Below are 65,831 nucleotides of genomic sequence, written 5' to 3' on the forward strand. Positions count from 1 at the left end.
GTTTGCTCCGACAAATTCATTCGACTTCCTCTTCCTAACGGTGATTCCTTGCACGTCTATGGCGAGAAACCTTCTAAAGGTCTCAGGCTTATGTTGTGTACTCAAGCGAACAAACACTTGCGTAAGGATTCTTTCGCCTTTCTAGCCCATGTTGTGGAAAAGAAGGATAAAGGCTCGAGCTTGAATGATGTTCCTGTTGTTCGTGATTTTCCCGACGTTTTTCCTGATGATCTTCCTCGCCCACCTCCTGTTCGTTCTATTGAATTTCGTATCGATTTAGTGCCTCGCGCTACACCTGTCGCTAAGTCTCCCTACTGCTTAGCACCCTCGGAAATGCAAGAGCTATCGAGCCAACTTCAAGAGCTTCTTGATAAAGGCTTTATACGCCCTATTACTTCTCCTTGGGATGCTCCAGTTCTATTTGTCAAGAAGAAAGATGGATCGTTCCGGATGTGTATTCACTATCGTGAGCTCAACAAGCTTACTGTCAAAAACCGATATCCTCTTCCTCGCATTGACGATCTCTTCGATCAATTACAAGGCACAACTTGTTTCTCCAAGATTGATCTTTGTTCTGGTTATCATCAACTTCGAGTCCTCGAAGAAAATGTACCCAAAACCGCCTTTCGAACGCGTTATGGTCATTATGAGTTCGTGGTCATACCCTTTGGTTTGACCAACGCACCCGCAATATTCATGGATTTAATGAACCGCGTGTGCAAAGCTTATTTAGACCGTTTCGTGATCGTCTTTATCGATGATATCCTTATCTATTCCAAGACACAAGAAGAGCACGAGCAACACTTGCGCCTTATCCTTCAACTTCTATGCGCTGAATGTCTTTACGCCAAATTCTACAAGTGTGAATTTTGGTTAAAAGAGGTTTAATTCCTTGGTCATACCATCAACGAAGTTGGTATTCACGTTAACCCTGCAAAGATTGAAGCTGTGAAGAACTGGATTCCTCCTAAATCCTCGTCTGAAATTCGTTTGTTCCTTGGTTTAGCTGGTTATTTTCGTTGTTTCATTTTGAACTTTTCCAAAATCGCTGTTCCTCTTACCTCCTTGACTAAAAAAGATAAACCTTTTGTTTGGGGTCCTGAACAAGAGGAGTCTTTCCAAACGCTCAAGGACATGCTTTGCAATGCTTCTATCCTAGCTCTTCCCGATGGTAACGACGACTTTTTCGTGTATTGCGATGCTTCGAACCTTGGCCTTGGTTGTGTCCTTATGCAACGAGACAAGGTTATCGCTTACGCGTCGAGGCAACTCAAAATACATAAGAAAAACTATACTATGCATGGCCTTGAACTTGATGCGGTTGTTTTTGCCTTGAAGATATGGCGACACTACATTTATGGTACTAAGTGCGTGGTCTTCACCGACCATAAGAGCCTTCAGCACATCTTCAATCAAAAGGAACTGAACATGCGTCAACGTCGTTGGGTAGAATTGTTAAACGACTACGAATGCGAAATTTGCTACCATCCAGGAAAGGCGAATGTAGTGGCCAACACTCTTAGTCATAAAACTCATGCCAAGGGTATTCGTTGTTTCCAGCTCGTCAACGATCTTCAAAACCGCATTCGTGAAGCTCAATACGCATCCGTTAACGAGGGTACCCTCTACAACGAGATGCAATGTGGTGCTAAAGAGAGTCTTGTGTCTAAATCCGATGGTATTTTATATCATCTCGATCGCATCTGGATTCCTAATCGTGATAACCTTCGAGAATTTCTGATAAAGGAAGCACACAAATCTAGGTATTCTATTCATCCTAGTACTGATAAGATGTACCACGATATGCGTACGTCCTATTGGTGGCCTGGAATGAAGAAAGATATCGCCACTTTCGTTTTAAGATGTCTCACTTGTTCAAAGGTTAAAGCTGAACATCAATGTCCCTCTGGTTTGATCGAACAACCGGAAATCCCTATCTGGAAATAGGAGAGCATTGTGATGGACTTTATCACTAAACTTCCTCGTACATCTTCTGGTCATGACAGTATTTGGGTGATCATTGACTGATTGACCAAATCTGCTCACTTTCTCCCCATTCATGAAGATTACAAAGTCGAGAAATTGGCTCGTATCTACACGGATGAAATCATCTGTTGTCATGGTATCCCCACTGACATCATCTCTGATCGTGATGGTCTCTTTACGTCTCATCTTTGGCAAACATTTCAATCTGCTATGGGTACTCTTCTTAACCTTAGCACCGCTTTTCATCCTCAGTTTGACGGTCAAACCGAGCGTACTGTCCAAACTCTAGAGGATATGCTTCGTTCATGCGTAATCGATTTTGGTGGCAACTGGGATATGCACTTGCCTTTAATCGAATTCTCGTACACCAATAGTTATCAAGCGAGTATTCGAATGGAACCTTTCGAAGCATTGTATGGTCGTAAGTGTCGTTCGCCTATTTGTTGGCACGAGATCAGAGAAGCTCAAATCACCGATCCCGAGCTTATACAAGAGATGACGGAAAAGATTTTACAGGTTCGAGACAACTTGCTGAAAGCCAGAAGCCGACAAAAGAGTTACACTGAAAAGCGTCGCAAACCTTTGGAATTCGAAGTAGGTGACTTTATACTTCTCAAGGTATCCCCGTGGAAGGGCGTAGTTCGTTTTGGTAAGAAAGGGAAACTCGCACCTCGCTACGTAGGTCCTTTCAAGATTCTCGAAAGGATTGGCAAGGTAGCGTATCGACTGGACCTACTTCAAGAGCTCAACAATGTTCATCCTACCTTTCACGTGTCAAACTTGAAGAAATGTCTAGCTGAAGAAGGACTTCAAGTTCCACTCGAAGATCTTCAAATCAACGAGACTTTGCACTTCGTGGAGAAACCCGTCGAAATCATGGATCGAGGAGTCAAGTAATTGAGGCGCAGTCGAATTCCTATCGTTAAGGTTTGATAGGAAGGAAAACGTGGCGCTGAGTTTACTTGGGAACTCGAAAGTGATCTGAAGGCTAAGTATCTGCATTTGTTCGTTGCATCTGCCTAAATTTTGGGAAGAAATTTCCTAAAGGAGGGGAGACTGTAATCCCTTGCTTTTCGTAGCTTTTCGTTTTTAGAAAGTTCATCTTATAATTCTATTTTCGGAAACTCGTTTCCTTTGTAATCGTATCTCATATCGAATCATCGTAAATCCGAGACTTCGATTGTAATAAAATTGATCATTTATGTGAAATATACATCGTTTATACGTGTTTATACATTGATACATACTTACGCTTGATACATGATTCATAATTCTCATAAACGTAAGTTTAACTCGTAAACAACTATCTTATATTCGTAATCCTTGAAATTCCATACATGCAAACGCTTGATTGTTCAATTATAAGACTAACTTAAATATATTTTACACTTGATTGATACCTAAACATATGTTACACAAACTTGTATGCAACATACTTATTCATCACATGTTTCCTCTTTTTTTTCTTTCTTAAAACATGTTTGTTACACATATTAGGTCTTGTAACATGTTGGTTATACATTAAACATCATGTAACACATTAATATAAAACAAATAACCAACTTATATGTCACAAAAAAAAAAACGATGAAGCTGCCAACAGTTTCGATCGCAGCTGATAGGCTGTGTTTGGTTGTCTTTTTTTAATGTTAACTACCACCTAATCATCTTTAATGCTCAACCAACTCAAACCCTAATTACTCCCCTATAAATACAACACTTCCCAACCCTTTTTACCCCTTTACAAACACTCTAAACGTCTCAAAATCCCTCCTAAACTCAGCTCATTTTGGCAGAATTGCAACAGAAAGTTCTGAGTTTCAAAGTGAGTTCTAACTCACTTCTTCTACTATTTTCTTCTCATTTCTTCTTCTAAAACACTTGGATAACCTCTAGGAAGGTTTTCACAAGTTTGCTTGGGCAAACTAAGGTGAAACCTCGCCATATTTGAGGTCCAAAGTGCAATAAACTTTCTTCTTGTTTTTATCTTTTTGTATCTTCATGTTCTTGATAAAAACTTGGTGGAATCTTGTTCTCACCAAGCTCACAACTTAGTCTATGGTTGTGGGTTTGTGTTGAGGTGATTTCCATCAAAGTTTTGGGTTCAAACACCTCTTTTATTTCTGTTTATACATGGTTAATCAATTATGAAAACAAGCACACGTCATCATCTTCCATATGATGAACTTGTGACTTGTGAAGTGTGAACAAATGGAAGCCTTGACTTTTCAAAACTAAGTTCCACTCCTTCATTTGAACCTTGTGTATGAACACTCTTGTGACTTACTAGAATCAAAGTACCTTAGCCCCGTCTAGCCTTCCTCACTTAGTTCATTCTTTCCATGATGTGTGGGCACACCCGGGTTGTAGTGTACTTGGTCACTTAAGCATTGTTAGATAGGTTTATTTTCTTGTTATTCATGACCCTCCGAACCATCTTCGTAGTGGTTTGTGTAGTGGTGAATCATATAATGAGGTTTCAACCTCCATGCTTGACAATACATGATACTAGATGATATTCTTGATTGGGCTTAGTTTAGGTTATTATTGTTATAACTATATAAGTATATAAACTATATAAAACATGGCTGAATTTGTGGTGATAATCAAGTTATGATTATTCGTCATAAACCTAGGCTAATATATCTAAGATTCTAATATACTTGTTATGATCCCAATGGGCAATTTGGGACCAATGAAACCACTTAATATGGTGTCATAAACGAGCTCTTAGAACTACATATTATTTTCGTATACATACTTTTGATACTTTAAATTCCATAGACTTACACACCTTGTTTCCCCATGTAGGGTGACTTGGTTATTTCAACCTTTAACAAACAACTCTTCACGGGATTATCAAGTTTGAAGCTTGCAAAACCGTGAGTACACTTAACCCATTTTCGTTTTACACATTTTTTGGGTGCAACATGTTAGCTTATTAAAATCGAAATACTTAAACTCTATCTTTTATGCACAAACAATCCAATACATGCATGCATACGTAATACTCGATACGTTTATCTTGGTTAGTTCGTTTTGTGATTGAATTTGACATTAACTTCGATCAAGCCTACCTTAACATGTATAGCGCTATAGGAGTAACGCACCGCCTGTGAATGTTGGGTTATGTTAAGAATCTTTTACTTGCGTGAACTTTGGTTTGACTTGTTTATCACATGCTAGATTTACGCTAATCTTGAATAACTTAGTTTGCCATGTTGATTCGTTTAAACTTTATTTTATACTTATGCTATGTATTTAAAACTTGTGTACTCGCCAATGCTTCTTGTGTTTAACTATACTTTCAACATGTTGCAGGTTGATGATGTTGATTATGACAAAATCTAGTAGGGACGACACTAGAAACTCATATCAAATTACTAGAATTTTGTTATCTTATGATTATTAAACTTTGTCGTATTTGTATTTTCTATGTTGTAATTTGAATTTCTTGTAATGTTCTTGACAATTTATGTTATGCAATGAAATCGGTTATGAATTAATTATTGTCGCAAATAGTGCTATGTGTGATGAGCAATATTTTTCGTCTCACTCCGATGTTTCCGCCATCGGTTGGGGGTGTGACATTTTGGTAGAGATAAATTCTGATCTGATTTGACTTGGAAACCAGACCAATGGCTTAGTTTTTCCTAGCACAGGTTACGACGCGAAACCTCTCAACCATCATGTTCTACTACCAGACTAAAGTCATAAACTTGGAAGCATCGTTTCTGGGCACAACACGTGTTATTGGATGGATAGGCCTCGTGGTTAGAACTTTCATTTGCAATCGATTTTTAAAGAAAATGAAATTACGAAGAATTCTCATGTAAGTTTTTGTTGAAAATCACACTCGAACACCAAAGCTTAATATGCTGCTAATCTTGCTTATTCATCTTAGTATTTAAATTATATGTATGCAATGTCTTTGCTAATTCTTCTAGATATGGTTGTTTTGTAGGTATACCAGATAAGCCAATCATGCTGTTTTGGTTTGCTATCTCAGATGCAATCAGTCAGTTCAAGTAAGTGCTTCTTTGATTTTCTCTACACCTGTGTCGTTTCTTTAAATGATTTTGTTGTTCAGATAGATAGTTGCACCTTTACACATACATTTTGGTGTTTTATTATAGTATAACAAGGATGGTGGTTTGTTCATGTTAATCCTCACATTTGGGTGGGTTGGGTCGGGTCGAAATAGATTCAGGTTAAAGTAGGCTATGGTTCAAACGACGCTAGGTCAAAGTGTCAAACTGGGTTTGGGTAAAAACGGTATGTCATAAAAAGTAACTATTTGGTTCAAGTCAAAACCAACCGTTAAAAAACACTAATTTTGTTCATGTCAAAACTGGGTTTGGGTCAAAACAGGTCGTTTAAAAGGTCTCAACTTGGTCCAAGTCAGAACGGTCCATTTCAAGAAGTATAAATTTGGTTTGTCTCATACTAGGTTAAGGTCAGAATGAGTCGTTTTAAAAATAAATGTTAATATGGTTCGGGAGAAATTGGCTTTGGGTCAAAATGAGTCATTTCAAAGAAGTATCAATTTGGTTTGTGTCAAACTGCGTTCGGGTCAAAACAGGTCATTCTTAAAAAAGTGTAAATCTGGTTCTAATCGAAACATGTTCTTATTAAAATGGACTTCAATTGCGATAATCTTTTTAGTAAAAAGTATCAAATACATTATGTAATATGATCTATGTGAAACAAGAAAACATTCATGTTTGACCTTTTAAAGTCAAAATGTTAGCTTCTTTTACTAATTTTCTCATTGACTTGCAGTTTCATGCCTTTCCTTATCTTATCAGGCCATCTATGTCTACCTGGAATAGAAGAGACTTTATTCGCTCTCTTCATGTCAATAAACAACCTTGGGGCCATAATCGGTGGGTTTCTTGGTGTGGGTTTGGCTTCAGTTTTGAACATCTCTTCGGGTTCTTTTGATAACCTTAGTTTTGGGATAGCTATTTAGTCATCTACACTTTTTGGCCAGTTGAATTCCTATTTTTGATACTAGAGGAAACTACAGGGATATCAGCTTAATTGAAGCAAACATTGTTCTTGTATTTTGTTAGATTTTTAACGGTTTAGGTTGGTTTACCAGTTATGAAGTGGACGATCAACCCAGGTATAGTTTGGATAGATACATACATCCATGAATTGTTGATTCTTGGGTTTTGAATAGTTGATGGGTGTAGAGGCAGCGGGTTTTGGGATAGATAGTGGGAAACATGCAGCCACCTTGACAAAAGGTGAAATTGGTGTGTTACATGATGCCAGGGTCTATTTGTTACAAGATGATGATGGACAAATAATTGAGCCTCATTGTATTAGTGCATTGTAAACATGAATAATCTTGTTACATGCTACATTGATCCTTTATTTTTTTCTTTTGATGGAAGTTGGTTAGACCAACTATGTTACAAAAGTCAATCATGCATCTATTTTGTTGGAAATTAGGAAGTGTGTACTACTGAGTTTAAAGCTGAACCATATACATGACAATATTTAATGTTTTCCCTTTGTTATTTCAATAATTAGCATTTTATTTATATATCACTTTGTTTGTATTTGGACAATCGAGTCTTACTTTGATATGAGAATTAATCTTTTCGTACATTCGAATTTTTGGGTTCTCCCTTCGGAATAATCATTGGTTGTTTTATTTTCAATAATAATTTCAGTTTTGTGTTTTGTTTGATTAAAAACATTGCATCACAGTTTTCATTTATAATATAAGATAAATAATTACTTACATTGTTATTGTTAACATATATATATGACATTGTTTTAATATATTATTGTATTAAGATTAAGATTAAGATTTAAGAATGCCCTCCTAGATTTAAAAAAATAAGCTGTTATACTTAAAAAAATATGCATGATTAATAACTAATAAAATAAAACAACCCGTGGGTACCACAGGTTATAACCTAGTATATATATATATATATATATATATATATATATATATATATATATATATATATATATATATATATATATATAAATCTAATAAAAGGTTCCATAAAATGTCACTTGTCAATTTATAATACAAAAGGTTCCATAAAATGCCACTTGTCAATTTCTAATGCAATTGAACGTTTAAAATACAAGTTATAATTTTGTCAATAAGCTTTTCAAATTCTACCAAAAAAAAAAACAAAATTTTAACTAATTTCTGGATTTTTCTCAAATCACGAATGAATATATAAAAAATCAAAAACACAATTATCTTTCTCATCATTTTCTGGATTTTTCTCAAATCACCACAGAAGAAAAAAAAATCAAAAATTATTATCTATTCCTTTTTTCCAATTTTTAAGGTAACAACGAAATTGGTTTATATTTTAACTAATCAACAAGTAATTAGATTTACTTTGGTTTTTAAAATGGATTTGGTTTATGCTTTTTAATTAATCAAGAAGTAATTAGATTTATTTTAGTTTTTAAATTAGAATTTAAAAAATCGTAATTAATCCCTCTTTAAACTCTACAATTGAGTTGCTCCTCTTTGTAGCTTCACATAAACTCTCATAATCACCACGACCTCTCTCTGCAACTTAACTCACATCGTGTAAGTTTTCTTATCTCTATTCTCTATGTAATCAATATTCTCGGTTTCATGACAACCATATGTGATTCCATATATAATTTTGTATTCAAAACATATTTATATCATATGTATATTAATTGTATGCTTGAAATTCCGTATCTAGATTTACCTATTTCGCTCAAGGTTAACAATTAATTGTTTATTACAGTGAGAAACCCTATCGGTAACGATGGCGATCGCGTTGTTTAGGAACATATCTTATCCATAAGTAATATTTGATAAAAGTCAAAAAAGCAGTTGCTATGTAAGATAGGTTTGTTTCTGAAAGAACCAATTTTTTTACGCATGGCCAACAATATGTCGCATTGTCTAGAGTAAAAACTAAATATGACCTTAAGCTTTTGATACTGGATGAGGATGGTTAAAATACAAACAAAACTACGAATGTCGTGTTTAAAGAAGTGTTTAGAAATTTGTAAATGTAATATGTATCTTGATTTTGTATGTTTTTATTTAATAAAAATAATTCATTTATGTAAATTGGTTTACACATGATAATTTACATTATTTTTATCTTCAAGCCCGTGTAGTATGTTGTCACACCCCTTTCTGTGGTGGAAGCACGAAGTGTGATCAAGAAAGGTTCTCATTGCATACGAAAGGCAAACATACTACATGCTCATAAAAATAACCTCAAATACCAAACATTTCATAATTTGAAAACATAAGTTAACGTTTACATTGCAAAATAGCATAAAACACTGTCTTAAAAAGTTTACAACTTTATTCAAATAGAGCGATAGCAGCTTGGCCCTCCACTGTCTTGAGTACGATTTGCCTCGTATTGGGCGATAGCAGCGGAGATCCTTTCTTCCAATAGAGCGTTCAGCTCTTCAGCAGTTCTTGGTAATGGGGGAGGAGGTCGTTGATCACGAGCGTTCACTGCTTTCCTGGGTGCCATGTTCTGACGGAACATAACACAACAGGGTTAGACGTTTGTTCGATATCGTCATAATAGTAGTACATATATACACAGGCATATACCACATGAATGACGTCAAACAATTATTACTCTAGCAGAGTATTTAGTAGGCTGGAAGGGGTATTCACGTTTGACCTTTATCTTTCACTGGGGAAATCTATACGCGATAAGACTTGCTGTGGTTTCTGTGCACTGAATTCCATAATTATGTATGCATCCATAATTACGTAACTCCTTGCACAGTCCGCACAGTTCATTTCATCCTCGTATTTCTTCCTCCAGTTGGGCCATTGTTTTCAGGTAAAGTCATGTATACTAGTGGTATTCTACATCTAGTACATGTATATGTAAATTATCACACATAATTGCAAGTAATTTCTTAGTTAAAGATAAGTGCTACTCCTGGGCATCCTAAGTCTTGTAGTGTCTTTTCTAGACTCATGTAAACAGTTTCAGGCAGTGGATGTCGCGGGAAGTTTTATGCAATGAAAACTCTTTGAAAAATCATTTTCGTGAAAGGATCCTAGAGATTGTAGACTAGACTCGAGAAGGAATCCTGGTTCACTACAATCGCAGCTCTGATACCAATCTGTCACACCCCTTTCTGCGGCGGAAGCACGAGGTGTGATCATGAAAGGTTCTCATTGCATACGAAAGGCAAACATACTACATGCTCATAACAATAACCTCAAATACCAAACATTTCATAATTTGAAAACATAAGTTAACGTTTACATCGCAAAATAGCATAAAACATTGTCTTAAAAAGTTTACAACTTTATTCAAAGATAAACAAAAGCGACATCCACAAGCATGAGTAAAGCCGCGCGCACATCCACTTCTAGTTACCAGAAATACATGTGAGTTTTGGAAAAACGTCAACATAATGTTGGTGTGAGTTCATGCAGTTTTGTTTAACGTTTGTATACTTTGTATGAAAAACATGGTATGTACTTTGTTTAAATAACGTATTCATGTATAAATCAAGTATTTCTATTTGTATCAAGTGTTAATGGGTTGCAAAGCCATTAACATGTGACACGACATAGGAAGTCACCAAACCATAGGCATTTTTCTGTAGTCGATTCACGACTGAGACACAAAAACACTACTTGGTTCTAGTTGTCACCAAGAGTGGGGCTGCCCTGAAACCCATTAGATCTAACCTTTTGTTCTGCGGTCTAAGTATGTACACGATTAATGGTGCTTATGGTACCCTATACGTGAAACGATTTCTCGTATCAATTCTTGGCACTAGTTTTCACCAAGAGTACTTCTCGTTTTAGCACAATCATACCATTTTGTAAATATCGAAGTATTTGTAACATGTATTTCACCCCCGTCGTTATAAAACTGAAAACAGTTAAAAGAAAAAGGGGGAGCATGAACTCACAACTTTGCGTTCCTTGCGTCGTAAACTTCACCGGATTTGCTTATAGTGCGTCGTGACCTAAACGTGTTTTATTATCGTTAGTCACTAGACTCGTATCGTACAAGCACACGTCACTATCTTTTGTATATGTGTTGTTGTGTTAAAAATATTTTATATTTTTAATTATGTATCTTACTTCTATTATTTTCTCAAAAATTAATATAAGTATCTTGTATTTTGCACTTTGCACCCGAATTATGTATCTTTGTTTAAAACTTCATTTTATGTCCATATCTTATCCAAGTTATTTATTCTATCAACTAATATATTTTCACAAATATATTTTTCTTGTATTTTTCTAAGTATGTTGTATGTGTACTTTTGTGTTTTTACTTCTCAAGAGTATTTAGTGTATTTTCAAGTCCTAATACACTAGCACGTATAATACATACTACATACACTTAGCACAAAGTTTGGTGATAAAATAATATATATATTTTTCTCAAAAATATACATACTTAATGTCAATTTTTAACCTTGACGCAATCATCGTTTCTTAAATCAAAAATTAGGGAAACATTGGTAAATACCTTGGTATACATTTTTAGTTCACACAAGATCCGGGTTTTTAACAATCTAGTATTTTCCACTTGGTTCTTCCGAAAAAACACTTGTAGATCTTTAGATCCACAAGTTTAAAACTTCATTTACAAGAAAAATTATGTTTATTCAAGTTTCAAGCTCATGGTGGATGGTCTCATCATCTTTCTCATTTCTAACACTAACATAATACTAGTTCATGTTCTTGAACATGATCTAGTATATCTTGATGATGATCCATCCTACTTTTATTAACAAACAACATCAAATAATCACAACCATACAAGATTCACAAGATTTACACACATATCTTCTCTTTATCCACCATTAATCACTTATGTTCAAGACTTGAATGGAAGTTCTTTAGTGTTCTTAATTTTTAACCATTAAATCATCTATTAACCACCATAAACAAGATCAAGATGATGATTAGAAACACTTACTACTAGCTCAAGGCTAGGGAAGAAACAAGGCGTAAAAGTGGTGGATAAAAGCAAATAAGAGTGGTTCTTGAACTTCTGAAAGCTCCTAGCTTCACTATGAACCTTCTAGCACCTTGAGGAAAGCTTGGAATAGGGTGGATGATGAACAAAATGGTGGATGTTTGGTGGTGGTGGTGAGCCGTGAGGTAGAGAGGGAGAGAAGGGAAGATGGAGTGTGTGTGTAGTGTGTGAAGTTGTGAAGATTAAATCTCATGTGCCATACTTATATCCATTTCTCACTTTAACTCTTGGTTATTATGTCTCTAAGGCACCAACATGATCAAATAAAATATGAATTTAAAATCCCATGTGGGAATATGGTCTCCCAACCGTCTAACATTAGGGGGGGGGTAAGTGTAATATTTCCAACTATTAGTTAGTGATTAGTTAGAAATCAAATGTGTAATTAGGGCCTTATGGTGTGTTATTAAATATATAGTGTGTTAGGGTGTTCGGGGGCCCTAACTAGTTTAGAAAAATAAAAACAATGCTTCTAGCATTATTTTTGGTATTCCGGGTAATGTCCGGTTGTTCGGTTGGATACCGGTTCGTTAAAGTGCTAAATTGCACCTTGTAGTGTCTTTTAAGTGCCCTTTTGTAACCCTTTTAATTCCCAACACTTGGGGAAGTATTCCGGATAATAAAACGTAATTTCTGCATGATATTTATGTATTTAAAAGCTGACTTGTGCTGAATTTAATAAAATTATGCACTTAAAGTGCGTTTCGGGTGCTTTTTAGAGCGTATTTTAATTTCCGTAAAGTCTATATATAAACCCTTGTATGTACTCTTGGGTTTTAATATATTCTTGTTGTTGGACCTACACCTAGGCCCTAATTTTATTGCCTGACTGCTTTCTGTAGAGTTGTTGGCATATTGTGTCTTACCGGTGAGTTTACTAGTATTTCTGACGCAACGTAGTTCATTAATGTATAATGTAATTCTTGTAGTATAAAACGTGCATGAATTCACTTGTGTAGTATGCTATCAGATAATGTTGACATTAAAGCATATGATTACAGTTATTAAATAATAATTAAAGTGTACGGAAATTATCGGTTTGGTGCCAGTTGTCACAGTCTCCCCCAATTAAAAGGATTTCGTCCCGAAATTCAGGTCGTACTAGCTCTGGCAGGAGTCTTCTTGAACAGGTGGGGATACTTTTCTTTGAACTGGTCTTCACGTTCCCATGTGTACTCGGGACCGTGTTTAGAGTTCCAACGTACTTTGACAAGTTTGACACTGCTCCATCTTGTCTTGTTGACTTTCCAGTCGGTAACCTCAACGGGTTGTTCTGTAAATCGGAGGGTGTCGTCAATATGCACTTCATCCGCAGGGATGATCACGTTTTCTTGTGTTGGACTCTTCTTGAGGTTGGATACATGGAACGTGTCATGCACTCCATTTAGTTCTTCCGGTAATTCCAACTTGTATGCCACGGTACCAATTCTTTCTAAGATCTTGAATGGTCCGATGTATCGTGGATTCAGCTTTCCACGTTTTCCGAATCTGACTACGCCCTTCCAAGGTGAGACTTTCAACAAAACCCTGTCCCCCACCTCGAATTCCAATGGCTTTCGTCTTCGATCAGCGTAGCTCTTTTGTCGATCTCAAGCCGCCTTAATGCGCTCTCGGATTTGCGAAATCTTGTCGGTTGTCTCTTGTACAAGTTCAGGACCAACCGTACGCTTATCTCCAGCGTCTGCCCAACATAAGGGCGATCGGCACTTGCGGCCTTACAGAGCTTCGAACGGTGCGGCTTTTATGCTTGTATGATAACTGTTATTGTAGGAAAACTCAACTAAAGGTAGGTGAGTATCCCAGTTGCCGCCTAAGTCCATGACACATGCGCGAAGCATATCTTCTAACATTTGTATGGTTCGTTCGCTCTGACCGTCGGTTTGTGGATGGAATGCCGTGCTCAGATCTAACTGAGATCCAAAGGCTTCCTGAAAGGATCGCCAGATTCTTGAGACAAAGCGTCCATCTCTGTCTGAAATAATTGAGATAGGCACTCCATGACGCGTTACAATCTCTTTTAGGTATATCTCAGCAAGCTTTCCAGTACTATCCTTCTCTCGGATTGGTAGGAAATGCGCAGACTTCGTTAGACGATCGACTATCGCCCAAATCATGTCGTGCCCTCTAGGAGTCCTGGGTAATTTCGTTATGAAGTCCATCGAGATTTGCTCCCACTTCCACATGGGTATCTCTGGTTGTTGTAGTAGACCGGATGGTTTCTGATACTCAGCCTTAACCTTAGCACAGGTTAGGCATTTTCCAACATAAACAGCAACATCGCTTTTAAGTCTCGGCCACCAGTAGTATTCCTTCAAATCTTGATACATCTTGTCCGATCCTGGATGGATCGAGTATGTCGATTTATGCGCTTCATCAAGGATGACTTCTCGTAGGCCACCATATAGCGGAACCCAAATACGCTTCTTAAAGTATAAGGCTCCCTCTTCATTTGGCGCCATGTACTTCAATGCACCCCGTAGGTATTCGGCTTTACGGTTTTCCATTTCAAGGGCTTCTTGTTGTGTGTCACGAATACGTGAAGCGAGGTTCGTTCGAATAGTCATTTCCAATGCTCGAACCCTTAGGGTCTTAACCCTTTCTTTTCGACTTAAAGCGTCCGCTACAACATTTGCCTTTCCAGGATGGTACTTAATCTCACAGTCGTAATCGTTTAGCAACTCGACCCATCACTGCTGACGCATGTTCAATTCCTTCTGATCAAGTATGTGTTATAGACTTTTGTGATCTGTGAAGATTGTACATCGAGTACCATACAGATAGTGTCGCCAGATCTTCAGGGCGAATACTACCACACCCAGTTTTAAGTCGTGTGTGGTGTAGTTCCTTTCATGTACCTTTAATTGTCTTGAAGCGTATGCGATGACTTTCTGGCGTTGCATGAGCACACAACCCAAACCTTGTCGTGAAGCGTTGCAGTATACCACAAAGTCTTCTATGCCTTCTGGTAATGATAGTATTGGTGCATCGCATAGTTTGTTTTTGAGCAGTTGGAAGGCTTCTTCCTGCTTTTCACCCCAGTCGTACCTCTTTCTTCACGAATCCAGAATTCGCATTTGGAGAATTTTGCATAGAGTTTCTCTTTCTTCAGTAGTTCTAGTATGGTTCTGAGGTGTTGCTTGTGCTCTTCTTTCGTCCGTGAGTAGATCAGGATATCATCGATAAATACAATCACGAATTTATCGAGATATGGTTTGCACACGCGGTTCACAGATCCATAAAGACCGCCGGAGCATTTGTTAGTCCGAATGGCATTACAAGGAACTCGTAATGCCCATAGCGCGTTCTGAATGCAGTCTTTGGTACGCTTTCCTCTTGTATCCTTAACTGATGGTATCCAGGTCGAAGGTCGATCTTGGAATAGTAGCTTGATCCTTGCAACTGATCAAATAAGTCATCAATCCTCGGTAGTGGGTACCGATTCTTGATAGTGAGCTTGTTCAGTTCTCTGTAATCGATGCACATCCGCAGAGTTCCATCCTTTTTCTTCACGAACAATACTAGAGCACCCCATGGTGAGAAGCTTGGCCTTATGAATCCTTTATCCAACAACTCCTGGAGTTGTGTAGATAACTCTTGCATTTCGGATGGTGCAAGCCGATAGGGCGCCTTGGCTACAGGAGCGGCTCCTGGAACCAAGTCGATATGGAATTCGACTTGTCGTTGCGGAGGTAGTCCTGGCAGATCTTCGGGAAAAACATCAAGGAATTCCTTCACCATAGGAATGTCTTCGAGTTTCGGTTCCTCAGCCTTCTTGTCTACAACATGTGCCAGGAAAGCGACACATCCTTTCCTTAAGCACTTCTGCGCCTTGTTTTTCTCCATGTACGATGAGAGTTTCATCATTCGCCAAAGGGATGCGAATGATTTTCTCATGACAAATGACTTCAGCTTTGTTCTTGGACAACCAGTCCATTCCGACCACTACATCAAAGCTACCCAATTGAATAGGTAAGAAGTCGATGCCAAATCTTCGATCACCAAGTTCTAGTGTGCATCCTCTAACGACTTCACTTGATTCGACAAGTTTACCATCAGCTAGCTCTATAGAATAAGGTATATCTAATCTACTAGATTCTATTCCAAGCATGCGTTTAAATTCCACAGACATGAGGCTATAGTCGGCACCAGTGTCGAATAATATGGATGCAAAGTGGTTGTTAATGAGAAACGTACCGGTGACCATATTAGGGTCCTCGCGTGCGTTCCTTGCTCCAATCACAAAGGCTCATGCCTGAGCGTTGTTTCCTTTTGGGCAATTTTTTTATGAAATGATCATTGCTTCCACAGCTGAAGCATCCTTGGTTTCTTCCAGCTTCATTACCATTCCGGTTACCCTCACCATTTCCATTTCCCCCGTTGTTTCCAGCACCAATGCGGTTTCCATTTCCGTTTCTGTTTCCCTTACCCCAACAGTCTTCAGTGGGGTGACCCAATTTTCCACACTTGTCGCACTTTAGAACGCGACAAGCTCCTTCGTGATGACGCTTGCACCGATTGCATTTGGGCAGGGTGCCCAGGTATCCCTTAGCTGGAGCGTCATTCATGGCTGCAAGCGATTTCGTCTCCTAAGGCGGGTTAGGGTCACGTTTCTTGTTGGAACCCTTGTGGTTACGAGTTGTTTGATTCAGGTTTGCGTGTTTCCTTTTCTTGTCACCGGACGACTCAGCATGCGTCTTGGTATTTTCTATTGGGTTCAGTGATAGCTTCTTCATACGAACACAATCTTCAGTAAGGCTGACAGCCAGAGTTACAGCCTCGGTGATTGTTTGAGGTTTGGCCGAAGTTACCATGCCGCGAAACTCTGGGGCCAGTCCCCAAATGTAGCGTTCAACGCGCTTGAATTCCGGAGTCACAATGCAGGGAATCACCCTAGACAAATCATGGAACCTTCGAGTATACCCAGTGATGTCAGAACTCCGTCTCCAACCTTTGGAGTTCGGCACGAGAGCAGTACTTCTCTCTCATTTTCTCTTTTAGTTCATCCCAAGTCATGCCGTACGCGGCATCATCACCCAGTGTTTGAACTTGCAAATTCCACCATGTCAGTGCTTCATCGACAAACAGCCCAGTAGCAAAAGTGACTTGTTGATCCGCGGTACACTTGCTCATGCGGATAGTGGCTTGAGTCTTTTCTGTCCAACGCACAAACGCTACTGCTCCTCCAGTGCCATCGTAGTTCAGTGGTTTGCAGTCGAGGAACTGCTTGAAGGTGCAGCCTGTAATTGGCCCAATCAACTCACATGTGAGCAATCGAAGAAATAATGAAACAATGGCTGTTCATAAATTTCTCCATGCTTAGCAAATTGTCTTAAGGTTACCTTGAGCTGCGTTTCCTCCGCACGAATCTCCATGTCCATTACGTCTGGCATTGCTTGGCCCTCCACTGTCTTGAGTACGATTTGCCTCGTATTGGGCGATAGTAGCAGAGATCCTTTCTTCCAATAGAGCGTTCAGCTCTTCAGCAGTTCTTGGTAGTGGGGGAAGAGGAGGTTGATCACGAGCGTTCACTGCTTTCCTGTGTGCCATGTTCTGACGGAACATAACACAACAGGGTTAGACGTTTGTTCGATATCGTCATAATAGTAGTACATATATACACAGGCATATACCACATGAATGACGTCAAACAATTATTACTCTAGCAGAGTATTTAGTAGGCTGGAAGGGGTATTCACGTTTGACCTTTATCTTTCACTGGGGAAATCTATACGCGATAAGACTTGCTGTGGTTTCTGTGCACTGAATTCCATAATTATGTATGCATCCATAATTACGTAACTCCTTGCACAGTCCGCATAGTTCATTTCATCCTCGTATTTCTTCCTCCAGTTGGGCCATTGTTTTCAGGTAAAGTCATGTATACTAGTGGTATTCTACATCTAGTACATGTATATGCAAATTATCACACATAATTGCAAGTAATTTCTTAGTTAAAGATAAGTGCTACTCCTGGGCATCCTAAGTCTCGTAGTGTCTTTTCTAGACTCATGTAAACAGTTTCAGGCAGTGGATGTCGCGGGAAGTTTTATGCAATGAAAACTCTTTGAAAAATCATTTTCATGAAAGGATCCTAGAGATTGTAGACTAGACTCGAGAAGGAATCCTGGTTCACTACAATCGCAGCTCTGATACCAATCTGTCACACCCCTTTCTGTGGCGGAAGCACGAGGTGTGATCATGAAAGGTTCTCATTGCATACGAAAGGCAAACATACTACATGCTCATAAAAATAACCTCAAATACCAAACATTTCATAATTTGAAAACATAAGTTAGCGTTTACATCGCAAAATAGCATAAAACATTGTCTTAAAAAGTTTACAACTTTATTCAAAGATAAACAAAAGCGACATCCACAAGCATGAGTAAAGTCGCGCGCACATCCACTTCTAGTTACCTGAAATACATGTGAGTTTTGGAAAAACGTCAACATAATGTTGGTGTGAGTTCATGCAGTTTTGTTTTGGAACGTTTGTATACTTTATATGAAAAACATGGTATGTACTTTGTTTAAATCACGTATTCATGTATAAATCAAGTATTTCTATTTGTATCAAGTGTTAATGGGTTGCAAAGCCATTAACATGTGACACGACATAGGAAGTCACCAAACCATAGGCATTTTTCTGTAGTCAATTCACGATTGAGACACAAAAACACTACTTGGTTCTAGTTGTCACCAAGAGTGGGTGTTGGGATTGAACCCTACCAGAGGAACAGATAATGAAAGCCAAAACCGGATCACAACAGTGGACTCATAATAAACAGCTGCTTACACTTCGTTTTCCCCTTGACAGTGGTATTCTAACAGCTGATGGATCTTAAGTACTGCTCACTATAACAACTGATGAACCAAACACTGATGAGACTCTAAAGACTGCTGAAGACAAACACTGTTGCTCTATCTACTGCTGTTTCCTAAGTATTGCTGAAGACACAAGCACTGCCCATTCAAAGACTGATCACCTTTGAAGAAAGCACTAAAGCTCAACATCAGTGCTCAGGCTACAACAGTGGAACAGTTGTTATCTCTTGTTTTGTATTGTATTTATAATCAGATGTTACACATCAGTAGTTTGTTTAGAACAGTGTTTATAGGTTGTTAGTTTGTTAGATGTCACTATCATGGTGACGTCAGCTGAGATGCTTCAGTGGTTTGGATTGCCTATAAATGGAGCAGTACCCTGTACTGTTACATTTGATTGACTGAGTGGATTCTTCTTCTTCAGTCCAATCCTTTCATCTTGTGCAACCAACCTTGGGGTATCAGGCTGAGGGGGAGCTTAGTTCTGTAAACATGTTGTAATCATTTGCTTTGTATCTCAATCATTCAACTTAATAAAAAGCATTTGTTTACCAAACTATTTTCTCTTCTGATTGTGTTCACAAAGTTTGTTTCTCATTTCTGCTGCACTTAATCTCATTTTATATTCATTGTTCTGTCAAAATTATACAAACGAACACAATCATGACAGCCTTCAATCCTAACAATTGGTATCAGAGCCTGGACAATCAAATTCGATCTAACAATCAATTTGACATAACAGTTCGGCTCTAAATTCATTGATACGAAGGTTGATTGTATTTAGTTGGAAAACAGAGCAATAAGAAATCATGTTCAAAGTGATGAATCAGATACTCTGTAAAACAACCAAGATGTCATAAGATTCACAAATCTCAAACAACTAGTGATATCATGCATAAATCACTCATAGTCCCCAGATCTGGAAACTTATCTGGTAACTATGATATGATTATCTTCATTCAAAATTGATTTCAACTGTTGTTATGAAATTTGTGATGATTTCATCATGTTTTATGCTAAAGTATGAACCTCAGATTAACAAAACCTATGTTCATAATAAACACTAGTGTTTTGCTAACTTAGAAAGAGGGAAATAAAACTTTAGTCATGAAATCTTATGTGTTAAAAGGCAGGTTGAGAATCCTCAAAAGGACCAAATCAACTCTGTTAAAACACATGAAGAAAATATGGGGTCAAAACTGTCCAAATCATATGTAATGTGAGAATTGGTAATAAAACATGTACAAATGTGGCCAGATCTCTCAAAACATTGCTGAAAATGATATTGGATTGAGGATTCTTTGGTAAAAACCTCCCAGTAAGTATCTTATTACTTATGAATGGGAAGGGTAAACAGGGAAGAAGAAAATGAACAAAACTCAAAAGTGTGCTTATCTCAAAACTCTTGAAGCCAAAAGAAAAAGAGTATAAGCATAAAACACTTATGAGGTCAAAGTTGGGTAAACAGTGGTCATCATGCAACTGCATGCTTTCATCAAATACAGGAATCGTTCAGGTAACAATAGCATCCTCTAGTGATTGACCTTAAAAGAAGAATTTACAATCAATTGTCAAGAAAATGACCCTAAACAATGGTCAAAATAACTTGAGAATGATATGATCATGTTCTTCTTGAAAAGCTGTCAGATCCTTTTGATGTTATTTTCAAAACATCCTTTAACTATTTCTTAAGGTGTTTTTCTCAAATAAAACCAGATATATTACTTCATTTTTTCTGATAAATATATTTTGGACTTTTACTCATTTTTTATAGTGAAAGTTTTCTCACCGATCAGGATATAATTTCCTTATTTTTGTGTGAAATTACTTTTCCTAAATCTGATCAAAAGGAAATGGCACACATGTCAAAGTCATGTTAAGCTCAAGTTTGTTTGTCACAGATCATAAATTGATTGCAAATTGATTTTGATCTACTGAGATACTCATGTTCTAATTCAAATAATTAGACAAAAAAAAAATTAAGTAGCCTTAGTAGAAAAGTCTTCATCATCTGGGATGCTGAACCACTGTCAGGAATAATGAACATGTGGAAAAGCCTTGAACAAAGATTTCTGAGATAACTGCCGGCAATTTAAACTTGAGAATTTACATCCAAAATGTAAATTGTTGAGTATAGCATTTCTGCAGAATAACAGATGTTGAACATGAGATTGTGTTTACACAAAATCAACACCTACATCTAAACAAGCAGATGCTAAAATTATTTGTCAAAAGTCAAAACACAGCTGCACAAACAGTTGTTATACTCATGACCCTCAATATTGTTTTCTACCAATGTTGTACCTTAAAATGCTGTTGTGCCTAAACATCTGCTATCTAAAGTCTGTCCACTACTGAAAGTCAACCCCTGCTCCTTGAAAATCTTGAAAAACACTGATGTTCAAAATCATTGTTCTATCCACTGATATACTATCCACTGATAGTAAAAATCATCCACTGCCTCATTTTGTTACCGTTGTAACTACTGATGGTTGATCCATCAGTGGCTGTCAAAACAACTGTCCTCCATTATTTACTCTTTCATCAGGTGTTGACACGTGGTCAGCTTTTTAGTCATCAGATCGTTATAACCGCTGCCACATCAGCATTCACTTTTTCCCTAAAATAAAACCCTGATTAAACCCAAACAGGGGCTCATACTGTCGAATTGAATTCCAAAAATTCTCTTCTTAAAGCAGCTTCCCACTCTTCTTCACAGAAACTTTCTTCGATCTTCTTCATAAAAAATGACGAAATCAAAATCGAAGTCAAAATCAAAACCATCTTCTTCCTCCACCCCAACAGATGCCACTCAAATGGCTGCCGAAACCACAGAAATCCGTTACAAAGCCCCTCACAACTATGTGGGTATACTCACAAAACCTACAACCGACAACACCTTTGACACCATCATTGACACCTTATCTGCATCAAAGTATAGAACTTTGATAACAGCAGATGCTCCCATCTATCTAAAAACCCAGAGAGAGTTCTGGAACAACGCCACCCTTGAAAAACAAGGAGACACTATCACAGCCATCAACTCCTCGATACAGGGTAAAAAGATTCAAATCTCTCCACAAACTATTTCTGAAGTCTTCAAACTCAATGACCTGAAAGGTAAAACTTCTTTTTCGAAAACTGAGTTAAAAAAGGATTTCATAAATAGGGGCTATGCAGAGCAACCAAAAAGGGATACCTTACAAAAAGGCTATTTCCCTTCTGCACCCAGATTTTTGTTTCACACTCTATTGATGTGTGTTTCTAATAAAATAACGTCTTTTATTGAAATACCATCGAAAATTCAATGCCTGGGGTATGCAATTTTAAACAATGAAAATTTTAACTATTCCCAGGAAATATTTGATGACTTGGTAAAAAACGTTGATAATAAAGCATTTCTGCTCTTTCCAAGATTTTTAAGCTACTACTTTGAACAAAAATTTGTAAAGGAAGATGCAGAATTGCCCAAACAAGGTGCTTCTTTTAAAATAAACTGTTTAACACCTGAAACATTCTCTAGAATGTTGGCACCAATAAAAACAAAAGCATAGGTACCTGAGCAGAATTTAGCAGATGAAACTGCTCCTCAGGTATCGGCTGCTGAGCCCACTGCTCCAGGTGATCAAAGCAGCACACCCACTGTTTTGAAACCCACACCTGCCACCACAAAAAGAACCAAAAAGAAAACATCCAGAAAGCCCACCAAACCCAAACCAAAGGCAACTCTGGAAGATGAGATCCCAGAGTCAATGCTAGTGACAGCACAAAAGTCACTAATAACCACTGCTGCTACTTCCTCACAGCAGATGGAAGAAAGATCTCAACCCTTGCCTCAAACTCCTCCTGCATCCTCCCAAAAGGATCAGGTTGTAAACACAGGGACCCCACAATATGAAGCTCTGGACCCACTCGGATCCATCTTCCACAGTCCTAATCCCAAGGACATGTCTCTTTCAACCCCTTCACCCTCACCATCCATATTACCACAATCCATGATACCCTTGTTGCATACAGTTGGTATTACTCAGACACAAGCCAGTTCTTCTCAAACACCTATCACTGAGAATATACTCCCACAAGTGACTGGGTCTGATGTTGATATCTCTGTTATCCCAGCAACAACTGAGGAGGTTACACTGCAGGAATTACAAGTAATTCCTGTCAGTAGTTCAAGTGGAGCAGCCACTACAAATGTTGAACCCACTGGTTTGCATTTGGACAGTGGTTACATTCATAAGACTCCCTTGAAGGCAATTTCTTCGATAGCACCACTGAGAACCACCAGTGAGATTGTTTTAACTACTGGCAACATCAAAAGGTTATCAAGTGCTGAAGAAAGAAGTCCCCAGTACCAAGAACAAGGGGTATCAATGGGTGATTTTTGGGACTCCGTTCCTAAGTCATACATTGGTAAAACCACTGTTGGTGGGGATTCAGATGATCCTGTTAATTCAGGTGATGATTCAAAATACCAGGAATTGACGGGCAGGGTTGAAAACCTGGAAACCTCAGTTGCTGAAATAAAGGATATGGTGCAGCAGCTGTTAAAAGCTCAGAAAGCCCAATCCACTGCTCCTCCAGCTCAAGCACCTGCTCAACAGGCACATGCAGCAAATGAGTTATGGAACATGTTCCAACCACTGCTGGAAAGACAAAAGCAGATGGCAGATCAGCAGCATGCTATACATGTTCAAAAGCTGACAAATATGGTGGAATCAAGGTTCAAAGATACCCAGGCAGATATCAAAGCTATCAAAGCTCACATTCAAAGTGCCTCTGGAAAAGTTCCCTCCACTGTTCTCTTCATGAATGAACCCTTCTCAGATAATGCCAAAAAGGGGGAGAAGATCAAGTGGAAGAAAAAGGGAATTGATGATGGTATATATGTTGAGCCAGAAAATAGCCAAACTAAAACTGCAGTATCAACACACACCACATCACCACACACCACCACAACTACTGCTCCACCACCATCTGTGTCTACAGCACCAAAACCATCATCACCATCAAAATCTGCCACCCCATCATCACCTCCTGCCAAAAAGCAAAAGACAACAGATGTTACAACATCTGTTGTAATGACAACAGTGGTTGAAACACCTGTTGTTCCAACTACTGTTAGTCAGTCACTCATCACCACTCAAACAACTGCTATCACAACCCCTGCTCAAAAGCAGAAGACATCTGCTGATACATCAGTAGTTGTAATGACAACAGCGGTTGAAACACCAGTTGATTCAACAGCTGTTAGTCAACCATCCACCACTGCTCTCACCTTTCCTACATCATAACCAAAGCTCTTTACCAGAAAAAGAAAGCCAATCTCTGCCGATGAGGACATACATGATCCTAATGCTGCAAAATATCCACTAGAACTTGAAGCTATCAAAAATGAGATGAGGCAATTCTATACAGAGGAAGATCCTTCAAAAAGAAGATTCCCCTCACTCATAGGCTTTATGGCACCAGAGGATATGGATGATTATCTCAAGCTCAAGGAAAGACAGGCTAAAGTAAGAGCTAAAGTTGAAAGTGAAGGTCTAAGTGACGAGGCCATTGCTGAAAAACTGGAATTCTTCCTCTCAAAAGTAAAGCAGATGGAAGAGTTTGCACAAGAACTGAACAAAGAAAAGGCTGATCAACGAAATAAGTTAAGAAAAGAATATCTAGCCTACATCATGAAAGAGAAATTCTATCCTGCTGAAGAAAAACAGTTTGAAGAATGGCCAATAGTTGCTTTAAAGCATGAGGCAGAAAGGATTGAAAAAATAAAGAATGATCCTAAAAAGAAAAAGAATGCTCCAAATTGGAGCAAATACAAAAAGCTCATTGTTGACCTAACTGCTGAGTACAAAAGGAAGAAAAAGGAGCTGGTGGATGTAAAAATGGATACTGCTGAAGCCATATCAAAATGGTCAAAGCAGCAGACTAATGAAGCCTATGAAAGGCTGAAGAAAAGGAAGATAACTGTTTCAGGCACTTCAAAGAAACGTGAACAAATGATGAAGCTTGAACAGCAGATTGAAAACCTCAAACACTGTTCAAATCAGCAGATAATCCTACTCTTGTGACAAACCAAGAAGAAGGAAAACAACTGTCTGAAGAAGAGGTCAAAGAAAAGGAAGCTGAGTACTTCACTGATGCCATCATGAAAATGGGTCTAAAAGAAGAGAACTCAACAAAGCTTCAGAACCTTTTTAAGAAGGTATTAACCAAGCCTGCATCACCAAACACTTTGACAGGCATGACAGACTTTGAAAAGTAGGAGCTGATCGAAAAGGAGACTGCAGAAGACATAGCTGCAGCTAACAATGTCATTGAGATGGCCTTCAAAAGAATGTCTGAAAGTCTGCAAGTTTTCACAAGGCCAACATCTCCAAACTCGTCTTCAAATAAATCTCTCCCAAGAAACCCATTAGGATTAAAAATACTAAAGTGGGTGTCTAATCAAAAGACCCACGTATTGACCTTGGTCAGATCCAATGGCGAAATGAAGTATACATCAAGGAAAGAAGCACTAGGCCTTAGTGTTGAAGATTTGCAGGATCTCCTTGAACTTTCATTGTCTAGGGATGAAGATGACCTGAGTTCCAAGAATTTTGAAGAAAAATTTAAAGAACAAGCTAAGGAACTTCTGATGAGGAATAAAGGTCCAGAATAATGAAGGGTTTTGGCATTATCTGTTCCAGGGGGAGATTGTTGGGATTGAACCCTACCAGAGGAACAGATAATGAAAGCCAAAACCGGATCACAACAGTGGACTCATAATAAACAGCTGCTTACACTTGGTTTTCCCCTTGATAGTGGTATTCTAACAGCTGATGGATCTTAAGTACTGCTCACTATAACAACTGATGAACCAAACACTGATGAGACTCTAAAGACTGCTGAAGACAAACACTGTTGCTCTATCTACTGCTGTTTCCTAAGTATTGCTGAAGACACAAGCACTGCCCATTCAAAGACTGATCACCTTTGAAGAAAGCACTGAAGCTCAACATCAGTGCTCAGGCTACAACAGTGGAACAGTTGTTATCTCTTGTTTTGTATTGTATTTATAATCAGATGTTACACATCAGTAGTTTGTTTAGAACAGTGTTTATAGGTTGTTAGTTTGTTAGATGTCACTATCATAGCGACGTCAGCTGAGATGCTTCAGAGGTTTGGATTGCCTATAAATGGAGCAGTACCCTGTACTGTTACATTTGATTGACTGAGTGGATTCTTCTTCTTCAGTCCAATCCTTTCATCTTGTGCAACCAACCTTGGGGTATCAGGCTGAGGGGGAGCTTAGTTCTGTAAACATGTTGTAATCATTTGCTTTGTATCTCAATTATTCAACTTAATAAAAAGCATTTGTTTACCAAACTATTTTCTCTTCTGATTGTGTTCACAAAGTTTGTTTCTCATTTCCGCTGCACTTAATCTCATTTTATATTCATTGTTCTGTCAATATTATACAAACGAGCACAATCATGACAGCCTTCAATCCTAACAGTGGGGCTGCCCTGAAACCCATTAGATCTAACCTTTTGTTCTGCAGTCTAAGTATGTACACAATTAATGGTGCTTATGGTACCCTATTCGTGACACGATTTCTCGTATCAATTCTTAGCACTAGTTTTCACCAAGAGTACTTCTCGTTTTAGTACAATCATACCATTTTATAAATATCGAAGTATTTGTAACATGTATTTCACCCCCGTCGTTATAAAACTAAAAACAGTTAAAAGAAAAAGGGGGAACATGAACTCACAACTTTGTGTTCCTTGCGTCGTAAACTTCACCGGATTTGCTTATAGTGCGTCGTTACCTAAACGTGTTTTATTATCGTTAGTCACTAGACTTGTATCGTACAATCACAAGTCACTATCTTTTGTATATGTGTTGTTGTGTTAAAAATATTTTATATTTTTAACTATGTATCTTACTTATATTATTTTCTAAAAAATTAATATAAGTATCTTGTATTTTGCACTTTGCACCCGAATTATGTATCTTTGTTCAAAACTTCATTTTATGTCCATATCTTGTCCAAGTTATTTATTCTATCAACTAATATATTTTCACAAATATATTTTTCTTGTATTTGTCTAAGTATGTTGTATGTGTACTTTTGCGTTTTTACTTCTCAAGAGTATTTAGTGTATTTTCAAGTCCTAATACACTAGCACGTATAATACATACTACATACACTTAGCACAAAGTTTGGTGATAAAATAATATATATATTTTTCTCAAAAATATACATACTTAATGTCAATTTTTAACCTTGACGAAATCATCGTTTCTTAATTCAAAAATTAGGGAAACCTTGGTAAATACCTTGGTATACATTTTTAGGGAATAAGTTTTTCAAAACTTATATATTTTTCTAAGTGTCAAAATTTATAAAAATTTTGACAGAGTTTCCCCTAAAAATGGAGGTTTCCCATGTTTTCAAAACATGTGTTTATTTTCTTTTAAATCGTCAACAACAGTCATCAACAACAATTATCAACAACAATCATCTACAACATTTATCAACAACAATCATCAGCAACATATACACTATTTTTTCTACTTCATGAACTTGAAAATTTATAAAAATGTGTAGTAACTTACTAGGGTATTTAGTAAGTCTTGTTACTCTTTAAAGTGTGTTTGTTTCTTTAAAAGTTTCATTTTTAAAGAATCTAGTTCTTTACAACTTGTGACCGTATTTTCTAAAAATACTACTTCTTGTATTTTTCTTGTTACACATGTGTTTATACACTTGTTTACTTACCAAAAATAATTTTAGTTCACACAAGATCCCGGTTTTTAACAATCTAGTATTTTCCACTTGGTTCTTCCGAAAAACCACTTGTAGATCTTTAGATCCACAAGTTTACAACTTCATTTTACAAGAAAAATTATGTTTATTCAAGTTTCAAGTTCATGGTGGATGGTCTCATCATCTTTCTCATTTCTAACACTAACATAATACTAGTTCATGTTCTTGAACATGATCTAGTATATCTTGATGATGATCCATCGTACTTTTATTAACAAACAACATCAAATAATCACAACCATACAAGATTCACAAGATTTACACACATATCTTCTCTTTATCCACCATTAATCACTTATGTTCAAGACTTTAATGGAAGTTCTTTAGTGTTCTTAATTTTTAACCATTAAATCATCTATTAACCACCATAAACAAGATCAAGATGATGATTAGAAACACTTACTACTAGCTCAAGGCTAGGGAAGAAACAAGGCGTAAAAGTGGTGGATAAAAGCAATAAGAGTGGTTCTTGAACTTCCGAAAGCTCCTAGCTTCACTATGCACCTTCTAGCACCTTGAGGAAAGCTTGGAATAGGTGGATGATGAACAAAAATGGTGGATGTTTGGTGGTGGTGGTGAGCCGTGAGGTAGAGAGGGAGAGAAGGGAAGATGGAGTGTGTGTGTAGTGTGTGAAGTTTTGAAGATTATGTCTCATGTGCCATACTTATATCCATTTCTCACTTTAACTCTTCGTTATTATGTCTCTAAGGCACCAACATGATCAAATAAAATATGAATTTAAAATCCCATGTGGGAATATGGTCTCCCAACCGTCCAACATTATTGGGGGGGGGGGGTAAGTGTAATATTTCCAACTATTAGTTAGTGATTAGTTAGAAATCAAATGTGTAGTTAGGGCCTTATGGTGTGTTATTAAATATATAGTGTGTTAGGGTGTTCGGGGGCCCTAACTAGTTTAGAAAAATAAAAACAATGCTTCTAGCATCATTTTTGGTATTCCGGGTAATGTCCGGTTGTTCGGTTGGATACTGGTTCGTTAAAGTGCTAAATTGCACCTTTTAGTGTCTTTTAAGTGCCCTTTTGTAACCCTTTTAATTCCCAACACTTGGGGAAGTATTCCGGATAATAAAACGTAATTTCTGCATGATATTTATGTATTTAAAAGTTGATTTGTGCTGAATTGAATAAAATTCTGCACTTAAAGTGCGTTTCGGTGCTTTTTAGTGCGTATTTTAGCTTCCGTAAAGTCTATATATAAACCCCTGTATGTACTCTTGGGTTTTAATATATTCTTGTTGTTGGACCTACACCTAGGCCCTAATTTTATTGCCTGACTACTTTCTGCAGAGTTGTTGGCATATTGTGTCTTACCGGTGAGTTTACTAGTATTTCTGACGCAACGCAGTTCATTAATGTATAATGTAATTCTTGTAGTATAAAACGTGCATGAATTCACTTGTGTAGTATGCTATCAGATAATGTTGACATTAAAGCATATGATTACAGTTATTAAATAATAATTAAAGTGTACGGAAATTACCGGTTTGGTGCCAGTTGTCACATATGTGGGTCTATAAACTAGTGTATATATATAGGGTGGAGTTAGTGTAAAAAAGGGTGGTTTTTTAATTCGTTCTCGCGATATTTAGGGTGGGGTTAGTGTAAAAAGGGGTGGTTTTATGAGAAGTGTAAGAAGCGTTTTAAGCCCTTAGATCTTGTAGTTAATGGTTGAGATCAAGAAGGGCTTAAAATGTAAATTATGTTTTATTTTTTTTTACTAATTTGGCTAGATTAGGGATAATAATGTCTTTTTATATTCTATTTTTAAATAAAGAAACTGCCATCAACTTTAATGCACATGCAAGTTCCACCCATCTTTTTTGAACGTCAATAACTTTTTATAAGTGACGTTTTTTAAAAATAAATTACACCATAATAACGAGCTTTTTTTATCTTTAATATGAGTACCATATTGTTATATTTATATAGAAAAAAATTACATATAGCATGATATGAAGCCTACTGGAATACAGGTTTAACACACAATACGAAGAACATATACTGGAATGCAGGTGTAAAACACCATGGTTCAAACGACGCCAGGTCAAAGTGTCAAACTGGGTTTGGGTAAAAACGGTCTGTCTTAAAAAAGTAACTATTTGGTTCAAGTCAAAACCAACCGTTAAAAAACACTAATTTTGTTCGTGTCAAAACTGGGTTTGGGTAAAAAAAAAAAACGTTTAAAAGGTCTCAACTTGGTTCAAGTCAGAACGGTCCATTTCAAGAAGTATAAATTTGGTTTGTCTCATACTAGGTTAAGGTCAGAATGAGTCGTTTTAAAAATAAATGTTAATTAGGTTCGGGTGAAACTGGCTTCGGGTCAAAATGAGTCATTTCAAAGAAGTATCAATTTGGTTTGTGTCAAACTGTGTTCGGGTCATAACAGGTCATTCTTAAAAAAGTGTAAATCTGGTTCTAAGCGAAACATGTCCTTATTAAAATGGATTTCAATTGCGATAATCTTTTTTTAGTAAAAAGTATCAAATACATTATGTAATATGATCTATATGAAATAAGAAAACATTCATGTCTGACCTTTTAAAGTCAAAATGTTAGCTTCTTTTACTAATTTTCTCATTGACTTGCAGTTTCATGTCTTTCCTTATCTTATCAGGCCATCTATATCTACCTTGAATAGAAGAGACTTTATTCACTCTCTTCATGTCAATAAACAACTTTGGGCCATAATAAGTGGGTTTCTTGGTGTGGGTTTGGCTTCAGTTTTGAACATCTCTTCGGGTTCTTTTGATAACCTTAGTTTTGGGATAGCTATTTAGTCATCTACACTTTTTGGCCAGTTGAATTCCTATTTTTGATACTAGAGGAAACTACAGGGATATCAGCTTAATTGAAGCAAACATTGTTCTTGTATTTTGTTAGATTTTTAACGGTTTAGGTTGGTTTACCAGTTATGAAGTGGACGATCAACCCAGGTATAGTTTGGATAGATACATACATCCATGAATTGTTGATTCTTGGGTTTGAATAGTTGATGGGTGTAGAGGCAGTGGGTTTTGGGATAGATAGTGGGAAACATGCAGCCACCTTGACAAAAGGTGAAATTGGTGTGTTACATGATGCCAGGGTCTATTTGTTACAAGATGATGATGGACAAATAATTGAGCCTCATTGTATTAGTGCAGTGTAAACATGAATAATCTTGTTACATGCTACATTGATCCTTTATTTTTTCTTTTGATGGAAGTTGGTTAGACCAACTGTGTTCCAAACGTCAATCATGCATCTATTTTATTGGAAATTAGGAAGTGTGTACTACTGAGTTTGAAGCTGAACCATATACATGACAATATTTAATGTTTTCCCTTTGTTATTTCAATAATTAGCATTTTATTTATATATCACTTTGTTTGTATTTGGACAATCGAGTCTTACTTTGATATGAGAATTAATCTTTTTGTACATTTAATTGAGCCTCATTGTATTAGTGCATTGTAAACATGAATAATCTTGTTACATGCTACATTGATCCTTTATTTTTTCTTTTGATGGAAGTTGGTTAGACCAACTGTGTTCCAAAAGTCAATCATGCATCTATTTTGTTGGAAATTAGGAAGTGTGTACTACTGAGTTTGAAGCTGAACCATATACATGACAATATTTAATGTTTTCCCTTTGTTATTTCAATAATTAGCATTTTATTTATATATCACTTTGTTTGTATTTGGACAATCGAATCTTACTTTGATATGAGAATTATTCTTTTTGTACATTTAAATTTTTGAGTTCTCCCTTCAGAATAATCATTGGTTGTTTTATTTTCAATAATAATGTCAGTTTTGTGTTTTGTTTGATTGAAAACATTGCATCACATTTTTCATTTATAATATAAGATAAATAATTACTTACATTGTTATTGTTAACATATATAAATGACATTGTTTTAATATATTATTGTATTAAGATTAAGATTTAAGAATGCCCTCCCAAATTTTAAAAAAATAAGCCGTTATACTTAAAAAATATACATGATTAATAACTAATAAAATAAAACAACCCGTGGGTACCAGGGGTGATAACCTAGTATATATATATATATATATATATATATATATATATATATATATATATATATATATATGATAAGGATCATTACAGAACACTAATTATTGCGAGAACAAAAAGAACAACTCTAAATCACTAAATTTTGTGATTTAAGGTTCATATTTCTTAATTAGAACATTCCCCTATATAGGATAAGGATCATTACAGAACACTAATTATTGCGAGAATAAAAAGAACAACTCTAAATCACTAAATTTTGTGATTTAAGGTTCATATTCTTAAATTTTATGTTTCTTACATTCATATGTGTATTATATATACATAAAAAATCATATATTTTTCCCTAAACATAGTCTACATACATGTAGGTAATTTAGCGTACACATAACCTACATGTGTGTAGGTTATTTAAAAACTGAAGATTTTTCATATTTTGTTTTAAATTCTAGTGTGAGAAACAATAAATCTTACATTTATAACATTTTCATTTACTTTTTAGAATTTTAGGATTGAAAAAATGAGTGATTCATTTTGTTCTGCGTGTTCTCGCAATATTTAGTGTTCTGCATAGAACCTTCCCTATATATATATATATATAGTGGAGGGTTCAAATGAGAAGAAACTTTTTGTAAGAATAAAAAAAGAACAAACTTCGACCAATAAGAATGCTTCATTTACTTCATTTAATTTTTGTGTTTAATATGAGTGTAAGGGTATATTGGTAAACTTAGATAGATCATTAATTGTTAGTCTTCCTCTTTAATAGCTAATTAAATTAAATTTGTAACTTATTTTCAAAAAAATATATATACCTTTTCAAAGAAGAAAAAAAATAATTTAAAGTGTAGGATAAATTATAATGTGTGTAGGATGAATTACAAGTTGTGTAGGATAAATTTCAACATGTGTAGGATAAATTTCAAAAACGTGTAGGATAAATTTTGATGTGTCTAGGCAAAAATTTTAGTGTGGAGGATGATAGTCTTTATGACTAATTAATTAGTCAAAGATAATAATAAATGAGATGAGATAAAAACTATTTAATGTTTTACAAATGTACCCTTTGTTTTCATCCAAAAAAACAAATATATATATCTAATAAAAGGTTCCATAAAATGTCACTTGTCAATTTCTAATGCAAAAGGTTCCATAAAATGCCACTTATCAATTTCTAAAGCAACTGAACTTTTAAAATACAAGTTATAATTTTGTCAATAAGCTTTTCAAATTCTACAAAAAAAAAAAAAACAAAAGAGTTAATTGCCAAAATCGTCCCTGAGGTTTGGGCACATTTGCCATTTTCGTCCAAAATGACACTTTTGTAGCAAATCGCCCCCAAGGTTTGTAACTTTTTGTCATTTTCATCCAAACCACTAACTTAGTTTATTTTTTTGTAAAGTTGAGGATATTTGGATGAAACTTACAAATATAAAACTATAGGGACGATTTTGGCAATTTACTCAAACCCTTTTTAATTTTTTTTATTTAATTATTTTTGTTACATATATAATAAAAAAGAATGTACATGGAGTTTTAGAAAAAAAAAATTAATAGTTTTGTCACATAATTTTTATAAATTTTCATCCAAATCACTAACTCAGTTTATTTTTTCTGTTAAGGTGAAGGATGTTTTAAATTTTATAAATTAAGACAGAAATTAAATTACAGTCTCTTTATATAAATCAGTTTTTTAAAGAGAAAACGTCATTGGTGTGCAACACATAACAATCGATTACAACTTTTAGTATTTATCAGTTGTAGAGATAGAAAAAAATTGTAAAATGTTATATATTTTTTAAATGTGTTGAGCACCTAGGAAATATTTTGGTAGAAATAAAATATTTATTTAATTAAGATTATGAGGGTAACTAACTAATACTTATTCTGAGTGGCTTGAGTAAAGACACTTTTGGTTCATAACATTATAATTACAATTTGGTGGGTAATTTTAAGGTTTGGTAACGATACGTTGTTTGATAAAGGGGGGGGGGGACTGGCTTCTGTTTTTTGTTAGAAGTGAATTTAAAAGAGAAGATGAATTACAAACTTGGTACATATGATAAGATTTTTTTATTTGACCTTTTTCAAAAAGGTCACCAGCATTTTAGTTTTATAAAATTTAGAGATTTAAGTAGATTTTATTTTTATAAAACTGATCTATATAAAAAATTATAAATTAATTTCTGTCTTACTTTATAAACATCCTTCGCCTTAATAGAAAAACTAACTTAGTTAGTGGTTTGATGAAAATTTATAAAAATTATGTAACAAAGCTATTATTTTTTTTCATATAAAAATTGCATGTATATTCTTTTTTATTATATATGTAACAAAATTAATTAAATAAAAAAATTAAAAGAGTTTGAGTAAATTGCCAAAATCGTCCATGTGGTTTTATATTTGCCAGTTGCATCCAAATATCTTCAACTTAACAGAAAAAATAAACTAAGTTAGTGGTTTGGGTGAAAATGTCAAAAAGTTACAAACATTGGGGGCAATTTGGTATAAAAGTGTAATTTTGGACGAAAATGACAAACCTGCCCAAACCTCAGGGACGATTTTGGCAATTAACTCAAAAACAAAATTTTAACTAATTTCTGGATTTTTTCTCAAATCACGAATGAATATATAAGAAATCAAAAACACAATTATCTTTCTCATCAATTTCTGGATTTTTCTCAAATCACCACAGAAGAAAAAAAATCAAAAGCTATTATCTTTTCCTTTTTCCAATTTTGAAGGTAACAACGAAATTGGTTTATATTTTTAATTAATCAACAAGTAATTAGATTTACTTTGGTTTTTAAATTGGATTTGGTTTATACTTTTTAATTAATCATCAAGTAATTAGATTTATTTTAGTTTTTAAATTAGAATTTAAAAAATCGTAATTAGTCCCTCTTTAAACTCTACAATTGAACTGCTCCTCTTTGTAGCTTCACATAAACTCTCATAATCACCACGACCTCTCTCTGCAACTTAACTCACACCAGGTAAGTTTTCTTATCTCTATTCTCTATGTAATCATTATTCTCGGTTTCATGACTACCATATGTGATTCCATATATAATTTTGTATTCACAAACATATTTATATCATATGTATATTAATTGTATGCTTGAAATTCCTTATCTAGATTTACCTATTTCGCTCAAGGTTACCAATTAATTGTTTATTACAGTGAGAAACCCTATCGGTAACGATGGCGATCGCGTTGTTTAGGAACATATCTTATCCATAAGTAATATTTGATAAAAGTCATGAATAGTTGCTATGTAAGATATGGTTGTTTTTGTAAGAACCAATTTTTTTTACGCATGGCCAACAATATGTGGCATTGTCTAGAGTAAAAAGTAAAGATGACCTTAAGCTTTTGATACTAGATGAGGATGGTTAAAATACAAACAAAACTACGAATGTCGTGTTTAAAGAAGTGTTTAGAAATTTGTAAATGTAATATGTATCTAGATTTTGTATGTTTTTATTTAATAAAAGTAATTCATTTATGTAAATTGGTTTACACATTATAATTTACATTATTTTTATCTTCAAGCCCGTGTAGTATACGGGCCTATAAACTAGTATATATATATATATATATATATATATATATATATATATATATATATATATATATATATATATATATAGGGTGGTTTTTAAATTCGTTCTCGCGATATTTAGGGTGAGGTTAGTGTAAAAATGGGTGGTTTTGTGAGAAGTGTAAGAAGCGTTTTAAGCCCCTAGATCTTGTAGTTAATGGTTGAGATCAAGAAGGGCTTAAAATGTAAATTATGTTTTATTTTTATTTTTTACTAATTTGGCTAGATTAGGGATAATAGTGTCTTTTTATATTCTATTTTTAAATAAAGAAACTGCCATCAACTTTAATGCACATGCAAGTTCCACCCATCTTTTTTGAACGTCAATAACTTTTTATAAGTAACGTTATTTTAAAAATAAATTACACCATAATAACGAGCTTTTTTTTTATCTTTGATATGAGTACCATATTGTTATATTTATATAGAAAAAAACTACGTATAGCATAATATGAAGCCTACTGGAATGCAGGTTTAACACACAATACGAAGAACATATACTGGAATGCAGGTGTAAAACACCATGAATGCATGTGTAAATGCAGGTTTAAAACACCATGCGAAAACATAAGAAGAACACATACTGGGCTGCAGGTTTAAAACACCATGAATTCAGGTTTAAAACACCATACGAAGAACATATACTGGACTGCAGGTTTAAAACACCATGAATGCAGATTTAAAACACCATACGAAGAACACATACTGGATTGTAGGTTTAAAACACCATGAATGCAGGTTTAAAACACCACACAAGATTTTCGCACAGAACAGAAAAGAAACCGTATTACAATGATGATGATAACTTCTTGCAATCTTGAAGATTTATACGAGATGAAAAATAAATCACAGATTCATAAATGATCATAAGAAAACAAATCGGAATCCTAAAATAACTCTCAGGTGGTTATGGGAATATTTATCATTTAATTGAATTATTGAGTAAATTACATTTTTACCCTCTTGAATTAATATAACTCAAGGACACATGTCAGCCCCACAATATTCTCACACTTCTCACACTCAAGCCCCTTTTTACAGGATCCTCAATCTATGGGGAGGATCAAATGAGAAGAAAATTATTGAAAGAAGAAAGGACATATTGGTAATATACTAATTCATTTATAACTCATCTCATGAATTTTACTCTCTTTAATTAATTAGTTAACTAATCATTAATTATCAAACATATAATCTACAAAACCTACACATATTAAAATTTTCCTACATATACCTTACACATTATAGAAGTTTATCCTACACACCTTGTAATTTATCTTACACACATTGTATTTTATTCTACACTTTATATTAAGTTATTTTTTAATTTGAAAAAGTTATATATTTTGAAAAGGAGTTACAAATTTAATTTACTTAGTTATTAAAGAGGAAGAATACAAATTAATGATCTATGTAAGTTTACCAATATACCCTTAAAAGCTAAGGGTGTAAGGGGTGCTCACCTAAGAGGTGAGTCCCCTCTCTTACGCCCAACCAATCCTCGTGTGCCACGTCAACTCCCCTCTTAAACTCCCCTAACACCCTAAATTGATGGCGGCACTCCCCTCTTAGGTGAATTGGTTTTTTTTTTTTTAAAAAAAAGGAAACTTTTGATTGGTCCCCTCTCCCTCTCTCCTCCCCCTCTCTTCGGCAGCTCCCCACCGGTTTGTTGCCTCTCTCTACCTCACCGCTATGTTGGCGGCACCATCACTAATCGGCAAGAGGGGTACCCGAATGGTTTTCGGTGGGTACCCCGCCCACCCTAAGGAAAGAAGACTTACTAGTTCAGAGGAGGACTTTAAAGATCAGAAGAGAAGGCTTGAAATGCAGAAGAAAGCTCTGTAGGATCGTGTCGCGACCCGAACGAGTCGTTCAGAGGAAATTCTATCAAATACAGGTGCGGAAAACAAGTATTTGACTTAGGAACAACTAACAAATCACTTTAAACTTCTATTTGCATTGATTTCTGACAGTTTACATTCAAATCCTGGACCGGCAGCACTTCGGTACAGTTTTCACGAACGTTACAAATGTTTCGCTTTAACTGCTATTTATATGTGTTGAGGTTTCGCTTGAACATACATGTCGTTCAAGCGGAACCTTCAACTGACATTGAAGCGAACATTGAAGCGAACCTATCAAAGTCACTACAAGCGAAACCTTCTACCTATGACCATACAAGCGAAACCTATGACAGTCACTTATACAATCTCCTGTTTTCTCGAATAACGTGCCATGATCTAACACTCTAAGACTAAGACTCGATCCAAGACGAAGTCAACAGATGTAGTGCACCAACAAGCTCTCACACTTAGACTTATGATTGTTTTAAGATAGTGTGAGTAGAAATGGCACACAAGGAGGCTATTTATAGCCAAGCCAAGATCAAGAGGGGATGATAAGTGTCTATGGAGGTCCTAGGGACTGATAAGTGTCCCTTGATGTGTCAAATGCAGGTTCAAGGTGGCAAGATTGTGAGATAGGTGGCAAAATGTTGAACTAGGCTGCTGCCAACCATGATTCTGCTGTCTAGGGACCCTTGCGGACCGCAAGGGATACCCCATACAGTCGAGCGCTTTAGAATTTCCAAACACCCCTTGCGGACCACAAGGGGTTTCCCATATGGTCCGCAAGGACCTCTGGTCCAGGAATTTTTTTATTTTTGATAGCTTTCGTCCCTCGACTTCGTAGTTTCCCTTTTTGATGATTCTAACCCCTCTATTTCAACGTTTTGAATTATGTGAAGGGTTTCTAGACACGTGTCACTTTAGGATTTGATCCATAAATTACTGAGGTGCCACATGGGGTTAGTAGGAGGATCATTGAACTGCCACCTAGGACCATCAAGATCCTAAACACCATAACCCATGGCCCTAGGCTCATCAAGATCTCCACGAGCCTCCTTTTTCTTCTCCTTCTCTCTTCATTTAATTGTGCTGGTGGATGAGGGTGTTGTGGAGGATCATCACCACACCGCATAGGGTGGTGATGAAGGATAGTGATGGAGGGGATGATGATGGTTATGGGGTTTTGGCTCATCACCGTACCTACCAGCCTAACACGTTGGTTACATGGGCGGATGTAAAGAGGAACAAGGGGTAGCCTCCGCTACCGCTTGGTCGGAAAATTTTTGACGTTTTTAGTGTAAATTTTGCAAAAATTTGACGTTTTTTTGATTTCGTTACCGCCTATTTATAAAACGTTACCGCTTGGTCGGAATCCTAGATCCGCCACTGGTTGGTTAACACTACATGCATATACTTATTAAAGTGCTTGTACTTTCCTATTTAAAATTGAACTTATAAATTATTTTTTTTTAAACTTTTAACTTCAATTTTATAAATCAAATTTACTTGGTGCTCGTTTTGTGAAATATAATGAACTTGGAATTAAACACTATAAATAAGCAACATGTTAGTGCATATATGTGTTGTAAGTTAGGCTTTGGGAGTTTTTCAAAAAAAAAATGAAAATTTTTCTTTTTACCTCTAAAGTTTTAAAGTTTGACAATTTAAGTTTAAACTTCTAATCTTTGTTTCCTTTTTAACCCTAAAGTTTTAATCTTTGACAAATTACCCTAAAACTTTAATCTTTGACAATTTAAGTTTAAAATTTTTCATCTTTCTTTCCTTCTTAACCCTAAAGTTTTAATCTTTGACAATTTAAGTTTAAAGTTTTAATCTTTGGTAATTTAACCCCTTTGATTAATTTGATTTTTTACTTCTAATTCAAACGTTTCCATCTTTTGCGATTTAACCAATTTGATTTTTTTTTACTTATATGTTGTAATCTTGGCTTTGGGGGTTTTTCAAAGAAAAAATGGTTATGCATATGGTTATTGTAACCTTGGCTTTGGGGCTTTTTCAAAAAAAAAAATGATTTTTTTTACTTTTCACCCAAAAGTATTTCATAAATTACTTTTAACCCAAAACTATTTGTTTTTTATTTTTTTTACTTTTAACACAAAACTTTTTATCTTTTGCAATCTATCCTCACAACTTTTTTACTGTCAACTTTGGTCCTTTATAGTTTTCATTTTCCGCAAATTTTTCGCTTGATGCTTCGTTCTGAATTTTGTGACTTAAAACATCGCAACGTGCGTCTATGGTTTAGCATTTTTCGCGTTTCGTTCTAAACGTTGTGAGTTAACACGACGCAACGTGCGTGTGTGGGTGAACGTTTTTACATCGTCTATTTTTTCCCGTTTGACAGGTTCAACATAATGCGCGCGTCCTAAATCGACTTAGTTATAACTAAAGAATCCCCGCCGCATTGCGGCGGGTCGTAATTCTAGTTAGAAATAAAATTGAGATTGTTATTAAAAAGATTTCTTTCAAATCCATAATGTGTTTAGTTTGTATAACATCAATAGAACTGATATGTAAAATATATAAAATAACATAACTAACTTGTATTCAGAAAAAAAAGATGTCAACCGACCATTTAAATTCAATTCAATTCATTTTTTTAAACGAACAATATAAGTAATGAAGTTAACATTCCAATTCCAATTTCAATTCCAATTCCAATTCTATTCATAATCCATTCCATTAAAATCAAACACTATACTTTTTAATTCTATATATTTGACTGAAGAATAGAAAAATAAAAATCATAAAATCACAAAATGCCTAAGAAAGAACCATACAAGACGTGCCACGTGTAAAGCGTGAGTTGATCCGGCCAGCCGGTCCAGGCGATATTTCGATAGGCAATCACAAAAATATCTGGTTCACACAAATATCAACAACCAAAAAAATATCTGACCTCCAACGTGGACCTAATATGACGTGGTTCCATCCTTATCTCATACCACGTGTAAAAGCATATGCCAGCTGGCACTTCCTTTTTAATTCTTCTGCCTTTTGAACGCCCTTTTTTCCATAATTCATTTCCTCAACCAGAAAATATCCAAATCTACAGTTTTCTCTCACATTTTTTTTTAAAAAAAATCTCTCTAACAGATATTATTATTTTATTATATGGAAGATAAAGTTTTTTCTCCGGCGACGGAGACGGTGGTTCAGGCGAGTTCTGCGGCATCTGAGATGACCGGCGACGATGCGGTAGTGAGTGATTTTGTGGAGTATTGCTTTTTCTTTGATTATATATGTTTTGAATGACGTTTGATTTGGATTTATAATTTTAAGATCTGTTTGTTTTTGTGTTTTCTGATCTGAATGAAGGCTATTCTTCGCTCGGTTGATTTGAATTGTCATTTATAGTTTATATTTGCGTTAAGTCGCCCTGATGGCCGGCGGTATGCGCATATAATATATATATATATATGTATGGGCGCTCGGGGACAAAAGTGAAACTGCACAACTTTTAACGTTATTTTACTAATTTTGTGAAAATAACGTTAAAAGAGGGGATGGTTAATTATGCATCATGTGGTGACGTTGATAGCCGAAAGACAAGGGAGTACATGCACTAATCGGTCTTTGTCTTAATTGCTGAGTGTTATGTACCTTATATCCAAGGCTTGATGCAAAACTACTATCGAGCCGGGTCTCACTAGAAGCAGCCTCTATTCTTAACGGGTAGAGGTACTCATCAGACCCTACCTTAGTTTTGCTATTGGTGGGATTTACTGAGTATGATGATGATTTGTGTTAAGCGGTTAAAACTTGCTGCCTTAATATTTTTGTGTCTGTGTGTTATGTTTAGCAAATTAAGAATTCATCGTTTGTAATGAATTTGCAATCATCTGGTGATTTTCCATTGTTATGTTAGGTATGCGTAGGAGTGTGCAAAGTTCGGTTCGGTTTTAATCCATAACGGAACTTTTTGGTTACTGGAAATGTGAAGTTTTGGTTAGGTGGAGTGTTTTGTGTTGATTTGGGAGAAGTTGGTGATAGTTGGTTCAAAACAAGCTAACTATTGAGTTTTTTGCTGGATAACTAATAGCTTAGTGCTTGTTTAGCGTTAAATGTTTGTTTTTGTATACTTCTGAAAGGAGGATTAGTCATCTATCTTGTTGTTGTTTACATGAATTAAGAGATGGTGTTTGTGCTCGACTGTTATCGAGATCATATTTAAATTCATAGTGTAACTTAAAGAATCAACAAGATCGATGACTAATCCTCCTTTCAGAAGTATCTTGTTCATGTGATTACGAGTGACGCTTTTATTCGGCTGACGAATATGTGTGCCCAATTCTTTATGCTCTACTATTTTTATCACATGAGATGCTCACTAAAACTTATTGTATCAGGACTCGCATGAAAATGCATCATCGAAATGGACCAATGAGAAACATAATTTATATCTAAAGTCGATAGAAGCATCATTCGTTGACCAGTTATACAACTCTTTGGATATGCTAAGTCGTCAAACACAAATTACCAACCGCTCAGACGCTTGTATCTCATCTGGCCAGGTTTAAAATCTGACTCATTTCTACATTATTTACTCCCTTATCCTATTTATATTTATAATTTTATATACCTCATCAAAAACTAGTTTATTTGTTCCCACCTTATGATAAATATTCATTCCAGTGTAAGGTTCTTCGCCGCGGTTGTTGGTCAAAGAAAAGTTTCAACAGAGAAAAGTTTCAGGGTTATTGGATCCAGCATTTCAAAAAGGGGTCCTGCAAAAGGCTATCTTTAACTGCACTGCAATATCCTGTAACCGAGTCTAAGTTGGATCAACATGCTATCGTTGCAGAGGTGACGGATCAAAATTTTGTTGAAGACACATCATGCAGCAGGAAAAGAGCGAGAGTTTCTAAGTACGATCACGCAAGTAATGATCAGGTAATTTGAGCAGTTTCTGTATCAACGAAGTTGGTTTTTAAAGTCACGTTCCATGTTTTTACTCGAAGTTATTTTATCACCAGGTTGTTCCTCAACGTACTTCTGCCGCAACAACTGAAGTCCCCGACAGTTATGTTTCACCGAAAAAGTAAGGCTCGAATCTCAAATCAGCTTCTTCGCATAATCGCTATTGGTGGTAATAAAAGTACACAAAACGAGAGGTGTTGTAGCCACTTCTAGGTGACCGCTTATAAGTTTTTAACCCATGTTACGCTCGTAAGACTTGGTAATGCATGGTGCAACTCCCAAGTATGTAGATTAGATGATAACGAGAGTCAAGGACGTTTGACTCCGAGTTGGAAAATCAAGATAGTTAGGTTGATCATCAATTGGTTTGTTCATTTTTGTTATATTTTTTACTTCGCTGTAATCGTGCATATTCGTTTCCATCATGTGATCGATCAGTAGCATGGGTATCTATTCTTGTTGTTGGTTCATCCACGACTCTTACTGTCATGTTGACCCCACAACTCGACTCAGTCACTCAGCGGGTCAATGAAGTCAAATAATAAATGGATATTTGACTTTTCTTGTAACAAATATATAGTTTTATTCATTTATACATAATGATTAATTTTTCATTCTTTATTTTGTAGCCTACAAAATTAAAAACATTAGCATGGATTGAATTACATATAACACCATGCAAGTTGTATCTAAACTATGATCTGCAGGTGGCAAAATTTAGGCACATTACCGGATCGTCTTGTTTTATTAAGCAGCAGGAGCCGGTGCAGGGGCTGTATATTTTTCTATAGCCGCTTTAATCCGTTCCTTATCTCTGGTAGGAAAAGCTTCCAATAGGATCCCATTTTTATAGAAATGAAAGAGAGGAACCGTCTGTTATAATTGAAAATAAACTCAGATTACAGAATAACCGAGAAAAATAATATTTGGACTTTGGAGGAAGGAATTTTGAACATGTTAAATATATAGCACCTTAATTCGAAGTCGTTCTGCTATATCCGATTGCTCATCATATTCATCAATCACCTGCAGAATGTATCACAAAACCATGAGTTACACGAGTAGATAAAATAGTTACTTTAAGGACACTCGAGTACAAGAAGGTAGATATTCGAATCTTATCAGCATAGTATGCATTTGTAGAATCATTTTGTGTTATTATCAGGCATATACGCGAATAAAAGTAGATACGCAACTAAAACTTGGCATATCTCATGGCTATATGCGGGAAATAGTTCTGACATGATCATAAAGATATAAAACACCCGCGGACATTGTTTAAGCAAAACAGTAATAGAGATGAGCAAAACTCACATTATGCTTTAAGAAGATAACTGCAGCCTCCTCATCACCTGACCCTTTGCACAATTTTGCGAAACCCTGTTCAATATACTTGCAACTACCACATGAAGTGCGATAGAAGTCGACCACAACCAATGTATTAGCCTTTTTCGCTTTCTCTAGAACTGTGAGTAGTTCCTCATCCTTCTTGATTTCTCTGACACATTCGACGGGGCAGAGCTCCTCATCTTCATCTAACAACTCTTGTGGGTCCCCGTTCGCCACACACTCGACTCGCTGAGAGTGGATCTGCAGCCTACGATAGTGTGAAACCGCGCCTCTGTTATCACACCGAGTTTGTTCCTTCAAGCGGCATGCTCTCATGGAACATTTATCCGGAAAAGTTGACGGGTTTTTAAACTCGGTTTGCGTGTTCTGAATGTTAACTTTAGGAAAACTTATCAGGGTTTGGTGAATCATGGTTCTATGCTTCTGCAATGAAGTTTGTATGGACCAAGACATTGGATTTACTGTGCTAAAAACCCAGAGAAGAGAGGTGGCAGATGTTCTTCACCCCTTGTATCTTGCAAAAACCAAGGATAATGCACAACTTATTTTTGAAACATCAACTGTAACAAGTAAAAAATAAAAGTATGAATTCTTTTGATCAATTCATTGTCATGAATAGGTAAATCTCTAGGGGTAAATGAAACAGATTATGCCAATTATGGGTGTTTATAAACCGTTAAAACCTTCAGAAGTGTCTAGAACCGAATTCGGCTCGTTTGAGATTTTTTTTAAGGTTCGGTTTTGCGGTTTAAATGTTAAGAACTTGAAACTAACCTCTATTACTTATTTAATAGTGTTGTAAACAAGCGGAGCCACCCATGAGTTACTCAATATCGGCTCATGAAAAACTCGAATCACCTATGAGTTACTCAATATCGGCTCATGAAAAACTCGAATCAAGACAAGCTCAAGCTTTTATCGAGGCTTATTTAATAAACAAGCATGAGCTCAAGCTTCACATATTGAGCTTGAGCCGGCTCGCGAGTCTCAACGAGGTTTTCTTTTATATAATTTTTATGTGATATCCTAAATATAAATTTATATAATAACTTTTATTATAAAGAAAATTATGATGAAAATAATTAAATAATATATATATCAAATTTTATATAAAAATTATAATTATAAATATTGAGTTAACTTCCGTTTTGCTCCCTGTGGTTTGGTCACTTTAACGGTTTCGCCCCAATCATTTAAAAACGGCCATTTTCCTCCTTAATGTTTCGATCTTGTCGCCAGTTTGCTCCCCGGCTCTAACTCCATCCATATTGTATGTGTTAACTGGAAGGGTATTTTGGCAATTTCAAGTATAACATAATGGTACTTGGATCTTGTATGTTAACTTGAAATTTCAAAAATACCCTTTCAGTTAACATACAATATGGATGGAATTAGATCCGGGGAGCAAACTGGCGACAAGATCGAAACATCAAGGAGGAAAATGGCCGTTTTTTAATGATTGGGACAAACCGTTAAAGTGACCAAACCACATGAAGCAAAACGGAAGTTAACTCATAAATATATAAATATATATATATATATATATGTAAATAAAAAAATTATTATAAACAAGCAAAGCCCGAGCCTGACAAACTTCATAGGAACCGAGCTCGAGCTTTAGAAGCTTGAGCTTTAGAAATAAAACTCTTAACTAGCCAAGCTCGATCTCTCTTAAAGTTAAACAAGTTGAGCTCTAGCCTGGCGAAAACAAATAGAGCCTCATGCACATACTCACTATCTTATCTTAAACAGCAATATAGAAGCTATACTTTGATTATTGAAACATGAAAGTAGGTAACTGAAGATTCCGGCGATGTGAGAGTGGAAATAGTACCTGTTAGGCGGCGGAGGGAAGCGGTGGCGACGGCGGAGCAGTTGTTGTTGACGATAAAATGAGAGCAAAAGTCAGTTACATTCATCACCGCACACTTCTGCAGCTCATATCAGCCACTCGCTCCAATATTCCACAGTTGAAAAATCATAATTTTGAATATTGTTTTGTTATGTTTGGAAACTAGCCCACTAAAGTTTTGAAGTTTTTATTCTGAACACTATAGTTTTCTAACTTCCTTTTTATGTCGGTTTTTATGAAATGTAGATGGTAAGTTTTAGATTAGCCTTTCCAATTGTAGAAGTTACCCTTAACTAGGCATCACATAACACTATTCGGTGTTGAAAAGGTGTGACACGTGTCTGGCACGTTAGCAGATGGGGAGTTTTATTCTTCAAGCCTCAAAAATCATGAGTGGAAGGGGTTGAAAACAAATCAATTAAATTAAACAAAAATTATTTATATTAATTAAACCAATGAAGACAATAACAATTCTACTAAAAATATAAAATTAATTTTTTTTACATATTTTAATTATCATCCTCGTCGTCGTTTATTGCGGAAGATTTCAAATGTGTTTGATGTGCCGTCAATTATACATATTTTTAGTGCATAATCATCTCTCCTAAATCTAAGTACTTCAATGACTTTTTAATTACAAATACAACATAATCGTTCCAATTTGACAAATGCAGGTTTCCAAGGTCTCGTGATGAAAAGAAGTGAAAAACGAGCATAAACAAAGTAAAAATATAAGATTCTAAGGAAATCAGCAAGTTGCCAGATAAGCATAGTCATGCCAGGCTATAGGCACAGCCGTGCACAACACCAAGAAGCACAAAGTCACCAAGTCAACCCAGGAAATGGTCAACAGAAGTCCACCAGGAGGCAGGCACGGTCGTGCCTACCATGCACACCCGTGCTCCAGAAGAGACAAATGTTGGAAGCTTCGAGAACCGACCAGAATGTTACTTGTTTAAGCCTTGTCAGGACACATGTCCAAGCATGGCCATGCCTATCCATGCACGCCTGTACCTATAATGAAATTGCAACGGATCGCTCAAGAAAAGGACAAGCAATGTCGAGGATCAGCACCAAGCATGACCATGCCCCCTAGGCACGCCCTTGCTCACCTAGCCTCTTCCAGCCTACAAATAGAGGGCCTTGGCTGCCCATATTCACCATCCCATTTCACCCATTCCTCTTCACGTTTCACACACTTACTCTCTGATCTTGGGAGGCCATAAAAGAGTTTAGGGCCACTCTAAAAAAACACTTGTAATAGCTTAGTTTGAGAGAGAAAGAAAGAGAACTTGTAATCAACAACCCCTCTTCAAGTTGTTTGATCTTACCATACTTGATCTATCATGATCCACTCTATGATCATTATTTGTGGACAAGTTATGGCCAATATTGGCTAAACCCTTTGTGTTGCTTGGGTTGAAGATGAAGTTTGGTATGAATTAAATGTTTAAATTTTGGCAAAGAAATGTGTTGTGCCTTTGATAATTCCTTCTACTCTTCTTCTTTCGTAATGAGCTTGTGATTGTTTTGGTCTTTGATCTTGTGTGAGTTCTTGATAACCAAATGAGGTGAAGCTTATTAGTACACTCATGGCGTGTAACAACCCATGTACTAATAAGAAAAATCCCTAGTTAAGAACGTATATAAGTTTTACATCAATCGACTCGTATCATCGTTATGATCAAAAGCCCTAAAAGATTTGTTTGTAATTTGGAAAAAAAAGTAACTCCATTAAGTTTTTTTAGCGGGGGACCGGTGGAGGAAAAATAGGTGTAAGGTTGGACTGGCAGGGGGAATATTAAAAAGTGTGACTGCCAATGGCCAATGACGTCTACTAGGGATTATTACAGACCAATTTCGCTTACGTTAAATACTATGTTAAAAACTCGTGTATTAACTAAGTGAATAATGTAAATGTTAAACATTTAGTAACAAAGATTTAGAAATATAAAATGACATTTTGAGATGAAACATATTCACAGAAATAAGATATAAAATACGAATGAGTAAAACAAGAGAAACTATAAAAAATAAATGGACTCAAAGAATTGTTACACGTGACACAACCTGTTACTTGTTTATTTGGTGTAGTTTGGGGCTGCAAACGAACCGAACTTTCAGCAAACAATTCGTGAACTATTTGGAAAGAAGTTCGTTTGTGTTCGTTCATTTAATAAAGAACGTACACGAACAGGAAATTTTGTTTGTTTAGTTAAATGAACAAACATGAACATATGTTGTGTTCGCTCATTTATGTTCTTGAACATTCGGTAATGTGTTTGTTTATGTGCGATAGTCCATTAGGGTTTATTATTTTAGCATATTATTTAAATAATTAAGCCTTCTATTTTGGTCAAAAAATATGTTTAAGGATAATGTAACCAAATTTGTTTGTGAGATAGAGTCCTTGATTGAATGAAACAAATAATACGTTAAACATATAGCTAATGCACGATGATTTATACAAGGAAAAGCCCTTGATCATTAGTAGATCGCCGGCACAAAAACCTCGGGTGGTGAAAACTATTAACTACCAACTATATTAAACAATGAATATGAGTACAACTTCGGATGTTGGTTGAGTGTGATACAAAGTAAAATCGCTAAGAGTGTTTGAGTGTGAGCTTTTTGCTTGTTGTGCGTGTATGCGAATGTGAATTGTTAGCTAAAAACACTAGATCAACCCTTTTGAATAACAATAACAACTAAGTCCGATTTAGTCGCTTGACCACGTTCGTGTTCATAACCATTTAATAATAGTCACGTGCTAGCTCCTAGTAACCTATTGATGTGTGTAAAATGCAACATATAAATTACATCAAATAAGGCATAAAACTAACCCTTTTTGAGTACTAATGTTGGAAAAAGAGTGTTTTTGTCTTCCTTTTGTATTTTCAGGATGAAATGAGCTCAAATTCACAAAAGAAGCAAAAAGACAGCTAATTCTAACATAAATACAAGAAAAGGAACAAAAGTGGATTGCCCGAACCCTCAACGGCATCCTCCCAAGCAGAGAAGAGAAAACAGAAGACTGAACACGCCCCGTGCTCAGCCAGCACGGGGCCGTGCCCAAGAAGCAGCAGAAAAGACAAACCTATAGAAGCTTCTATTGCCCACCACGGGGCCGTGTCCAGTGAGCACGGGGGCGTGGCGAAAGTACAGCAGGCGCATTAATTGTAATTGCGAATTACAATTAATGAAGAGAGAGAGAGTGTCAGACGGGCACGGGGGCGTGTCCAGCGGACACGGGGCCGTGCCCAGCCTTCTGTTCAGCCTATAAATAGGAGTGCTTGGTTTCATTTCAACTCATCCCTTGGCACACCACCTCTCTCACACTTCATCCACCACCCACCACCACCATAACACCATCATCCACCACCATCATCCATTGTCCATCGTAGAGTGTGTGAGTCGTCTCGGGATCCAAGATTGATCGTAAGAGTTCTTGACAATCAAAGGCCATGTTTGCCTAAGTCTCTTACATCACTTGGTGAAGACAAGTATTTAGTATAATACTTTTTATTTTTAATCTTTTGCACTTTTTATTTGGTTTTGTATTAATGACTTTAATAACTAGTTGCTTATGTTGAAGGTGATCTTTCCTTATCGTTTGTTCGTGGTGTCTTGGCATTATTTTACTGTCTATATAAAATAAAAGATTTTCACCATTCATATCTCCACGGTCTATATGGAGGTATGTTGGCTACCTGGTCGGGGGTTAAAGGAACGGTTTGGTAAGGGTCTTGCCCTTGTTCAGCGTTTAGAGGTCCTGCAAGGGACCTGGATCAATTTTAGTAGGATCTCCTTCAATATCCATAGGTATTGGATGGCGGGGATCCAAACTCTTTGACCCCCTCATAAGTTAACTACTATTAATACTATAACCCGGCTATTTAGGACTGTATCCCTGCTGACTCAGACTACTTAGCCGAGGGTAACGTCACCGCCAAAAGCGGGGCCTACCACAATTTGCATTAATAACTTAATTCATTATCTTCCAATAATCCAACCCTTTTGGATTGTATCCTTGCTGACTCAAACTACTGGGTTGAGGGTAACGTCGCCTTCAAAAGAGGGGCCTACTACAATAACTAAGATAATCTCTTAAACAAGTGCAAAAGTGCAAAAATAATCAAAGGTTATACTAATACACGAGTCGGATCCAAGTGATTCATCTTGTCTATTTGTTTTTATTTTATTTTTATTTTTCAGCATTTAGTTAGTTTTTATTTTCTTAGTTTAAAAATCTTTTCTAACTTTTTGATTTGATTAGACGTTGAGGATAAACCGGTACTAAAAGCTCTTGTGTCCTTGGACGACCTCGGTATCTTACCAACACTATACTACGTCCACGATGGGTGCCCTTGCCCATATGTGTGTTTAGTGTTAGTGAATATCGTGTTTTATAAATTTAAAACTTGGCTAAAAGTGTAAAAAGGGCTTAAATATATATCTAAAATTATACACACACTGACACGCATCAAGTTTTTGGCGCCGTTGCCGGGGACACAAGGATTTTAAGAAAGCTTAAAATCAACGGCCTAATCAGTTTTTCAAAACCTTTTTAAAACGCGCACACATTTTTCTGCATTTTAGTTTAGTTTGAATTTACAGTAGCCTGAACACGGGGCCGTGCTCACTGAACACGCCCCCGTGCTGCATATTTTTAGGTAGATACCCAGATACAGAGTCTGAACACGGGGCCGTGCTCACTGAACACGCCCCCGTGTCCAAAGTGACCAGTAACTTTAATTAAAACGCCCAGATACAGATCCTGACCACGGGGCCGTGTTCACCAGACACGGGGCCGTGTCCAGCTTCTGTTTCCGTCTTTGTTTTTGTTTTCTGGTCCCGAGACTCGGTTGTGGTCTGCTGAGTGATTCTTATGGATCAATACTCAGGGGGTTACAACTACACCTATGATGAGGATGATTATAGGGGTAATTATTGCACTAATTGTCGTAACACACGCTCAGTTCAATATAATAACTCATATCAACCATCCAATTCATACAACCATTATGAGGAGCCCAGGTACGAGCCATCAACTTCATACACACCATATGAAGACCAAAGGTATGAACCTTCTCCCTCATACTCATATTTTGATGAGCCAAGGTATGAGCCTTCATACTCATACTTTGAAGACTCAAGATATGAGCCACCACCTTCATACTCTTATTATGAGGAACCATGGCGTGAACAACCCACCTCATATGGGTACTATGAAGAACAAAGTTTCGACCCTTATCCATCATATACTTACAATGAAGAACAATGGTGTGAACCATCTACTTCATATGAGTACTATGAGGAGCCAAGGATCAAACAACCGGATTCAAGCTTCGAGGATCCCAATTCTTTTTCTCTCACCGAAGTGACCAATAGGATATTAGAACACATTAAAACTATCGAACGTTGCATAAAAGAATCTCGCGCAAGGGAAGAGGAGTCCCGCGCAAGAGAAGAATTAAATTGTAATAATAACGTAGAGATAGTTGAAAATGTAAAAATGGAAGAACAAGAAAGTGAAAAACCGACACATGAGTTAAACAACGAAAAAGGTGAGTCCGATAATGTTAAAATTCAAGAAGAGTCTAATTTTGAAGAAATTAACCTCTTGTCACCTACTTTCGAAAATCATTGTTTAGTAACCCCTCATGCCAAGTTTTTAAAAGAGTTAAACACTAGTGCTAAAATCAAAGAAATGGTAAGTGTTAAGTTAACTAATGATCAAACCTCGCTAATAAAAGAAGATCCTTTTGAAATTAACATTACACCGGTTCCATGTTTCTTTCAAAATTCATTTATTAGTAATATCACCATTGATAAAGATCTTTGTGTTAACATAATGCCTAACTACATTTTTGAAAAATTAAGTATTAGTGATTTTGCTCCACTTCAAATACCCATTTTTCTATCTGATCGGAAAGTGCTAAAATCAATCGGTGTAGTTGAAGATGTTTTGGTTCAAACAAATCAAATGGTAATCCCAACCGACTTTGTCATCCTCGATAACGCTCCTTTAGTCTTGGGAAAACCTTTTGTACAAACTCATAAAGCTTTGAAAAACCGGAAATTCAACAATCTACCTCTTCAGTTAGGGGCATTCAAAAGGAGCATAGATCTTGAGCGTTCAATGAAATATCCTTTTGGCAATAATGACCCCCTAATTGAAGATGAAGCTGAACCACCCGATACAACTAAAGAAGAAGACCACTTTGTTGAAGAAGAAATCGCCATAGAACAAACCTTTAAGGTTCTTGATCTAGATGAGCCACAAAATAAGGTGTCTTCTAAAGACCCACCCATTGAGCTCAAAGAACTTCCTAAAGGTTTGGAATATGCTTTTCTAGACAAAGATGGTAGTTTACCTGTAATTATTTCTTCTAAATTAAGTAACATAGAAAAAGAGAAATTAGTTAGTCTTCTTAAAAAACACAAAAACGCAATCGCTTGGAAGCTTGTAGATATTAAAGGAATAAGTCCTTCCATGTGCACGCACAAAATTTTAATGAATGATGACTACAAAACAGTAATTCAACCACAACGAAGAGTAAATCCCAATGTACAAGAAGTGGTTAAAAATGAAGTCATCAAGCTACTTGACGCTGGACTAATCTATCCTATCTCCGATAGTCCGTGGGTGAGTCCCGTCCAAGTAGTCCCAAAGAAAGGAGGTATGACGGTAATAACTAATGAGAAAAATGAACTAATACCAACAAGGACCGTCACAGGATGGAGAGTTTGTATAGACTATAGACGATTAAATGAAGCAACAAGGAAAGACCACTTTCCTTTGCCCTTCATTGATCAAATGTTAGAACGACTATCCGGTCATAAATTTTATTGTTTCTTAGATGGTTTTTCAGGTTACTTTCAAATACCGATAGCACCAGAAGACCAAGAGAAAACAACTTTCACATGCCCCTACGGAACTTTCGCCTATCGACGCATGCCATTCGGTCTATGTAATGCACCTGCAACATTCCAACGTTGTATGGTAGCCATTTTCCATGATATGATAGAAAAGACAATGGAAGTCTTCATGGATGACTTTTCTATCTTTGGAGACTCATATGACCAATGCCTCGATAATCTTGAACGAATGCTATCCCGATGTGAGGAAACTAACCTCGCCCTTAACTGGGAAAAATGCCATTCCATGGTAACGGAGGGAATAGTACTCGGTCACAAAATCTCAAGCGAAGGAATGGAAGTCGATCGAGCAAAAATAGAAACTATTTCTCGATTACCTCCACCATCCTCCGTGAGAGCAATCAGAAGTTTCTTAGGGCATACCGGATTTTATAGAAGGTTTATCAAGGACTTTTCAAAAATTTCAAGACCTCTAACGAAATTACTTGAAAAAGATGCACCTTTCATCTTTGACAAGGAATGCAATCAAGCATTTCTAACCCTCAAGGAAATGCTAGTCAATGCACCTATCATGATAGCGCCTGATTGGAAATTCCCTTTCGAAATCATGTGTGATGCAAGTGACTTTGTCGCTGGAGCAGTCTTGGGACAAAGAAAAGAAAAGCATTTCCACCCAATTTATTATGCTAGTAAAACGCTTAACGATGCACAAGAAAATTACACAACTACAGAAAAAGAATTACTAGCCGTGGTATTTGCTTTTGATAAATTCCGTTCTTACCTTGTTCTTTCTAAAACTATAGTCTATACAGACCATGCAGCTATCAGGTACCTCTTCAAGAAACAAGACGCAAAACCCCGTTTGATCAGATGGATTCTACTCCTCCAAGAATTCGACATCGAAATCAAGGACAAAAGAGGAGCAGAAAACACCGCTGCAGATCATCTTTCACGCCTAGAAGACCCAGCTTTGGAAGCGACCAGGGATGAGCAAATCAACGAAAAATTTCCCACAAAGTCCTTGGAGATGATGGAGAGTAGACAAGAACCATGGTATGCCGACTATGCTAATTATCTAGCTAGCGGTATAGTCACCAAAGGATGGCCGCATCACCAAAGAAAGAAATTCTTTGCTGATGTAAAGCATTACTTTTGGGAAGACCCTTATCTTTTCAAAATGTGTGCCGACCAGCTCATCCGAAGGTGCGTCCATGGTAATGAAGCACGAAGAATTCTCCATCACTGTCATGAAGGTCCATACGGAGGGCATCATGGTGCCGCTAATACCGCACGAAAGGTATTTGATTCAGGATTTTATTGGCCAATCATTTACAAGGATGCGCAAAACCTTGTAAAGACATGTGATGCTTGCCAAAGATCAGGTAATATTTCTTCCAAAAACGAAATGCCTCAAAACGGCATTCTCGTTTGTGAAATTTTTGATGTGTGGGGACTCGATTTTATGGGACCTTTCCCACCGTCAAAAGGAAACAAATATATACTTGTGGCAGTCGATTATTTGTCTAAATGGGCGGAGGCCGAAGCTCTTCCAACAAATGATGGAAGAGTAGTGGTAAAATTTCTGAAAAAATTATTTTCTCGCTTTGGGACACCAAAAGCTTTGATCAGTGATAGAGGTACCCATTTTTGCAATCATCAACTCGAAAAAATATTGACAAGGTATGGGGTCTATCACCGGGTCTCAATGGCGTATCACCCTCAAACAAATGGGCAAGCCGAAGTGACTAACCGATGTTTAAAACGAATACTTGAAAAAACCGTAGGACTAAATAAAAAGGAATGGGCCGACAAATTAGACGATGCTTTATGGGCCTTTCGAACTGCCTATAAAACCACTATAGGCACAACCCCATATAAGCTCGTCTATGGAAAAAGCTGTCACTTGCCAGTAGAAATAACTCACAGAGCCTATTGGGCAATAAAAAATGTAAACTTAGACTTAGAAACTGCCGGTAAAAATCGATTTTGTCAAATGAATGAGTTAGACGAATTAAGGAACTATGCATATTCTAACTCCAAAATTTATAAAGAAAGAATGAAAAATTTACATGATAAATACATTAAGTCTAATGAATTTCGGGTAGGAGATCAAGTTCTATTGTTTAATTCACGACTTCGATTATTTCCTGGAAAACTAAAATCTAGGTGGTCAGGACCTTTTTCCGTCACCCACGTTTTTCCTCACGGTGCAGTAGAAATTAAAACTCGAAATGGGATACCATTTAAAGTCAATGGCCAACGGCTAAAACCCTACCGAGGATCCATTGAGGATGAAGAAGAAGAGATCTCGCTTCAAATGGTTAACGAATGAAAAGCATCGACATCATACTCGACATGTTACAAACAAGCGAGTGTACATCAAAAAAAAAACCGGTAAGTCTTCTAACCAATTTCGGAAAAAGGGGCATGCACACGAGCACAAAATATATATATATATATATATATATATATATATATATATTTAATTTTTGCTCGGCACGAGGCCGTGTCCGCTAGACACGGGGCCGTGTCGAGGCAACTGTCGGGATAAAACCCTCTTTTCATAACAGTTACCTCATTCCACACGCCCCGTTTTGCCGAAAACGCTCTGGTTCCAGGCGATTTTCCGCAGATTTTCGACGTCACTCCCACGTTTAACAACATCGAGGTATGATTCTATCATCATCAGTAGTTAGATTAGTTACTTGCATGTAGTTAAACATCAAAAATTTGGGGAAAAATCTAGGGTTCTTCAAGTTCATCCGGATCGAACTTCAAATTTTTGATGCAATCTGTTAGTAGTAGTTTAGACTAGTGTAGTAGGGAGTAAATATACATGTATTGTTGATAGATTCGTCCGATTTCTGACTAAAACCTCAAACCCTTGTTTTTGAACCGAAAAAGATGAAATTGGAAGGGTAAACGGTTTGTTTTGGAAAAAACGACACTTAGGGTTTCATTTTCGGGGGAAACCGCAACTACTTGGCTAAAAATTTTCAGGTTTTTGGAACCGGGACGAAAAATGAAGTTTTTGGGTTACAGACGCCTGGACACGGGGCCGTGCCCGCTGAACACGGGGCCGTGTCCAGCCTACTGTTTGCAGTTTCTTTAAGAATTTCTTTGTTTCGTACCAACTGTTGGTGTATTCTTTCAGATGGCAAAGTTCACAAGGTTCAATGCAAGCGAACTCGATGCTAGGGCAAGATATGAAATACTTCAAACAAGACCCGAGGAGTACCCTAGGCGAGCATGCACGGACCTGTTAACCATGGTGAACCAGCTAGACCGATTCAACAACATCGTGACAGGGCCACTAGCAGTTGCATTGAACACTCGACTTCGGTCGGTGCATCAATGCACCATGGAGTTTTACAGTACTTTCACTTTCAATTCGAGGTGTGACCCGTTTGACAATGAAGGGGTCGCATTTCGGTGTGGCGGGACAAAGTACTCGATCTCCATGGCACAGTTTGGAGCTATAATAGGACTGTACGGTGAAGAAGAATCGGGAAATGAGGAAAACACCGGGGGATTACGAGACTTGGATGAGAATGAACGTCAAGCCGCATGGGCCCAAATCGGTGAAGGAATCTACAACCCTAGCAGCACCAAGAGTACCAAACTTAGGGACCCGCTATACCGCTACATTCACAGGCTCCTCACCTACTCGCTAAATCAGCGTCACGATAGTAGTGGCGTTGTAGGGTTGAAAGATTTGGTTGTCCTTCACTGCATCCACAACCGGAAACCTCTCGATGTTCCATATCTCCTGTTACGAAACATGCATCTCAATCGCCTTGCTCGCGCTCCAACACCTATCTTCTTTGGGGGATGGGTGTACCGTCTTTTCAAGCATTTCACGAACATTCCAAGGTCCTTTGAAAGAAGTCCATGGTCGGGACGAGTTGACTACCACATTTGCCGAGCCATGAACTTACTTTATGAGGCGGAAGACGGGACAATGAGCTTTCAAAGAGCACAAGGCTATGCATGGAACCCACAGGAGGCCCTAGTTCTTCATGCACCACCTCCCCAATACCAGTACCAACCCCATGGCGATCCGGGTCAATCCTCCTCACAAGGAGGCGGTTTTCCTAACTTTCAAAGCTTACATGATCTTTTGCAGGAAAACCTCATGTGTACAAGGAACGCCTACAATCTCGCCAACAACACATACCACCGGGTCGGAGCTACTGAACGCAACATCAACGATATACAAGATGATATCGGTAGCATCCGGGAGTATATGGCGGGACATGGGGGTGGAGGTGAGGATAGCGATGAAGACATGGAGTAGGAGGAACAAGGAGCGGGTTGATGGTGAGCCCACAGGTTTAAGTACCCTTTTCTACCAAACAATTGATGGCCTGCGTGCCAAATGTTGAACAATTTACTTTCCTTAACTACTTTTAATTTCCGTTTTATTTTTCTTTTACTTTATGCTTGAAGACAATTAACTATGGTAATGTAGGATGTTTATGTTGCTTGGTGTGGTATTAAGTGATGAAACAGGTACAAACCAAGGCTTGGAGTGCTAAACCTTAGCACTTATAGGCCCAAAATGGAGAAACCGGGGGAAGAAACCTGTTTTTCAGGCTTACAGACTGTCCACACGGGGACGTGTCCAGCCGACACGCCCCCGTGTTCACCTCCCAGACCTGTTGTTTGGTTACTGTCCTGCAAATTTTTGCCAGACACGGGGCTGTGTCTAACCAACATGCCCCCGTGTTCACCTTCTGTAAGTTTTCGTTACTGGCAGTTCACCACGGGGTCGTGGGCCGTGTCCAGACTGCCAGTAACATAAATCTTTGCTTTTTAACACCACATTACACATCCAATCAACCTAAAAATTTATTTTTGGGACACATTGAGGACAATGTGTAATTTAAGTGTGGGGGGGGGGGAAGCTAACACCTCGAAATTTTGCAAGTCCTAACAACAAGCCTTACACAAAACTCTATTGGAACCGCTAAACACCCCAAATTGTTTTCAAAAATTTTCATTTTTTTTACTTGTCTAAAGTTTAAGTTAGGAATCCTAAGATTAATAAGGTTATATTTTTACAAATTTTACAACCGAGAGCGTCGTGATAACAAGAACCAACATAAGAAAATCATGAAACGGCATAACAAGCTTAGTTAAAATTTGATTATATATGCTCGATCACATAAAAACCCATTCCCACAAAAGTGAGTTTTGAGCCTTTATTGAGCATACAAATTCACATCTTCAGACTAAATGCTCATTTTTCGTTTCTTGTGTGAAATAGCCGCTTGGTTCTTACAACTCTAGAACTTGCCACGACGATTCATTCCCGGTCCTTACCAACTTAAACCCAAGTAAGTAAATGATGGAGGCATTAGGACTAACCATTTTTCTTTCTACACCATTATTTTTCAATTTTTTTTACCACCTACCCAAAATCCCCCTAGTTAACCCTTTTGAGCCTAAACCTTTCATTTCTTTACCCTAAAACCCTTTTTACCCACCAAAAACCCTTTTTATTTTCACTCTTTATTTTAGTAACAAGCTCGGTTTTTCGTAAGCTCGGTTTTTTGTGTGATAAAAAAAAATGAATGATGAAGTTAAAAACAAACAAAGCTATGAAAACAAAAGCTTGTTTGGAGAAATACTTCAAAATAAAAAGTTACTAAAAACAAAGTGTTTTACGAAAACCGACGCTTTTTACGCTTTTCGCCCTTTTACTAACCACTAACCCAACCACCCACCTTTAGCCCAAGCCTAACCCTTCACCCAAAAAGTCCTCTTGATATTTACAAAGGTATATAGTTAAAAAGGAGGAGGATTGATTGCTTGGCAAGCTTATGGTAGGAATAAGTTCCATGCCGCTCTCGAGTGATTCACTAAAAAAATACACCTTCGGCCGAGTGTTGAGTGATTTCTCCCGTGAGGTATGTGAACTTGTATATAAATGAAATTTTAAAAAGGCATGCTAAGCCTAAATAAGTAATTTCTCTTATGAAGCGTTCTAAATAAATCATGACGAATAGGATTGTAAATAGATAAAAATAAAACCCAAAAAGATCTTGGATTCCCGACACTCTATGACAAGCCAAAAACCTTCTCTTCTACCCATTCCATTTGGGAGTGTAAGCCTCATATTTAAAGAGTTTTGCTTGAGGACAAGCAAAAGTTCAAGTGTGGGGGTGTTTGATGTGTGTAAAATGCAACATATAAATTACATCAAATAAGGCATAAAACTAACCCTTTTTGAGTACTAATGTTGGAAAAAGAGTGTTTTTGTCTTCCTTTTGTATTTTCAGGATGAAATGAGCTCAAATTCACAAAAGAAGCAAAAAGACAGCTAATTCTAACATAAATACAAGAAAAGGAACAAAAGTGGATTGCCCGAACCCTCAACGGCATCCTCCCAAGCAGAGAAGAGAAAACAGAAGACTGAACACGCCCCGTGCTCAGCCAGCACGGGGCCGTGCCCAAGAAGCAGCAGAAAAGACAAACCTATAGAAGCTTCTATTGCCCACCACGGGGCTGTGTCCAGTGAGCACGGGGGCGTGGCGAAAGTACAGCAGGCGCATTAATTGTAATTGGGAATTACAATTAATGAAGAGAGAGAGTGTCAGACGGGCACGGGGGCGTGTCAATGGACACGGGGCCGTGCCCAGCCTTCTGTTCAGCCTATAAATAGGAGTGCTTGGTTTCATTTCAACTCATCCCTTGGCACACCACCTCTCTCACACTTCATCCACCACCCACCACCACCATAACACCATCATCCACCACCATCATCCATTGTCCATCGTAGAGTGTGTGAGTCGTCTCGGGATCCAAGATTGATCGTAAGAGTTCTTGACAATCAAAGGCCATGTTTGCCTAAGTCTCTTACATCACTTGGTGAAGACAAGTGTTTAGTATAATACTTTTTATTTTTAATCTTTTGCACTTTTTATTTGGTTTTGTATTAATGACTTTAATAACTAGTTGCTTATGTTGAAGGTGATCTTTCCTTATCGTTTGTCCGTGGTGTCTTGGCATTATTTTACTGTCTATATAAAATAAAAGATTTTCACCATTCATATCTCCACGGTCTATATGGAGGTATGTTGGCTACCTGGTCGGGGGTTAAGGGAACGGTTTGGTAAGGGTCTTGCCCTTGTTCAGCGTTTAGAGGTCCTGCAAGGGACCTGGGTCAATTTTAGTAGGATCTCCTTCAATACCCATACGTATTGGATGGCGGGGATCCAAACTCTTTGACCCCCTCATAAGTTAACTACTATTAATACTATAACCCGGCTATTTAGGACTGTATCCCTGCTGACTCAGACTACTTAGCCGAGGGTAACGTCACCGCCAAAAGCGGGGCCTACCACAATTTGCATTAATAACTTAATTCATTATCTTCCAATAATCCAACCCTTTAGGATTGTATCCTTGCTGACTCAAACTACTGGGTTGAGGGTAACGTCGCCTTCAAAAGAGGGGCCTACTACAATAACTAAGATAATCTCTTAAACAAGTGCAAAAGTGCGAAAATAATCAAAGGTTATACTAATACACGAGTCGGATCCAAGTGATTCATCTTGTCTATCTGTTTTTATTTTATTTTTATTTTTCAGCATTTAGTTAGTTTTTATTTTCTTAGTTTAAAAATCTTTTCTAGCTTTTTGATTTGATTAGACGTTGAGGATAAACTGGTACTAAAAGCTCTTGTGTCCTTGGACGACCTCGGTATCTTACCAACACTATACTACGTCCACGATGGGTGCACTTGCCCATATGTGTGTTTAGTGTTAGTGAATATCGTGTTTTATAAATTTAAAACTTAGCTAAAAGTGTAAAAAGGGCTTAAATATATATCTAAAATTATACACACACTGACACGCATCACCTATCAACGGTTTTCCAGCTTGGACTTGGTCCACCACGTTGCTATCCTACACATAAACATAAGAAAATATCGTGAACAATTGATAGAAACTATAAGATATAATAAGGATCCTTGATCCTTCGAGACCCTGCACTATCCGCTAAGGATAACTTATCCAGGCGACACCTCAGAATATGACATCCATCATAATAAAAATCTAGTCCCTAACACGTTCAGTGTTGGTAGGAGAGTTATTACCTAAATCATTCTTGTTTAGTGTAACAACCCGCACTTTCGTGCGTTGTTACTACTCGATACACTCGTTACGCCTAGCACCAGAGATTCGGATCATAATGTAACTATATCAGATCTATCGCTAAATCAAAGTATAATCGAATAATTACGCATATTCTATCGCTATTACAAACCTATTTTCAATAAATTATAACACTCACGATGATGTTGAGTGAGGGCTTAATCTACCCTCCTCGATAACCGTGAGATGTCAAAACGTAAACAAGCAACGCTAACAAAGACTATCGGGTGAGTACCATGTCTCCAGCCATCATGACGATGATGGCAACACGAGCAAGTAGTGCCACGATAATCATTGTGGCACATCACATCGAAGAACGCACTCGAAGGCACGCGTAACTCGATCATCGCACCGAATATTGGATATATAGATGCGTATATGCGACCCTTTTTGTGATTAATTATAATAAATAATTAAATAATTATATAAATATATGAAAATACGGCCCAAACAGTCGAAATCGCGCCAAAAACGAGGACCCAGGGCTTCCGTACGGACGGGCCAGCCAAACGGCTGGGCCAGTCGATCGGACGGGCCAGCCGATCGGCTGGGCCGCCCGATCGAACGGGCCAGCCGATCGGCTGGGCCGCCCGATCGGACAGACAGTCAATCGGCTGGGCCCATCTGATCGAACGGACCGGCCGATCGGCTGGGCCGTCCGATCGGACAGGCCAGCCGATCGGCTGGGCCGGCCGACCGAACGGGCCAGCCGATCCGGCCCACCTTTCCTCCTTTTTCCTCCTCCCTTGCCTATAAATACCCCTCTATCACCCTCAAACACTTGTTGTTGCTGCTGTTACTCGACCAAGACGTTCCAACCCCTTAATCTTCCGATTTCTCGCGATTCTTGTAAGTTTTCAACTCAAATCTTGTACTTCCTTGATCTAAATGCAATCCTTCATCTTTCTATCTTTCAAAATCTGACTTTTAACCGTGAAATCAACGGATTCGGAGTGTTCTAGGGTGATGTCACCATGGAGTTCTTCAAAGGTGATGTCATCCCATGAAGAACAACTCAGATCCGAATGGTTTCCATGCGATTCTTCATGAATCTCGTCCAAATCTATGTTTTCTAATCAAAAAGCCATGGATGGAGATGTTCAGAGTGATGTCATCACAAGGTTCTTATGAACTTCAAGTGTTGGCCTCATTCCACCAAGAACGGCTCAAAACCCAGGGATTTCCAAGAATAATCAAGGTTTTCATATCTGATCTATACACAAAAATGGTAGAAACAGAACTTACACCGACCTTCTACTCATTCTTAGTGTCGTGTTGGTCAGGGATCTGATTCCTACCGAAGAGACGACCAATTTCGGGTTAAACACGGAAAAACCGCCAAGAACGGCCAGTTCTGATGGAACGGGGTGATTCCCGGCCGATAGAACAGGTCGGAATTGATGAAATTTCAGTTGTTCAACGCGTCACAACAACATCTCGACCAAAAACACCGAAGAACACTCGAAAATCATCGAAAACAGCTGGACAGGCTGGCCGATCGAGCGGCCCAGTCGATCGAGCGGCCCAGTCGATCGAGCGGCCCAGCCGATCGGCTGGACCAGCCGATCGAACGGCCCACTCGATCGAACGGCCCACTCGATCGAGCAGCCCGGCCGATCGAGCGGTCCATCCGAATGGGCCAGCTCAATCCAACTTTTCGTCCAATTTCACGTAATTCGATACCGTTTAACGCGTAATCCAATACTTATGCAATTAGTCTGAAATCAAGACATTCTCAGGCACCATCCCGTCAATCCAACCAAATACGCACTGTGAGTATACTTGACCCCTTTTTATCGAATTTTGGGTGTAACATACGTTCCTTATGAATCGAACTTATCAAACGAATGATTCAAGTTGTCAATCTATCACTTGCGAATAACTGTTTGCATAGATATACGTGATGCTAGTTGCATGTATGCTAGGACTTATACTCGTGACGTCCCACCCAGACTAGTATAGTACTATTGCGCCCGACGGGGTCTAGTTATGCCATCGAAGAGTCAAGCATCGAGGACTTAGCTGGTAGTATCAGTTTTGTGAGTATATATGTCGTGTATTACGTTTATGCATATGGAAATTCGCAGCACTTTTAATCTATTATACTATTACATATCAAACCTGTATACTCGCCAATACTTTTGTATTGACAATATTTTAACGTATGTTGCAGGATTAGTCGAAGTCTACATCAAATCAAGCTAGGAAGTCTAGAAACTCACCTAAATTCTAAGTTGACGGATTTGAATTGTTCGAGAGAACAAGAAATCTGTAATAACTTATGTGATTGTATTGTTGTTAGTATGGGATAACAAATGTAATGAATATTATCGCAATATAGTTGTTATGGATTCTCTTGAGCAATCTGATTCGCCTAGTGTCGCGCCCCGATGATTCCGCCATCGGTTGGGGTGTGACATTTAGAAACTAAGACATTAGATATGCAGCATATCATCAATACTATGGGTTGGAAACAAAGTAATATTCATATTGTTTTAATTTGAATGCTTGTTTTCTTGTTATGAATGTTGTTGTGTGTGTTGAGCTTACTTGTTCATGTTCGACGACTTTGAGTAGATTAAAGGAAGGCTTTAAGTTTAATTTCAAAATTTGTTCATATCGATCTATTATGTGTCTCTGAATCTAGCACTGGGTAGACCTCATACACCAACTTTCCTAGCTCTTCCGTATCTTTTGTTTCATTTCTTTAGCAATAGTCACAAAAACTTCTTTGATTATGGACCTACTACCAGAAATTCAATACGTAATCTCAACATTGTGTTTTTAAGACATTATTTTTCTATTAATTATGCGTAATATATGTTCGTTTCTGTTCATGACTATTCGTTGTCTAAAATTAACAAACAAATACAAACATATTCATTTCCTTAACAAACGCATAAAAACAAAAAAAAAAAAAACTCGTTTCACAAGTTCATAAACAATTTATGAACACATTTATTTTCTTAACAAACGAAAAATATAAGTTAGTGTTCGTTCGGTTCATTTCTAGCCTGTCTAGACGTGTTTACTGTTTAGTTAGAAGGAGTAATCTTCCTAAGGCCGTGAAGTCAAAAGCCAGTACCATTCGTCACACTCACGTAATCCATCTCATACCAGAAACCGTTGGGGGGTTGGTGTTTATCTTTCAATATCAATCAATGCATTTCACTCCAATTTCTTATTCCCCATCAAATCTCTCTCGAATCCTCCGTCAATGGCTTCAACCGACCTCAAATCCGCCGCCATAATGGACCAGATGAAAGCTCATCTTGCCACCGACGCCGGCAAAGCCATCACCAAAAAGATCGGCCTTGTTTACCAAATCAACATCGCTCCAAAGGTTAGGGTTTTTGTTCCTATTTTTTTCACTTTAATTGATTGATTTATTTGTTAGAACTGGAATTAGTTGCTACTGGATTAATTTATTGCTGTTTGTTGTGATTTGTATTGGCAGAAACTTGGATTTAATGAGGAGACTTACGTTGTGGATCTGAAAAAAGGAGAGGTTACCAAAGGTATGAGAATTTGTTTGTTATTATCTGTTTGATTAACATTAGTCATTAGGTTAGGTTATTAATTGTTTTTTTAGATTTAATTAGGGGAGGTTAGGTTTAATTGGCATAATCATAAGGTTTGTCTCTGCAACTAAGTAGTTAATGTGGTAAAATATTGGAAATCGGTCAATGACTGATATTTGATATATTGGTTATCGCGGTGGGATATCGGTAATTTTAATATCATGCTAAATTTATATATATAGCAATTTAACACTAACAACTCAGTATACTCTTCTACCATTAACAAATCAACCTTTTGCAACTTGCAAAACACTAACAATTGTAGCAAGTAGGAACTGACTAAGACTTAAAACACTACCATTTAATAGTAACAACTAACAATTAAGACTTAAAACACTAATAGCAGCAATAAGAAGAAAGACGAATGGTAGAACTAGGAAGAAAGGTACTGATATCGGGAAAACTGGTGATATATCGGTCAATATCGCCGATATTCTGACCGATATTTTGCACTGATATCTCGGCAGGGGACCGATAACCGATATATCAGGATATTAACTACATTGCTCTGCAATCGATAATTTAGAGTTTAAAACTTAAAATGCTCATAATTTTTTAGAAATTTTATATGAATTAAGTTGATCTCACATGAATTGGTTGTGTTGTATCTAGGGGTGTTGACGGTCCGGTTTTTACAGTTTTTTCGGTCAAATTGTGAGCCAAAGCGTTAATGACGGTTCTTGATCATTGAAAACCGAAACCGAATCATTTTACTAACGTTTGGTTCCGGTTTGGTTTTACGGTTTTGGCTTATTGGCATTTTATACAAGCTGTGACTTATTTTGTTGACCCATTTCATGTGTTAAAACTCTTCGTTGTAGCTTCTAACGGTCCGGTCCGGTCCCGTCCGGTTTTATTCGATTGGTGTTAGTACAAACCACAAACCAAACCATTTACTGCGAAAACTAAAAAAAAACCATCTGCGAAACCAAACCGATGACTGGTTTGGACGGTTTTATGGTTTTAAGCTGAATCGTGATGGTTTATGATCACAAGTCATGTTAAACTAAGAAGCTAAAATGTTGTGTTATGTTTAGAAATCGAAAGAGTATCTTGCTTGAATTTTAAGTAGAATTTTTTCCTTTTCAAATTACCTCAATGTTGTATCTTTGTTGTTGTGTTCTGCCATTTAGTTAGAACTTAGAAGACATAAGAAACGAGGTTAATAATATAGAGTAGTTGCTAACTTGCGCATTAAAACTACATTCGGAAATGGATGTATAGGAAAGGGATTTTCGGATGAAATCAAAGGTTAATAATGAAAAGGGCTCAAGTCAAAAACATCTTTCATTTGACTTATCATGATTGGGGATACAGGTCCATATGAAGGTGGAAAGCCGGATGCCACTTTTTCTTTCACAGATGAAGACTTCTTCAAGGTTGCCACCGGGAAAATGAACCCTCAAATGGCTTTCATGAGGTAAACATTGTCATCCTCATTTTTCCCACGAGTCACTAAGCACTAACTTTTCAAACCATTGCATTACAAACAACACTCTTCTAGTCATAGTTATCAAAAGCGGTTGATTTTGGCGCCTAGGCGATTTTTCTGGGCGAGGCACTTTAAATGTGCTTCTACTTCCTAGGTATTTTTAGAGCTCAGCCTACTGATAAATGCTAATTAATCTTTTTTTTTTCAAAATTTGTAAATTCCTCATTATCTGCAGTATTTATAGGGATTGGCAGTATTTATAGTGTTTTGTTCTCTGATTTAATTCTGCATTTTGCAGTATTTTTGGTTTTTCGATTTAATTCCTCATTCTGCAGTATTTTTTGTTCTCCGATTTAATTCTGCATTCTGTAGTTTTGTGTTCTCTGGTTTAATTCTGCAGTATTTATTTATTTATTTATTTCTTTATGAACATGTTGGTTTTGGAGTATTATGGTATTTGAAGAAAATGTTATTTTTCATTACAAAATATATTTAT

At 37.0% G+C, this 65,831-nt stretch overlaps 3 protein-coding genes across 5 annotated transcripts in view; 2 read left to right on the forward strand and 1 right to left on the reverse strand.

Annotated features, from left to right (window-relative positions):
• The first annotated feature begins 40,176 nt into the window (after window positions 1-40,176).
• Window positions 40,177-42,527, forward strand: LOC110908865 (cold-regulated protein 27). 2 transcript variants are annotated; one of them, XM_022153862.2, is made up of 4 exons: window positions 40,177-40,357; window positions 41,506-41,670; window positions 41,792-42,049; window positions 42,133-42,527. In XM_022153862.2, the coding sequence occupies exons 1-4, from the start codon at window positions 40,271-40,273 to the stop codon at window positions 42,199-42,201; spliced, it is 579 nt and encodes a 192-aa protein (XP_022009554.1). In that variant the 5' UTR covers window positions 40,177-40,270; the 3' UTR covers window positions 42,202-42,527. The 2 variants fall into 2 exon arrangements, with proteins under 2 accessions (XP_022009554.1, XP_022009555.1); XM_022153863.2 differs by having other exon boundaries at window positions 40,177-40,354.
• Window positions 42,528-42,634: 107 nt separating this feature from the next.
• LOC110908864 (thioredoxin-like 4, chloroplastic) lies at window positions 42,635-45,417 on the reverse strand. Of its 2 annotated transcripts, none has more exons than XM_022153860.2 (4): window positions 45,261-45,417; window positions 43,391-43,986; window positions 43,049-43,102; window positions 42,635-42,949 (listed from the first exon to the last, which is right to left on the reverse strand). In XM_022153860.2, exons 2-4 carry the CDS (start codon window positions 43,877-43,879, stop codon window positions 42,824-42,826), a joined length of 669 nt encoding a protein of 222 aa, XP_022009552.1. In that variant the 5' UTR covers window positions 43,880-43,986; window positions 45,261-45,417; the 3' UTR covers window positions 42,635-42,823. The 2 variants fall into 2 exon arrangements, with proteins under 2 accessions (XP_022009552.1, XP_022009553.1); XM_022153861.2 differs by having other exon boundaries at window positions 43,391-43,940; window positions 45,261-45,412.
• Window positions 45,418-63,392: 17,975 nt separating this feature from the next.
• The window catches only part of LOC110908863 (non-specific lipid-transfer protein), a 3,022-nt gene continuing 583 nt past the window's right edge, over window positions 63,393-65,831 (forward strand). The window contains exons 1-3 of the mRNA XM_022153859.2: window positions 63,393-63,665; window positions 63,780-63,840; window positions 65,221-65,323. Coding sequence (XP_022009551.1) covers window positions 63,540-63,665; window positions 63,780-63,840; window positions 65,221-65,323 — 290 coding nt within the window. The 5' untranslated portion in view covers window positions 63,393-63,539. The remainder of the gene's footprint in view (window positions 63,666-63,779; window positions 63,841-65,220; window positions 65,324-65,831) is intronic.

Source organism: Helianthus annuus, chromosome 16 (assembly GCF_002127325.2).
Source record: "Helianthus annuus cultivar XRQ/B chromosome 16, HanXRQr2.0-SUNRISE, whole genome shotgun sequence".
In the NCBI taxonomy this organism is placed as follows: Eukaryota; Viridiplantae; Streptophyta; class Magnoliopsida; order Asterales; family Asteraceae; genus Helianthus; species Helianthus annuus.

Coding starts and splice junctions, on each gene's coding strand:
- LOC110908865 (XM_022153862.2), top strand. CDS start 40,271: ATGGAAGATAAAGTTTTTTCTCCGGCGACGGAGACGGTGGTTCAGGCG. Junction 41,671..41,791: donor CTTGTATCTCATCTGGCCAG/GTTTAAAATCTG, acceptor TATTCATTCCAG/TGTAAGGTTCTTCGCCGCGG. Junction 42,050..42,132: donor ATCACGCAAGTAATGATCAG/GTAATTTGAGCA, acceptor TTTTATCACCAG/GTTGTTCCTCAACGTACTTC.
- LOC110908864 (XM_022153860.2), bottom strand. CDS start 43,879: ATGTCTTGGTCCATACAAACTTCATTGCAGAAGCATAGAACCATGATT. Junction 43,103..43,390: donor TTATCTTCTTAAAGCATAAT/GTGAGTTTTGCT, acceptor TACATTCTGCAG/GTGATTGATGAATATGATGA. Junction 42,950..43,048: donor CAGAACGACTTCGAATTAAG/GTGCTATATATT, acceptor CAATTATAACAG/ACGGTTCCTCTCTTTCATTT.